Consider the following 72,089-nt stretch of genomic DNA (forward strand, 5'->3'; position numbering starts at 1 on the left):
ACACTCATACACCCTTTCTCTCTCTCACTCACACACACACTCATACACTTTCTTTTTCTCTCACACACACAAATGCTTTCTCTCTCACACACATTCATACATTCTCTTTTTCTCTCTCTTACTCTCATGCATTCTCCTGTTCTCTCTCTCTCTCACACACTCATACACTCTCTCTCTTGCACTCTCTCTTTCTCTCTCACACACACACAAACTCATACACTCACCTTTTCTCTCTCTCACACACACACTCATGCACTCTATCTTTCTCTCTCTCATACACACTCATACACTCTCTCTCTCAAACACACACACACTCCCATGCACTCTCTTTCTCTCTCTCTCTCTCACACACACACACACACACACACACACACACACACACACACACACACACACACAGACAAATGCCCTCTTTTGCTCTCCCTCCCCCCCCCACCCCATTGTTTTTCACGGATGCATTCTTTCTATCTCCCTCACACTTGCGTAATCCAAAATTAACCTGCATTTTTGATATCCAGCTCTGGTAATCAATTCCCTGAAAATATCCAGTTCTTCCTCAGGCAAGTTGCATAACATGCCTTTTTAAAGGAAGTGAGGTATGTTTGCTGGAATATACGCTTGGAAAATAATTGTAGCCAGAAGCAGTGATTGCTGAAGTAGTCTGTGGCCTCTGCTTACAAAGTGGTTCTGAAACTTCTGGGTCACTTGTTCTTCTCCTTGACAGCAGAGAATCTTGAGATTTGGACCTTTCAGAACAAAAACAAGTTCCCAATATGGACACCAGCCACATCAAACTTCACTGAGGAATGAGAGGGGAATAAAAGGGAAAACAGTCATTCAATCAACATTTCTCCTCCAAGACCACAACCTTGTAGTAGGGTTTGGAGGTTCGTGTGCCTTAGTGACCTGAAGAGCTATGCTGGCTGGAGTCAGGGCTTTATGCTTTGGCTTTTGGTAGGGTCACCCATGCCAAACAGGTCAAAGGGTAGAGGTCAGACTAAGAGTGGGCCACTCTTTCTCCTGGTTTGGGCGTTCGGCTCAAGGCTAACAGCCCTGACTGGTCAAGAAACAATTGTTATGGAAGAAACAATGAAGAATCTTTCTGTATCTATGTGTAACAGTATGGACAGACAGAGATCGAAGGCTTTCATTGACGCCCTAAATGCCCGCGGCATAATGGGCAGTAATAATAATAATCAACATTTCTGCTCAGAATACTGTACGGTTTACAGGGGGACCTAACACTTGATGGTAGGGCTTGAAGTTTGGTCAGCGTGCCCCAAGCATGTCAGTGCAGTACATGTTGTCAATATAGTGGTGGGAGAATTGAATAACTTGGGTGGTTGATTGTGTGCCAATGATTCAAGCTTCTTTATCCTGGATAGTGGTCGATTTCTGGAGTAATGTTCTCCCACTCATGTCAAGACCATACTGAGGCCCTCTGTTGGTCAGGATACATAAGATGTAGGAGCAGAATTAGGCCATTTGGCCCATCAAATCTGTTCTGTAATTTCATCATGGCTGATCCAATATTCTCTCTCAGCCCCAATCTCCTGCCTTCTCCCTATAATCCTTCATGCCCTGAGTAACCAAGAATCTATCACCTCTGCCTAAAGTATACCCAATGACTTGGCTGCCTGTGGCAACAAATTCCACAGATTCACCACTATCTGGCTAAATAAATTCCTCATCTCCATTCTAAAAGGATGCTACTCTATTCTGAGGCTGTGTCCACTGGTCTTAGACTGCCCCACCAGAGGAAACGTCCTCTCCCACCCACTCTGTCAAGGCCTTTTAACATTCGATAGGATTCAATGAGGTCACCCTTCATTCTTCTGAACTCTAGTGAGTAGAAGCTCAAAGCCATCAAACGTTTTTCACATGACAAAACCTTTCAATCCCCAGAATCATTTTCATGAAGGTCCTTTGAATCCTCCCCAATGTCAGCATATCTGTTCATAGATAAGGGCCCCAAAACCATGGATATTGAATCCTAGCTGTCTACATGATATGCAAGCCGGGGCAGTACAACACGGAGAGCAATCTGCTGCCCATACAGCAGGATCTCCCTCTTCACGCAGCTGATGAACACAAAGGAACGGCAGAGACTGATACAGTTCAGTACCAGCAGCATCACAGGTGTTGCCAGTCAGTGTTGAACTCAATTTAGGACCACCTTAGGGACTCCAGTTCCAGATTTTTTCCTCAGGGTTTAATCCCTAAGCCTTCCCCAGGAGTGCGTGGAGGTTTGGGATCAGAGCTTTCCTTCTCCAAGATGGGCTGCCAGCCACGACTGCTGAGTCCCATCTGCCTGAAGCGACTGGTTTTAAGGTGCCAGTAACCCGCCTTTGCCCCTTCCCCTGTCAGTAGAAACTGTTCCACCGAGCCTAGTAGCTAAGCCACACTTGAAGGCCAGGAGTTGGACTCAGTAGCCAGAGGCTATTTGAGGCCCATGCCACTGGGAGCATTTAATAGGTAGTGGGAGCTTATCCCCACTGTCTCCCCCGCTACAATAACCTTAGGGAACCATTAAAGATCTTAAGCTCGAGGATTTCATAACTAAGCATATGGTCAACCGGGTCTATTATCTGACCATAGCATTTTGTTTGATAGTGAAGGTCGTGACCTATCAGTGCCCTAATGTGCCTTAAATTTCTTAATTGTTATTTAGCTTGTATAGACTTGGAAAATAACAAATCTAATTCCATCACTCCATGACTTGGGCTTCAAAAGGGATGAAAAAATTTTGGGGTGTCAAAGTTTACAGCCAGGAATACTTCTGAAATATTGTTGCTATTGTAATCTTGGAAACAACTGCAAAAATCTCAAAACCCAGCAAACATCTGCTTGTTGAAGTTTAAGTTCAATTGTCATTCAATCATATGCATGTATGCAACTAAACAAATCAGAATCAGGATTAATATCACCAACATACGTCATGAAATTTGTCTTTGCACAATGCAATACATAATAGAAAAGCAAATGTGAATTACAGTAGGCAAAAATATATCAAGCAGTTAAATTAAGTAAGTAGTGCAAAGATAGAAATAGAAAAGTAGTGAGGTCGTGTCCATGGGTCCAACGTCCATTCAGAAATCGGATGGCAGAGGGGAAGAAGCTGTTCCTGAATCGTTGAGTGTGTATCTTCAGGCTCCTGTACCTCCTTCCTGATGGTAGCAATGAGAAGAGGGCATGTCCTGGGTGATGGGAATTCTTAACGTTGGATGTCGCTTGGGAGCCAAGGTACAAAACACGGTACATGCAGACCACACAGCACATACTTTATACTTTATTGTCACCAAACAATTGATACTAGAACGTACAATCATCATAGCGATATTTGATTCTGCGCTTCACACTCCCTGGATTACAAATATTAAATATTAAAAATAGTAAATATTAGTAAATATTACAAATTTAAATTATAAATCATAAATAGAAAATAGAAAAATGGAAAGTAAGGTAGTGCAAAAAAAATGAGAGGCAGGTCTGGATATTTGGAGGGTACGGCCCAGATTTGGGTCAGGATCCGTTCAGCAGTCTTATCACAGTTGGAAAGAAGCTGTTCCCAAATCTGGCCATACAAGTCTTCAAGCTCCTGAGCCTTCTCCCGGAGGGAAGAGGGACGAAAAGTGTGTTGGCTGGGTGGGTCATGTCCTTGATTATCCTGGCAGCACTGCATATTAGTTATATATAGTTATGATAGCACATATAGTCAGAAAATAAGATTAGCACAAATCCCTAAGTGTCATGGCCTGTAGGTTGATGGTGTATGGGACACTCTCCTGGAGCCATGTTTCTGCAAGAACAAGCCCACAGCAATTCTTCATCTCACACTGGGTCAGCTGCAGACAAAGTCAATCCAGCACACCTTTCAGGGAGGGAACACTGGAGAGCAGCCCCATTGAGAGAACCAGTCTGCGGGGGCCAGCCACCAACCCAGCGCAGAATCCAGCATGCCACCGTGCCTCTGGTCTCTCCTATACCATCTCTGGCACCTCCTCCCTTGTAACAGTTGACACGGTAGTCTGCACAACAACCACACCACAGAGCTCACCTCCACAGAACTCTTCACATCCACACAAAGCCCCCAAGTACCAGCAACCATTGAAGTATTTTGGAACTAATGAACTGGACAAGGGCAATCATATACACGGGGTCTCTGTTCTTCAACTTCTCCAACCTTCCTCCACAGCTCTGATAGTCAGAGGGCACTGTGGCAGAGAAACAGACCATATCTATAATCCTTATAATTTTGTATACCTCTATCAAATCTTCCCTCATGAGGAGGATGAGCCGGAGGGTGGTGAATCTGTGGAATTCATTGCCCCAGATGGATGTGAAAGGCAGGTCATTAGGCATATTTAAGCAGACATTGATAAATTCCTGATTAGTTAGGACGACATCAAAGGTTACAGGCAGGAAACTGGGTTTGAAAGGGACAATAGATCAACCACAATGGAATGGTAGAGCAGATTTGATGGGCCAAATGGCCTAATTCTGTTCCTATGTCTTATGGTCTCATTCTCCTATGCTCCAGAAAATGAAGTCCTAACCTATTCAACCTTTCCCCAGAATTCCAGTCCTCAAGTCCTGGCAACATCCTTGTAAAATTTCTCTGCACCCTTTCAAACTTATTGTTCTCTCACGTGACTGGAACTGCACACAATACTGTACTCTAAATATGGGTTCACCAACGCCTTGTACAACTTCAACATAGCATCCCAATTCCCAATTCCTGTACTCACGGCTCTGATTTAGGAAGACCAGTGTGTCAAAACCTCTAATAGCCTTTCCCATACAAAACAGAAACGGCTGCAGATACTTAGGGATGTGAAATGTTCAGTGGAGACGAGAATCTCTACAGCACCTGACTGTTGACCTTTATTGCAGCCTGATAAAGCACTGGTTAGACCACACTTGGAGTATTGTGTTCAGTTCTGGTCAGCAACGTCCTATACAACTTCAACATAACGTTCCAACTCCTGATTTAGGAAGGCCAATGTTCAAAAATCTCTCTTTATGACCCTATCTATCTGTGACACCACTTTTAAGGAATTATGGATCTGTATTCCTAGTCACCGGGACATAAGACACTGCCCAGAAGAAGGCAATGGCAAACCACTTCTGTAGAAAAAGTTGCCAAGAATAATCATGGTCATGGAAGGACCATGATTGCCTATGTCATATGACATGGCACATAACGAACAAACGATTCCTAGATGCCTCTGTTCTTCCACACTCCTTTAACTGTACCATTCACTCTATTCCTTGTTTCAGCTTCTCTTTGCACATTTATAGAGTCATAGAGCACTACAACACAGAAACAGACCCTTCAGCCTATCTAATCCATGCCAAACTGGTAGTCTGCCTGTTCCCATCGACCCACACCAGCAAAATAGCCCTCCATACACCTCTCATCCATGATTTATACTAACTTCTCTTAAAGATAGCAATCAAATATGCATCCCACCACTTCTCTCCACACTCGCACCACCCTCTGAGCGAGGGTTCCCCTTAAATATTTCATCTTTCACCCTTAACCTATGACCTCTAGTCTCACCCAACCTCAGTGGAAAAAAGCATGCTTGCATGAACCCTACCTATACCCCTCATAATTTTGTATACTTCTATTAAATCTCTCCTCATTCTCCTATACTCTGAGGAATAAACTCCTAACCTGTTCAACCTCTTGCTCTAACTCAGGCCCTCAAGTCCCGGCAACATCCTTGTAATGCAGGATATTGCATAGGTGGGGAATATACTGTACATTTCATTCTACCCAATGGAACCGCCTGCTCCCCTAGGCTACACTGAGCCAGTTAATTTACTAATGGGTGGAGGGAGTTTCCCTCTCTCCCTTTGGAAATTTCCACAGATATCATCTGAGGAGCATTTGATGGTTCTGGGCCTGTACTCACTGGAATTCAGAAGAATGAAGGAGACTTCGTTGAAGCCTATCAGATGTTGATAGGCCTTGTTAGAGTGGATGTGGAGAGAATATTTCCAATTGGGGGTGAAGAGGAGTCTAAGACCAGAGGACATGGCCTCAGATTTGAGGAACATCTATTTAGAATGGAGATGAGAGGAATTTCTTTATCAAGAGAGTGGGAAAACTGTGGAATTTATTGCTACAGGTGGCCAAATCATTGGTATACTCAAGACAGAAGTGATAGATTCTTGTTTAGTCAGGATGTGAAGGAATACGGGGAGAAGGCAGGAGACTGGGGCTGAGAGGGAAATGGATCCGCTATGATGAAATGGCGGAGCAGATTCAATGGGCTGAATGGCCTAATTCTGCTCCGATATCTTATGGTCTTATGGTTGTATAATTCTACTTCATCTTTGACAACTCCTTCCTGAGCACAGATCTGTATTTCACTTTAGTGGAGGCATCCTGGTTCTGTATTGGAAACTTGTGGGCACAGACACAGAATCTAGTTGGCACAATACTTTGGGGGCAGGTATTAAAAGTTGGGCCATCAGAAGAACAGCCTGCAGTGTCAACAAAAGAGCCTTGTCACTGACTTCAGGAAATAGGAAGGTACACATGACCCCGTGTGACACCACCTCTTTAATCAAGGAAGCATAGCAGTGTCTCCAGTTCCTGGGACATTGAGGCGAGCAAGACTCCCTCCCGCCCCCATTCCAACCAATTTTTACAGGAGTGCCATTGAGAATGTCCTGACCAGCAGCATTACCATCTGGTACAGGAGTTCAAAGTTCAAAGTAAATTTATTATCAAAGTACATATACGTCATTACATACAACCATGAGATTCATTTTGTTGTAGACATACTCAGTAAATCCAATAACCATAATAGAATCAGTGGAAGACCACATCCAACAAAGTGTACAATCAGTGTGCAAAACAAAAACAAACTGTGAAAATACAAAAGAAAAATAAAGTAATAATAATAAATAAACAATAAATATTGATGGCATGAGATGAAGAGTCATTGAAATTGAGTCCAAAGGTCGTGGGAACAGTTAGGTAAAGGAGCAAGTGAAGATGAGTGAAATCATACCCTCTGGTTCAAGAGCCTAATGTTTGAGGGGTAGTAACTCTTCCTGAACCTGATATTGTGAGTCCTAGGCTCCTGTACCTCCTTCCTGACTGCAAGACCCTACAAACGATCGTGAGGACTGCTGAGAGGATCATCAGGGTCTCTCTTCCACCCATCCGAGATATTTATCAACACTCACAAAATGCTGCAGGAACTCAGCAGGCCAGGCAGCATCTATGGAAAAGAGTACAGTCGATGTTTCGGGCCAAGACCCTTCAGCAGGACTGGAGAAAAAACGATGAGGAGTCGGAGTTAGAGGGTGGGAGGAGGGGAGAGAGAAACACAAGGTGATGGGTAAAATCAGGAGGGGGAGAGGTGAAGTAAAGAGCTGGGAAGTTGATTGGTGAAAGAGATACAGGGCTGGAGAAGGGGGAATCTAATAGGAGAGGACAGAAAGCCATGGAAGAAAGAAAAGCGGGGAGGAGCACAAGCAGGAGGTGATGGGCAGGGAAGGAGATAGAGTGAGAGAGAAGAAAAGGGAGGGAGGATGGTGAAGGAGGGGAACTGGTAGTTCAGGAATTCGATGTTCATGCCATCAGGTTACAGGCTACCCAGACGGAATATAAGATGTGGCCTCATCACAACAGTAGAGGAGGCCATGGATAGATATAGTGGAATGGGAATGGGAAGTGGAATTAAAATAGATGGCTACTAGGAGATTCCATTTTTTCTGGCGGACGGAACAATGGCAAAGCATCTCCAAATCTACATCGGGTCTCACCGATATACAGGAGGCCACACCATGAGCACCGGTTACAGTATATGACCCCAAAAGACTCACAGATGAAGTGTCACCTTACCTGGAAGGTCTATTTGGGGCCCTGAATGGTAGTGAGAGAGGAGATATAGGGGCAGGTATAGCACTTGTTCCGCTTACAAAGATAAGTGCCGGGAGGGAGATCAATGGAGAAGCATGAATGGACAAGGAAGTTACGTAAGGTGTGATCCCTGTGGAAAGCAGAAAATGGAAGGGAGGGAAAGTTGTTCTTGATGGTGGGATCCCGTTGGAGATGGCAGAAGTTGCTGAGAATTATGTTCTGGACACGAAGGCTGGTGGGGTGGTAGGTGACGACAAGAGGAACCCTATCTCTGGTAGGTGGCAGGAGGATGGGTTGAGAGCAAACGTACGTGAAATGAAAGAGATGCAGTTGAGGGCAGAGTTGATGGTGGAAGAAAGGAAGCCCCTTTCTTTGAAGAAAGAGGAGCTCTTTACTTCACCCCCTCCCCCAGTTTCACCTATGACCTTGCGTTTCTCCCTCCCTCCCCCACCCCCTCCTTTTAACTCTGCTCCTCATCTTTTCTCCTCCAGTCCTGCTGAAGGGTTTTCGCCCGAAATGTTGACTGTTCTCTTTTCCATAGATGCTGCCTGGCCTGCTGAGTTCCTCCAGCATTTTGTGTGCGTGTGGCTTGGATTTCCAGCATCTGCAGATTTTCTCTTGTTTGTGAGATTATTTATCAAGGCCATTAACGTTGTTAAGGAGCCCTCAAATGATCCCCACAATCTCTTTGATCACCTATCATCAGGCCAGAACTACCGTAGCATTACAACAAGGATTGTTAAGATGGCAAACAGCTTCTTCCACCAGGCCATGAGACTACTGAACTCCTTGCCACCACCCAGATCTCACCATGTATGAAGTGTCAGTAGTCACCTATGACTGTGTGGCTAAGTACAGCTCCGACACCATATAAAAGTTTGCCGATGACACCACTGTTGTGGGCTGTATCAAAGGTGGTGATGAATCAGCATACGGGAGGGACATTTTTTGGCTGAGTGGCGTCATAACAACAACCTCTCACTCAATGTCAATAAGACCAGGGAACGGATTGTAGACTTCAGGAAAGGGAAACCAGATGTCCATGAGCCAGTAAACATTGAAGGATTAGAGGTGGGGTGGGCCAGTAACTTTTTAAAGTTCTGGGTGTCACTATCTCAGAAGACCAGTCCTGGACCCATCATATAAATATAATTGGAAAGAAAACACAATAGCGGCTCTATTGCCTCAGCAGTCTGCGGAGATTCGACATGTCATCAAAAATTTTGGCAAGCTTCTGTAGATGTGCAGTGGGAGGTGTGCTGACTGGCTGTATTTCAGCCTGATACGGAAACATCAAAGCCTTTGAGTGGAAAATCCTACGAAAGGTGGTGGATTCGGCCCCGTACATCATTGGTAAAACCCTCCCAACCATTGAGTGCATCTACGTGAAACGATGCTGTAGAAAAGCAGCATCCATCATTAAAGATCGTCACCACCCAGGCCACGCTCTTTTCTCACTGCTGCCATCAGGTAGATAGTACAGGAGCCTCAGGACTCACACCACCAGGTTCAGGAACAGTTACTATACCCTTCACACATCAGGCTTTTGAACAAAATGGGATAACTTCACTCATTTAAGGAAACTTTTATCTTGTTATTTCATGCTTGTTATTTATTGCTGCTTATTTATATTTGCATTTGCAGTTCGTTATTCATTGATCCTGTTTACAGTTACTGTTCTATAGATTTGCTAAGTATGCTCGCAGATAAAGAATCTCAGGGTTGAGACATATATGTACTCTGATAATAAATTTAGTTTGAACTTTGAGTATTATACAATTTACATTTTGACTTGTGTTGTAAATGCACCTTATGCTAAATGCCAGTCTTCTGGAATATATTTTATTATTTGTTAATTTATTTATGCTAATATTACTTTATGTGTTGTGTATGAGTTGTATGTATTGTGCACCTTGGTCTGGAGGAACGTTGTTTCATTTGGTGGTATACATCTATACAGTTGAAATGACAACCCATTTGAACTTGAACTTGACCAATAGTGCTGAGGTGGGGATGGTTGAGAGGTTCCATTTCCCAGGTGTACACATCATTAAGAGCCTGTCCTGGTCTATATGCCATGGCCATAAAAGTAATTGGCGCCTGTGAACATTGTGACCAAGGGCAACATCCTCCATACAGGCCATAAAACTACTGTACTTCTTTCACTCCTACTGTAGGAGCCTGGGATCTACATTTTGGTGGTTTTTTTGGGCCAATTGAGCGATCTGGCACATGGCTGTCTCCAAGGGTGTCCTGGGAGAAGCGTGCTGCCTCAAGGCCAAGAAGCCTGGAGCCAGGTCACGAGCCCATGATTGACTCCAATTCTCACTGACCTCACTAACTAAAGCGTCGGAGAAAATTGAAAATCTTCAAACTCGAGAGCAGAAGGCAAGCGGATGTTCAGCACGGTCTACCAGCCTCTCACTTGCTGCTACTGGAGAAAGGAGTCTGCATGAGACAGTCTCTCTCTCTCTCTCTCCCTCCCTCCCTCACTCTCCCTCGATGCTGTCAGAGTTCTAGGTTTAATCGACATGGTTTGTGGACTGGACTTTATAGTTCACATTGTGATGTGTCTCTGGTCTCTGGTCCCTCCTCCTTTAGTTGCTATTTTGTGCGATTTTGAATCGGGGCAGCCAGCAGATAACAAACGCTGAGCTGAACTGAATATGCCTGGACTCTGTCCATTTTGTGTTTTATATTCTGTGCTTTCCTCTTGTTTTTTTTTTGTTGGCCTTTGTACGATTTGATTTTTTTTGCACATAGGGAGGGGGAGGGTTGGATATTCTTCTTTAAATAGGTTCCATGGTGTTCTCTATGGCTATCTGTGAGGAAGGCCAACCTCAGGGTTGTACTCTGCATATATACTTTCATAATAAATGTACTTTGAATCTTCATTGCCTCTACTTCCTCAGAAGTCTAAGGAAATTTCTTTTCTCCGTTGAGCTTTACCGATTTTTATAAGGGCAGCATAGAAACGATCCTAACTGGATTCTGGCTTCTGCTCACCTTCCTTGGCAGGCCCAAAATGTTGACTGTTTGTTCCCCTCCATACATGCTGCCTGACTTGCTGAGTTTTGTATGTGTTAGTACAGCATCTGCTCTGCCCAAGACTGCCATAAACTGCAGAGAGATGCGGATGCAATTCAGCAAATCATGGAATCTGAGGCAGTCTACGCTTCTCACTGCCTTGGTAAAGAGCCAGGATAATCAAAGACCCCACCCACCTCAGACATTTTCTCTTCTCCCCTCTCCATTGGGCCCAAAATCACATACCACCAGGCTCAAGGACAGCTTCTGTTCCACTGTTGTAAGACCATTAAACAATAGACTTGACCTCACAATCTACTGTCCCTTGCATCTTATCCTCTGTCTGCACTGCCCTCTCCCTATGATGGCAACACTATATTTTCCATTATATTATTGCTTTTCCCTTCTACTACCTCAAGGTACTTCTGTTTTGAGATGATCTGTATGGAGAGCTTGCAAAACAAAGTTTTTGCTGTAACTCAGTAAGTTTGTTCATTACGTGCAGTGGTGAAAGACGTACCTCCACCCTGCCACCCTTGTAATTCTGTACATGTAACAGCGACAAGCTAATAGCAATACCATTTTGCTAACACGGGCGGATGATGAACATTGAAAATTCGAGAGGTAAAGATTAGCTTTATTTGCCACATGTACATCGAAACATACAGTGAAATGCATCGTTTGCGTCAACCACCAACGCAATTCGAGGATGTGCTGGGGGGAATAGCAGCCCGCAAGTGTTGCCAGGCTTCTGGCACCAACATAGCATGCCCTCAACTCACTGACCCTAACCCATACGTACACCTTTGGAATGTGGGAGGAAACCAGAGCACCCGGAGGAAACCCACGTAGTCACAGGGAGAGGGTACAATTCCTTGCAGACAGCAGTGGGAATTGAACGCCGGGTGCCGGCACTGTAATAACGCTCTACTAACTGTGATGCTACCATGCCATCCCAAGACACTGCAAAGAGCATGGAGGTAACACAGCAGCACCACACACTCCCCAACCCCTCAGGCACTGCGCCAGAGCACAAGATATGTCTCTGCAGTGGGGATTGAAGTTCTGACTGGAGGTGTCGTGAATCTGTGGTTGATGGGGCAGAGCAGGTTGTGCTGTCTACAACTTTTATTTTACAGAAATACTTTTATTATCAATTCAAACCACGATTGTATAATCACATTACAAACAAGAACCAGAGAAATCGTGATTAACACAGGCTAAGCTAATGAATACCCATCCTCATCGAGGATGGTATTCATCCCCCGCAGTGCCCAACAGTCTCAAACATCGCTATGTTACCAATGGATGCAGTGTGATCTTTTTCCATGGCTACACAGGCATCGATATACCTGCTGAACATTTCCAAGCAGTAAGCCTGGATGGAACCCTCGCTGTCCGTCTCCATCACCCACTGATAGTTGTCATATCCAGCCCCATGAACCCTCAGCTACCCGTCTCCAGAACCCACTGATAGTTGTCTCAGCCAACCCCAGGAACCCTCTGCAACCCATTTCCAGGACTCATGCATAGGTGTGTACCCAGCCCCAGAACCTTCTGCTCCCTGTCTTCAGGACCCACAAATATCTATCTTAGCTAGTGCCAGGGACCTTCCGCTGCCAATCTCCAGTACTCACAGATAGCTATCTCAGTCAGCATCAGGAACTCTCCGCTGCCCACCTCCAACACCCACGGATTGCCATCTCAGGAGGAGATCCCCAGGAGCAGGATTGCTAGGACATCCTGCCTCCCTCCCTCCAAATGGATGACCAGAGATGAAGAGGGTGAAGCTAAAATGCAGCCAGAAGGCAAGGAGCAGCTTCTCCAGAGATGCACAGGCAGCTGGGAGATCCGTGTACCCACTGAACAACATATCACAGGGCACCGTTCTACCACATCGGAATCAGAATCACTTTATTGCCAGAATGTGGAACATACCAGCTTGTTTCTTCACTCTGACAATGAAAAGGCCAGGATAATCAAGGACACGACCCACCCAGCCAACACACTTTTCATCCCTCTTCCCTCCGGGAGAAGGCTCAGGAGCTTGAAGACTCGTACGGCCAGATTTGGGAACAGCTTCTTTCCAACTGTGATAAGACTGCTGAACGGATCCTGACCCGGATCTGGGCCGTACCCTCCAAATCTCCGGACCTGCATCTCGATTTTTTTGCACTACCTTACTTTCCATTTTTATATTTTCTATTTATGATTTATAATTTAAATTTTTAATATTTATTATCAATTTGTAATCCAGGGAGCAGGAAGCGCAGAATCAATTATCGCTGTGATGATTGTACGCTCTAGTATCAATTGTTTGGCGACAATAAAGTCTAATGCCAGAAGCTGACAGCCAACGATCCTCTCTGCTGAATGGACCATTTGCTGCAGCCTGGCAGCCAGGACTTGGAGAGGGAGGAGGTGGTGCTAAGTGTTACCCAGTGAATCGAGCAGCAACTGTATACAGTGCAGCTACGGAAGTAACGAGGTGGCTTCAATTGTTCCCTACAGTGCTTGCTATAAGCTTGGTTTACCCCACAAACCACAGCACAGTGTTTATTTTATATATGTGGGGAAAGTACATGCTTTTTATATCAGCCCGATCTGTGATCAGCCTGGCGTTTCTAAACCACTGACGTAACACCACAGCATAGTTTTATCTTTCCGCTGAGTCACCGGGGAGAAGACTGTATGATTGGTTGGTGCTGAGGTCGGCTGGGGGTTAGGAGATGTAAGTGAGGAGGGGAAAAGATCTTGGTCACCATGGAGGAGTTGGGCCAAATGGTCTGTTTCTATGCTCTATAACCTTGTGACTCTAAGACTAACCAAAGCACTTTACAGCCAATTTTCAATCAAACGTCATCTTCTTGGGCATTTCCTCGGGGTGAAGATGACTCAATTCCATTCTGGTTCTGCAGGTTCCAAGATGACGGATGAGGCTTGAGGTGGAAACCATAGAATAACCCGGTCCCTAGTACTGTGAAACAGCAGGTTCTGGAAAAAGGTCAGTAACATCACAAAGTATTCCACCCACCCTGCTCGTGAACTGTTCATCCCACTCCCATCAGGGAGGAGGTTACGTAGCATCCACATCAGGAGCACCAGACTCAAAAAGAGTTACTTTCCACAAGCAGTAAGACTGATCAGCATCTCCACCTACTAACCCTCCACACCAACACTGCTTTATCATTTCCTGTCAGAGTCACCCTAGCATCACTTTATGGACATACAATCGATCTATGTATATAAGCTATCTTATGTACTATATTTATAGTTATTGTGTTTATCAAATATATTCTGTTCTTTATCTTACTGTGTTTTTTTCATGCTGCATCAGATCCGGAGTAACAATTATTTTGTTCTCACTTACACTTGTGTACTGGAAATGACATTAAATAATCTTGTCATTAACCTTGAATGTTGAATCTGTATCTATACCATCCCGAATGTCCCGTATCTCATTGAGCAGTCATGGACCAGAGATTCCCAGCACCTGTGGGGAGATGGGAGATCCTGGAGTTTTTAAAAACCAGAAGAAACAGGCTGATATAGGGTCTTGATCCGAATCATCAACTGTCCATTTCCCTCCACAGATGCTGTTCAATTCACTGAGTTCCTCCGGATTCCAGCATCTGCCATCTCTTGTGTCTCCATCAGATGCAGCCTGTCTGCTATTCAGCTCAATGTAGTCACAAGACACTGCAGATTTTTATTTGTTCAGAGATGCGGCATGGAACAGACCCTTCAGGCTCAACAAAGCATGTTGCCCAGCAACCCACCGATTTAACCCTAATATAATCACAGGTCAACTTACAATGACCAATTAACCAGCAATTACCAATTAACTTACTAACCGCTACATCATTGGACTGTGGGAGGAAACTGGAGCCTCTGGAGGAAACCCAAGTGCAAGTGGGACGAACTTACACTCCTTCTTACAGAGGACACTAGAACTGAACTCTGAACTGAGGCCTGGACTATAATGGCTACCATGGCACCCAAACAGAGTCATAGAAAATTACAGCATAGATACAGGCCCTTTGCCACATCTAGTCCATGCTGAACCACTTAAATTGCCTACTTCCATTGGCTTGCACTGGGACCAAACCATACCATCCATATACCTATTCAAACTTCTCTTAAACGTTGAAATCAAGCTCACATCCATCACTTGTGCTAGCAGCTTGTTCCACACTTTCACAACTCTCTTAGTAAAGAAATTTCCCCTGATGTTCCCCTTAAACTTTTCACCTTTCACCCTTAATCATGACCTCTAGTTGTACCCAGAGCACCCAGAGGAAACCCACACGGTCATGGGAAGACCGTACAGACGCCTTACAGATAGTGGCTGGAATTAGACTGTAAGACCATAAGACATAGGAGCAGAATTAGGCCATCTGGCCTATCGAGTCTGCTCCGCCGTTCAATCATGGCTGATCCGTTGTCTCTCTCTCTTCCTCAACCCCAGTTCCCGGCCTTCTCCCCATAACCTTTGATGCCATGTCCAATCTAGAACCTATCAATCTCTGCCTTAAATGTATCCAATAAACTGGCCTCCACAGCTGCATGTGGCAACAAATTCCACAACTTCACCTTTAGCTAAAGAAATTTCTCCGCATCTCTGTTTTGAAAGGGCGCCCCTCTATCCTGAGGCAGTGCCCTCTTGTCCTAGACTCCCCCACCATGGGAAACATCCTTTCCACATCTACTCTGTCTAGGCCTTTCAACATTTGAAAGGTTTCAATGAGATCTCCCCTCATCCTTCTGAATTCCAGTGAGTAGACCCAGAGCCATCAAACGCTCCTCTTATGATAACCCTTTCATTCCGGGAAGCATCCTTGTGAACCTCCTCTGGACCCTCTCCAATGTCAGCACATCTTTTCTAAGATGAGAGGCCCAAAACTGTTCACAATACTCAAGGTGAGGCCTCACCAGTACTTTATAAAGCCTCAACATCACATCCTTGCTCTTGTATTCTAGACCTCTTGAAATGAATGCTAACATGGCATTTGCCTTCCACACCACTGACTCAATCTCAAGTTAACCTTTAGGGTGTTCTGCACAAGGACTCCGAGGTCCCTTTGCATCTCAGATTTTTGGATTTTCTCACCTTTTAGAAAATAGTCTGCAGATTTATTTCTAATACCGAAGTGCATGACTATGCATTTTCCAACGTTGTATTTCTTTTGCCACTTTCTTGCCTATTCTCCTAATCTGTCCTTCTGCATCCTACCCGTTTCCTCAACACTACCTGCCCCTCCACCAATCTTCGACTCATCTGCAAACTTGGCAACAAAGCCAACTATTCCATCATCTAAATCATTTATATACAGCATAAAAAGAAGTGGTCCCAACACTGACCCCTGAGGAACGCCACTAGTCACTGGCAGCCAACCAGAAAAGGATCCTTTTATTCCCACTCGCTGCCTCCTACCAATCAGCCAATGCTCTAACCATGTTAGTAACTTTCCTGTAATACCACGTGCTCTTAACTTGGTAAGCACAATCATGTGTGTACCTTGTCAAAGGCCTTCTGAAAGACCAAATATACAACATCCACTACATCCTCTTTATCTATCCTACTTGTAATCTCCTCAAAGAATTCCAATAGGTTCATCAGGCAGGATTTTCCCTGAAGAAAACCATGCTGACTTTGTCCTATCTTGTCTTGCGTCACCAAGTATTCCATCACCTCATCCTTAACAATTGACTCTAACATCTTCCCAACCACTGAGGTCAGGCTAACTGGTCTATAATTTCCTCTCTGCTGCCTTTCTCTGTTCTTAAAGAGTGGAGTGACATTTGCAATTTTCCAGTCCTCTGGCACCATGCCAGAGCCCAATGATTTCTGGAAGATCATTTCTAATGCCACCACAATCACTAATGCTACCTCCTTCAGAACCCTAGGGTGCAGTTCATCTGGTCTGGGTGACTTAGGTACCTTTAGGTCTTTCAGCTTTTTGAGTATTTTCTCCCCTGTAATAGTAACTTCACCCACTTCTCTTCCTTCACACACTACAACATCAGGCATACTGCTAGTGTCTTCCACAGTGAAGACTGATGCAAAATACTCATTTAGTTCATCTGCCATCTCCTTGTCCCCCATTATTATTTCTTCTGCCTAATTTTCTGGTGGTCTTATATCCACTCTCATTTCTCTTTTATTTTTAAAATACTTGAAAAAACTTTTATTATCCACTTTGATATTATTTTGAACCTGAATCACCTGTACTGTAAAGCGTTGTGCTAACCATTACGTTATTGTGCCTCTCGATTTAATTTTTATATATTTCTTATTGTGATTTACAGAATTTTAAATGTATGGCTCTGTTCTGCTGCCACAAAACAGCAAATTTCTCAACGTACATCAGTGACAGTAAACCTGATTGTGTTGCCATCCAAATGGACCATAAGCCCAGGAACACTTCCTCACCTTTTCCACTGATTTTAATATATTTCCCTTATTGATACACAGTAATTTTTTATGCCTTGTGCTGTATGGAAATGAAGAAGCTTAGTAGGCTGCTTGTTTGCAGGGCTATTCGCCAAGCCTGAGGTTAGGTTGCGAACATGAAATACTGCTGTAGGAAAGCCACATCCATCATCAAAAATCCTCACCACCCAGGCTGTGCTCCTTTTCTCACTGCTGCCATCAGGTAGAAGGTATAGGAGCCTCAGGACTCACACCACCAGGCTCAAGAACAGTTACTACCCCTCCACCATCGGGCTCTTGCGCACAAGGGATAACTACACCCACTTGCCCATCCATTGAGACGTTCCCAAACCAATGATCTCACTTTAAGGACTCTTTATCTTGTTATTTCATGCTCTTGATATTGATTGCCATTTATTTATATTTGCATAGTTTGCTGTCTTCTGGTTGATCTTTCATTGATCCTGTTATAATTACTATTTTATGGATTTGCTGAATATGCCCACAGGAAAATGAATCTCAGGGTTATATGTGGTGACATATATGTACTCTGATAATAAAAATTATTTTGAACTTTGAAACAGTGTCATAGAGAAGTACAGCACAGAAAAAAGCCCTTCAGCCCATCTAGTCCATGCTGACACATGACCTACACCAGGACCACAACCCTCCATATCCCTACTATTTATGTACCTATCCAAACTTCTCTGAAATGTTGAAAGCAAGCTCACGTGGACCACTTGTGCTGGCAGCTCATTCCACACTCTCACAACTCTCTGAGTGAAGAAGTTTCCCCCTTATATTCCCCTTAAACTTCTCACTTTGCACCCTTAATCCATAACCTCTGACTGTAGTTCCACCCAACCTTAGTGGAAGAAGCCTGCTTGCGTTTACTCTATCTATACCCCTCATAATTTTGATTAACTCTATCAAATCTCCTCTCAGTCTTCTACATTCTAAATAATACAGTCCTAACCTATTCAATCTTTCCTTATAACTCAGGTCCCCCAGACCCAGCAAAATCTTTATAAACTTTCTCTTCACTCTTTTGACCTTGTTTACATCTTTCCTGTAGGTAGGTGATCAAAACTGCAGATAATATTCCAAATTAGGTCTCAGCAATATCTTATACAACTTTAACATAACATCCCAACTTCTGTACTCAACACATTGATTTATGAAGGCCAATTTGCCAAATTTCTTTACGACCCTCTCTACCCGTGACATTACTTTCAACAAATTGTGTACCTGTATTCCCAAATCCATTTGTCCTACCACTCTCACCAGCACTCTATCATTCACTGTGTAAGACCTGCCCCGGTTGGTCCTACCAAAGTGCAAAACTGACACTTGGCTGCATTAAATTCCATAAGCTATTTTTCCAGCTGATCCAGATCCCTCTGCAAGCCATGATAACCTTCCTCACTGTCGACTACACCCCCAATCTTGGTGTCATCTGCAAAAAGTCCATGAGCGAGTAGACTTGGTTGGTCCTATCTGAGGGGAATAATGCTCATAGTGATTTTTGGCAAGGTATACACCTCTAGAGTTAGAAAATATGTGATGGCATTGCACCAGTGGTAGCTTTATTACTTCAAATAAGTAATCACTTTTTGTATATATTCCATATTAACATCAGTACAGCAGAAAATGTTACCCCACCCTCCAAAAGGTAAAAAACCTCATTTGGAGAGATTTCTGGAGTTTTATCAATGTCATGATATTTTCCATATTATTGTATCAAATCAAAACAATCTTAAGCTTTTGGCATAGCATATAGAATTACAGTACAATAATTCAAACGTGGGATTCCACACGGCCATAACCTCGGCCACATTTGGTTGTAAAATGAATATATTTAATCAAACACTGCTTTCCATACTTAGTTTTCCATACTTTCATAACCTATTAATAATCATAATAATTTTCCAAGTCTTCCACATCTTCACTTGAACTTTCCACACTCTCTGAGGTGGATGCCTGGTTCTCAGTCTGCCAGTCTAAACATGTCAGCACACCTGAGGTCATTTGCAACATCTTGAGAGTGAACATTTTTTTGGACAGTTACAGGCCAGTAGATCCAGGATGGCATCGGGTGCTGGCTGGCCTTTCATCCAGTGCACCACCAACTGTTCAGCTTCCTCTTCTCTCTCCATCTTACATCCTCTGCCAACAGGGCTTGGCACTTGTGGGTCCTTCTCCAAACACTTTCTCCATATACCAGCCTGGTAGTTGGCTCGCTGTGCATGTTTTGTTAAGCAGTCCTTGCACGGTGAGAGGTGATGACTTTCGATTTCACCTTTTTTGGCACAGAAAAGGTGATACCTGAGCTTATTGACCTTGGTGGTCGATGCTTTTGGGGCATACAGGAGACATGTAAATGCCTCCAGTTTGTCCATCAGTTCTGGGGAGAGGTCCCATTCCTGACCCAACTCTAAGAATGTGTCCCGAGTTTCCCTGTTGCTGGTCAGAAGTTTTAGGGGACTTGTCCTCCCTTTGCCTGCAAAAGCACTTAGTGTCACATCCTGTATATGCGTGCAACCCAATGAGAGTCCTGCACACCTTTACGCCAACAGTGGCAGCAACCTTCCTGATGTCTACAAGCCTGGAACAGGTTCTAGTGCCACACTTCTGGAACAATGGAGCCTCAATCTTGTCACAAAATGCTAAAGACATGATAAAGACATCTGTGTCTTCTGAGCAGATCACTACGGATTGGTATACCTCTCTTGTGGCATGGGCAACATGGAGAAGTAGGCGGCCATCTGCTTCCTCTTGTTGACACTGAAGAGCTGACACCTCCTCACTGTCTTGAGATGTGATTCTGTAACATTTGTCATTCACAGTTGCATACAGAATCTTCTCCTGTAGCTTTGCTCTGTACTCCGCCTTCCTCCATTCATGGACTATGAAGCTAATGAGACTATTTTTGTTACTGACTTTGGTCAGGAAGCTCCTCCACTGCCTCACCATCTGTGTGCCTGTGATACCTTGCAACTCATGACCTGTCTCTTCACCCCGTAGAGATCCTTCACTATTCTTGACAGAGTTCTCCTTGTATGTGTCGAACACAACATCTATTCTGCTACTCTGACTGCCTTCCCTCAGAGCCATACCCAGAACTGTTGTGGCAACATCTCTGAAAGTAACTTGATCACCTTTCACTCTTTGGACAAAGTTCATTCCATTAACCACTGTAGCAGAGTTTCCTGGGAGTTGCTCTTCTACTGCTACATTTTTCTGCAAGGTTGTGGCTAAAGTAGCTTAATTTGTCTTTCTCAGCAATCCTTCTGGTGTGGACAGAGCCCTGGGCAATAGTCCAAGGGGATGAGAAAAGATATCCTCCATACGTAGACTAAGGTGCAACTCCCAGTCCCCCACACAGAAAGCTACCACCGCTGCAATGTTATCACATATTTTCTAGCACTAGGGGTGTATACCTTGCCAAAAATCACTATAAGAATTATTCCCCCCCCCCCCCCCAGATGGTACCAGATGGCCCAAATTTGGGGTCTTGGCTCACAGACTAAAATTTGCTGATCCAGTTAACCACATTGTCACCCAGATCTTTAGTGTTGCACTGGCTGCTAGTCTCTGCTGGATTCCAGCCAACTAGATAGCTGAGTGATCTCTGCTGTTCCAGATATCTGGTTTTTGTTCTGTGCTGCTGCAACAAAACAACAAATTTCACGACATCTGTCCTGATATTAAACCCAATTTTAATTTGGATTCTGATTCTAATGTCACTACTATCCTGGTAACTTATTCCAGTCTGTACGATCATAGACCATAAGTCATTGGAGCAGAATGAGGCCATTCAGCCCACTGTCTGCTCTACTATTCCATCATGGCTGATCCATTTCCCTCTCAACCCCAATCTCCTGCCTTCTCCCCATAACCTTTCACACCCTAACTAATCAAGAACCTATCAACCTCCGCTTTAAATGCACCCAGTGACCTGGCCTCCGAGGGTGCCCATGGCAATGAATTCCACAGATTTACCACCCTCTAACTAAAGAAACTCCTCATCCTCCCCATTCTAAATGGCCGGCTCTCTACTCTGAGGCTGTATCGTCTGGTTCTAGAATCCACCACTATAGGAAACATACTCACCGCATCTATTCTATCCCAAAACCACTCTCCGCAGAACACCACTAGTCACTGGCAGCCAAACAGAAAAGGCTCCCCTTATTCCCACTCTTTGCATCCTGCCAAGTACCCTGAAAGCACATCCTTAATGATCAACAACATCTTCCCAACCACTGAGGTCAGGCTAACTGGCCTATAATTTCCTTTCTTCTGCCTCCCTCACTTCACCTACCACACTGGGTAAAAAAAAAATGCCCCGCTTTTTGCCTTTAAAGTTTAAACACGGTCAGCAGGTGCTGCAAATCCAGAGCAGGTCCTGATGAAGGGTCTCAGTCTGAAACGTCGACAGCTTATTCCTCTCCCTGGATGCTGCCTGACTTGCTGAGTTCCTCTAACATTTTGTGTGTGCCGTTATACTTTACTTTTTTAAAATGACATTTTCTCCCTTCTTTTCCAGTCCTGCTGAAGGGTCTCAGCCCGAAACGTCGACTGTTATCTCTGTTCCACAGAAGCTGCCTGACCTACAGTTCCCCAGCACTGTACGTCTGTTTCGACTCTCCCCGGCCTCTGACGTTCAGAGGTGCGGGCAGAGGGAATTCCAGGGCACCAATAAGATGCGAAAGCACATGAGATCATCGGAATTTTTTTTAAACATTTGTTTTCTAATCGTCAGTCCAGGAAGTGCCCCATTCCAACTTCTCAGATAAAAATGTTTGTGCTTGAAACAATTAGATCCCCATTCTCCCTTTTTTTTTGCTTCTCAAAAGCTGGTGTGTAGTTAGTTAATCCCGAGGAAGACCACCCCCGCCCCCAAAAAAAACAATTTCACACCCGGTGTTTTTCCCCGCCAGTTGATCCGTTCACGTGACAAGGCTTACGTCTTGCGGCTTGTCGACGATGGAGTGTAAAATGAAAAGTTGAAAATAATTGGTCCTTGTGGGAATCATTTGTTAGAGGCGGAGCTAGTGCTACAATATAAAAAGAGCCGCGGCATTGGCGAGCGCTGTTACTGGGACTCTGCTTACAGTGAATCGCTTACTGAAAGTTTATAGCTGAAATCTACACGGGCACTCTCTTTAATTCAAAGATCAGAACTCGAAGAGAGATCGGAGGGAACTTAGCACCGAGAAGGAAGACAGTCTCTAGTTAAGCGAAGAGGAAGCTTCTGATCGTTAAACTTCGGGAAATTTAACCAGAAAGTTCAAGCATGTTGAAAATCTGGGCAGTGGTTACCGTGTTGGTGATCTTCACCTGGGACGTCTCATCAGCCAAGACGGTAAGTATTACTGCTTTTGTCATACACTTTAGTATCTATTTGATGATAAGTTTACTTTCGAAGTCACAACAAGTAAATACGCTCTCTACACAGGTCTATATTATTGGGGTCACGAGTCCGGCAATCAAGTTTTTTTTTAAAATAGAATTTATTCTTGTCTCTAAAGTGCCTAGTCTTTCTCCGTCGTCACTTTAACTACAATCTACTGATTCCTTTGGACGGTTTAGATAAGCAAGTATCGTGTGTTGGTCTTGCGTCGCTCATTGGGATTAAGAAACTTTTCTGTAGTCGCCTGAATCCCAAGGAGTTTGGTGGTTGAAATTCCTCCGGCAAAAAAATCACAGACTTCTACTGAGAGGTTGCGAGACCCCAACATTCGTGAAGTGACGCCGGTGACACGTCCCTGCGCGATTGCAACTTCGATAAAACTTAGCGACATTCTCCCTCTCCGTAAGATCACTTCCAAGACGGTTTTGGTCACAAATACGGCATTGGAACTCAGAACGCACGCAAGTGTGTAACTTCGTTTTTCAGTATTACTGGGTGCGAGGAATAGGACGCCAGGTTCTCTGAGATCAGTGATTTCCAAACACTGCCGTAGGCACTTTGATTGGGAGAGCTCGCTCCCTTCTATACAATCTCCCCGTCGGTAAGATCTCAACTACCCCTCGGTACGCATGTGGAAGGCAAAGGTTTAAACTTACCTGTTTGCTAAATATCTCCAATAGATTCACTTGTAAGAATGGTTAAATCTGTTTATAAGTGGCTACAACTTCTCCCGCTAAAGGGGTTAACACGCTGTACCAGTGCGGGCTGTTACCTTGTTCCCAAGGCACTTCTGAGGGTTTGCAATGTCACCAGTGATGTTGACATTTACTACCAGTACTGAGCAATGCAACTTTGTATTTTACACGTACTTGTTACAGCGCATGAGGCCCCTTGGCTCATAAGGTGGACACCGGCTCCCGGAGCGGTCCCATTGCTTGTATCCCCAGAGCATCTCTGCATATTCTCTCCCTCAAAGCGTAGCCCATACAATTCTTTCTGTTGCTTGTTGCGCCCACACCGCGGCAAATTCGTAATACACGTGAGAGTATATGGTGACTTGACTTGATTTACAGTCGCTGGTTAACTTGCCAGTGTGACGAATCTGGAATAAGTGGGGTAAATGCATGAGGCCACACGGAGCCTCGGTGAGCAACACGGGGTTGGGATTGGATTCCTTGCCCAGTTATGGCAAGTTGGTTGCGGCTGAGAGCTTTCAAGCACAAACAGCCACTTGTATCTCTGTAGGTATGAGCATTGTTATTGCTCTACAAATTTTCCCTCTTTCAAGTTTCTAGCCAAACGTCTGTAAAAGTTACAGGCCAGGTCTTGCTTGCTGTAGTTTGAGACATCGACACCAAGTATTTCACACTTCCCAAGTTATTTCAGCTTGCACTGTATCGTTCGTTCACTGCACCTGGGGACACTCCCTCCAACAATGGCGTGGCACTGAATAGACCATTTGTTATGTTTTTATTGACGTAAATATAATATCACTGTTTACCAAAGATAAGTGATAACAAATACTAGTATTGGAAAACTTGTCAGATTGGAAGTTCCATAATCATTCTAATATGAAATATCGGAGGGGATAATGAGTGTGCTCTTCACTCCAATTGCAGGGTGAGCCTTCCCATTCCCTTTTGCTACTAATTCTGTGTGGTTAATGTCAGTGTCTCCTCAGTTGGTTGCAGGCTGGGTTCGTGTGTGTGGGGGTAGAGTGGTGTCACAGCTTTTCTTGCTACCCAGCAATGTGGAGGTGAAAGAACTAATATGGATACTTCACTCTCCTCAACTGTGAACTCATTCTACAACCTACAGACTCTACAATATGTTCTCAGTATTTAATTATTTTTTGTATTTGTGGTTCCTTTTGCACATTGATCGCCAGTCTTTGTATAGATTTCCATTGATTATATTGTATTTCTTTGTTCTACTGTGAATCTACACAAGAAAACGAATCTCAGGGTAGTATCTGGTGATGTGTATGTACAGTACTTTGATCATAAATATCCTGTGAACTAATGCTCTGATTATCACTGTTCAAAAGCTGTCCAGGCAAGTTCATGGGCAGGAGAGGTTTCGAGGGCTGTGGGCTGAAAGCAGGTAGATGGGTTAAAGAACGGATGAGGAAGGGAAGAATGTCTTTAGCTAGAGCAGAGGTTCCCAGCCTGGGGTCTAAGAACCCCTCTGTTAATAGTCGGGGTCCATGGCACCCCTGAGGTAGAAGGTGATGAATTTGTGGAATTGTGGCTCTGGAGTCCAAGTCATTGGGTATATTTAAAGTGGAAGTAGATAGGTTTTTATTAGTAGGGATCAAAGTTGCATAGAGAAGGCAAGAGAATGGGGTTTAGAGATAATAATCTGCCACTATGGAATGGCGGAGCAGACTTGATGGGCTGAATTGCCTAATTCTGCTCCAGTCTTGTCGGACTAGCTCACTGGACTGCATGGCTGGCAGAGAATGTTGGGCTGAAGGGCCTGTTCCATCTTTGTATTGCTCTGACCTTGCATCCACCATCTTCATTTTCTTCAACCACTAAGCCACTGTGATGCACCCCTGTTAGTGACTTACCTTGAAATATTTCGTCCTCTCACTCTTGGGGTGTTATCCAGCAAGTATTTGTGCAATTTCTGTTCTTTTTGCAAAAGCTTCCTTCATCACCAACTCTCTCAGACAGTGATGGGTCTAGTAATGTTAAACTCTAGTGTAGTGCCTGAGGCACTGGGCTGCCTCGTCATGCATTTAATCTGCTGGTACTTGAAGCCTTCTGTTTGTTTTTTTAACCTAATGATTTATAAAGATTGCTTTAAGCATCTACATATTAGCATTCTGGGAATTCCTACTGTGTTTAGGGGGGAAAAACACAAAATGGGTCACAGTTTCCTGAGACTGCACTGGAGTGTGTTGGCCTTGGCATTGACAAGTGGTGAAATCTGTGCGCTAAATTTGATAGAGGAATATACAGAAATGAGGTGTACAGATAGGGTAAATGCGAGCATGCTTTTCCACTGAGGTTAGGGGAGAGTAGGGCCAGAGGTCACAGGTTAAGAGTGAAATATTTAAGATCTTCCCTCAGAGGGTGGGAAGAGTATGGAATGAGCTGCTAGTGGAAGTGGTGGGTGCCAGTTAGATCGTAGAAGTACATGGATGGAGCGATAGGACTGGGCAGAGTAACAATTTGGCACTGACTGGGTGTGCCAAAGGTCCCGTTTCTGTTCTGTAGTGTTCAATGACTCCATAAATAGCTCCAAGCACTTGAGAGTTGCAATTAAAATTGTTTTTAATTTTCAAGTTCCCTGCATAGGAAAGCAGATCAGAATGCATTTTCTGATGGTACAAAGTCACTTTCACAGTAATATTGGCCTCTGAGGTAATGTTTCCATGTGCTGGAATGTTATCACAGCCAAGCAGTGGTATTTGGCAGACACATAGGAAAGGTTTTATCAGAACCTGCTTAAGCTCCCATTGGCTTTGAGGCAACATTATCACTGAAAGATTCCCATCTGCAGCTTTGATTGGGAATCTTGAATGTGGATGATGTGTGTTCATACCTTATGATTAGCTTGGATCCACTTGATATTCTTGTTCTCTAGCCTTGACCCCACCGCTTACTAATGGACCATGGCACCCTGGTGTTGCAAGACCTGTTTTGCCTACTTCAGGAGTGCCTTTGGCAGAGTTTCAAACTGAGATCTGGGCTGATAAGAGAATCAGATTTATTGTTGCTGATGTATGAAATGAAATTTTGTTTTATGCAGCCAAGAATTCTAAAAATTAGTGCAAAAGGTATTTTCTGCTGAAGGTATTTTCGGTAATGGCAAAATAAACTATTGCCTCAGAGGTCAATATTACAGTGAAAGTGATTGTACCTCCAATAGAAAAATACCACACTAATTTATAATGAGGTATTATTTGCAGACATTTCAGAACTCTGGTGGAGGAGAGGCTGTTCCTGTATCATTCAGTGTGGGTCTAAAGGCTCCATTCCAGTACTTACAACCTGGCAGCAGTAACAGGAAGACGGCACATCCGAGATGAGGGTCCTCAGTGAAGAATGCTACTACCCTGAGGCACAGCCAAGGAGGGTTATAACCAGGAGTAGTACTCACCATCATTGGAGATGTTTAGATTTAATTGTTCAATTCACTCTGCCTAGAATTGTAAAGCCACTTTTTTTATATGCTAAACTGGCTACAATGCAAGACATTCCTACCCATGCAGTGTTGAAAGAAAGTCATTGTATTTGTACACTATCTACTTATACAGGAAGGAATTGTATTAAAACCTTTGTCCTTGCACAGACAAGCAGTGAATTTCAGGAGAATATTGTTTCCATATGAAAGGGAAGTTGTATTTCAAACCAAATTGTTGTGCCCATTTTTATTGAGGAAAATGTGTGAAATAGGCCCTCCTGACCACCCCAATTTATCCTAGCCTGATTACAGTACAATTTACAATGACTAATTAACCTACCAATTGTTACATCTTTACTTATTGAATACAGTGCAGAATAAGGCCATTCCGGCCCTTTGAGCCGTGTTTCCCAACAATCTCGAATCATGGGACAATTATCAATGACCAGTTAATTAACCTACCAGATGGTTCGTCTTTGCACTGTGGGAGGAAGCCAGACTGCCCGAAGGAAAGCCACAGTCAACGGGAGAGTGTGCGAGCTGCTTACAGATTGGTGGGAATTGAACATGGGTTGCTGGTGCTGTGAAGCATTGTGCTCACTTCTACACTACTGTGCTGCCCTGGAGTTTGAATATTGTCTGGTGATATGTGCCTGAGACTTCTGGATCTACAGACAGGTTAGGGCTCGACAAGTAACGGGGAGAAGGCTAGAGCTGAGAGGGAAATGGATCAGCCTTGATGGAAAAAATAGCAGAGAAGACCCGATGAGTCAAATAGCCTAATTCTGCTCTTGTATCTTGTGGTCTTTTTGTCTAGAAGCAAATTTTGGAGCCTCCTTGGAGCTAGCTTGTTCATTGGTGGTTCTGGGAAACATTTCTTTGTAGTCCTTTGATGTTACTGTTAGACCATGTGCTCACAGTAAAACTTTAACTGTTAACCCAAATTCATTGGGACTCGTGTAATTTAGTTCTTGGATTTGTAGCACATTTCATAAACTGGAGTCTACTGCCACTCCTGTGATCCCAGAGTGATGAGCATAATCTCTGGCAAATTTCCTCTGGGTGGGTTGCCATTGTCAAACTGAGCCTGTGCAGTACCTCATGGTACAGGTGAATAAATCCACTAAGTTGCTTCAATGTGATCATGTAGCAGAGAGGGTCAATGCAGAGAGCAGGAACAGGCCATTCATCCCACAGGTCTGTAACAGTCACCAACCCTGCTTGTTCCACAGTATGGAAATCTGGTTTGTCCTGGAACCCTTTAGGGGAGGTGGTCTTAACCTATGGTCCACAGGGGTTTGTGAAATTTAATTTTAACTTGCTAGTATTATTCTGAGGAGGGGTCCCATAGCTATCACTGGACTACCTAAGAAGTCCATGACATTAAAAAAAAGTTAAGAACCTGTGAGCTAGGACAGGTTGGTTGTTGACGAGCAGTATGCAAAAGTGGTGCTTTTGCATGTAGGCGTAAATGTCAAGGAAGAGCTAGTTATTTTTAAACTATGGAGATGGTCCCATCACTGAATTATCTTCTTTATCTTAAGCAATGCATTATTATCTGTCTGCATATTTTGTGGCTTTGTAGTCTATTTCTACTGTTTATACAGAATCAGTTAATACCAGTGTGGGCAGAGAAATAAATGTGTGTAAACAAGATGCAGAGATTGAACTGGATTATCTGGTTTTTGTGAATATTGCCTAGACCATCTGCTTCATAGTAGTGCCAGGTAACTACCTGGCTGCACCTGAGGGGGAAAATCTGGTTTAATTTTAAGGTTGTCCTTTGGACTCCATTGCACTCCCTTGAAAATGCACTGGGATATTGATATTTGTGTTTTTGCTTATGAGTCTAGGGTCTGACCTGTTTTCACTTCCTTTGAAGGGAGAGGGCAACTTTGTTAGTGCGTTCAGTAATTGATGCCTACAAAGGGAGCACTACTGGGCATTCCCCTGGTTGTGGGCCACTTCCTAGTTAAAATGGAACCTGTTTCCTTGTGTGTGAACAACTGTTGTTGGTGCTTGTCTCATCTGGCCTTGGTTTTCACTTCCTTCATAAACTTAGACTGTTCTTGATGTATGAGTGCTCTGGTATCAGCAATGATGGTTCAATTCCCTAAACACATGAGATTCTGCAGATGCTGGAAATCCAGAGTGTAACAATGCTGGAGGAACTCAGCTGGTCAGACAACAATTATGGAGACAAATGCAGTTAATGTTTTGGGCTGAAAGCCTCATCAGGGTTGGCAAGGAAGGGGAAAGAAGGCAGAATAAGGTGGGGGCGGGGGAAGGAGAGGGAAAGAGGAATGAGGACAAGCTAGATGGTGAAAGGCAAAGCCAGATGGCTGGGGGAGAGGATTGAAGTAAGAAGCTGGGAGGTGACAGATGTAAAAGGGCTGGAGAAAGAACCTGATAGTGGACCATGGAAGAAAAAGGAGGGACCCTGGGGGAGATGCTATCTAAAGAATTGAATTTTCTATCTAACTAGATGAGTCTGTTTCCCTTCCATTTTTTTTCTTTCGTACATTTGTCCAAGTCTCTTACACAGACTGCTATTCACAGATTAGATTAAGCAGTTGTCTGCATAGCAAGCAATCTCTTTCAATTGAGGAGAAAGTTCAGTATCCAATTGCTTCAATCGCAGTTCCAGATGCATTGTTTCAACTTTTTAGTTGAAATTTCTTCCTGTTTGAACAAGTTAACACTGGCCAAAGGATCTGTGTTCTAATTGTATTCTTTAACTATTCAGCACCATATTTTTGTTTATCCAGCACAATTTTCCAAGTTAACTTGTGTCAGATCCTACTGTGTGAAGGGCCAATGTTTTTCCGATACACTCTGCCAAATAAAATCTACTTCCTTTGCTGAAAAGGGATTTCTAGAATTTTTAAATATAATCAAAATAAGCTTTATTCATAAAACCATTTGCATGAATAAACTATGCAATTTCTTTCATTCTTGCATTTGTAGTCTGTTTTAAGCAGGTTCTGTTACATTTCTACACACCAATGGGACTACTGCCACTCGTGAGGTCCCGGGGGGGGGGGTGCATTACTACAAAAATTGAGGGGTTTCCTCACCCAACCTGGCCCCTCACTGTTCAGTAGCAGAAGAACCCTACATTGGCCCTTCCCCACCTAGCTCTTGCAGCAGCTGCCCCAAGTTCAGTGTGTCCCTTGGCATGTACTCTACAGCCAACTGGATGATCTAAAGATTTGGTTTCGAGTTCCATCATGGTGCTCTGGAAGGATTATAAGGTCCTGCTTTGCTTCTAGATGACTCTACCTTCTGCCCCCTCCTTTCCAGTTCTGATGAAGGGTCTCAACGTGGAACATCGACTGTTTACTCACTTCCACAGATGCTACCTGACCTTCTGAATTCCAGCGTTGCTCCTGCTCTGCTTGTCTTTTAGTTGATGGTGGCTAAAATTCCTATTAGTCACCCCATCTGGATCTTGGTACTCCTGTAGAGGATGATAATAAATGCCCTCTTTAGTACTGAGCCTTCGGAGTCCTCCTGGGCAAGGTGGTGGTCTAGTTATCAAGCTTTTCCTCAGCGGACCACATCTTCCTCCGACCAGTGTAAGAGTGTCCTGGGCAAAGTATCATGAGATCAGTGTAACCTTTAAAGACAGGAGTGAGGGTTGAGTTACAATGCACTGCTTGCAAACCTCCCACAGAATGTTACCACTTCTTGTAATCGCATGATGCAGGCCACCTCTTATTTTCCCACCAAGTTGCACAATACTGACTTGTCACAACTCCATGTCATGTCATTGTCTCTAGATCTTGGAACTCTTTCCTAACACAACAGGTAGTATGTCCATCAGAGGACCCATAAGAGGTAGCGAGATCAATAGAGACAAGTGCTGATAATGCTTGCTTAAGCCATCATACTCTGGGGCATTGGCTGTTGGCAGCAGATCAGCAGAGTCCTGTGTCCTTGGCCAGTTCCCTCAAGTTGTTCAGATGTAGCCTGTCTTCTTGGTGTATCCTTCTACCCTCAGGGATGTCATCTTGGAGATTCTGTAGTTCTGGGTTTTTGCAGGATGGAGTTGCTAGCCCTATGCCCAACCCTCTTCATTTCATAACCGGGCTTAGACATGATGAGCAGAATTGGGCCATTTGGCCTGGGATCATCTGTGGCAGAGTCGCTGGTAATGCTAGTGTCACACAAATCTCTTCAAAGAAACTTTATTCTAAGTTTCCTTGCATTATTGCTTAATTTTTGAACAGTAGGAGCAGTAGATTGGGGGGGGGGGTGGAATTGCCACCATGTACCTACAATAGGCCCGAGTGGCTTGCTTAGTGTATGATGAGATATAAAAGTACCTCTACAGAGCGGGGAGTGGCTCCAATCTTATTCTTTCACCAAAAGGCAAAGTGCCAAAATTCATTAAATGTGGCTGCAATCTATCCAGCAGTTACTTCAGCTATTCCACATACTTGTAAAAACTTTGTACTCTTGCTGTCAGCTGCATGCTCCTACAGTGAAACAGTTTTTGCTCTACAGAATGCAGCCATAATCAGTTCATTACATCAACCTCTGACTTTATTTTTATAATTTTGTATTCTTTATTATTGAAAGTTTTTGTTGAATGTCACATCCTGACCAACACACCTCAGCAAAATTCCTGATGTATGTAGGTGCATAAAGTTGCCCCTCGGATAGTGTCCCAATTCAGTCCCTTCAGTTTATCAGTAAATGGAAGCTGTATTTAATGAGGTATTTTCCCAGGTTCAACCGAGTCCTGATGAAGGGTCTGTACCCAAACATCTGTTTATTCCTCTCCACAGATGCTGCCTGACTTGCTGAGTTCCTCCAGCTTTTCGTGTTTCGTAATTAGTGAAGGTGTCAAGGGTTATGGGGAGAAGGCAGGAGAATGAGGTTAAGAAGGATAAATCTGCCATGTTGGAATGGTGGGGTGGACTCGATGGGCTGAATGGCCTAATCTCGTCCTATGTCTTGTTTCCGTATCCATGTCTTGAGTAGTCTCAAGCTGTTCTGTTGCCTTTGTGCCTCCATCTTCCTACCCTATTACCCCAGTGTTCTGCCTTAGCATCATTTCCCCTCCTCTCTTAAATGTTTTTGATTTATTTGAGGTAGTGCAAAATGGGTCCTTCCGGCCCTTCAGGCTGTGTCACCCAGCAACCCACCTATTTAACACTAGTCTAATGACAGGACAATTTACAATGACAAACTAACCAGTACAGCTTTGTGTAGTAGGAGGAAATCGGGACACTTGGAGAAAACCCCCACGTCCCACGGTGAGAAAATACAAACTCTTTAGAGGATGTCAAAATTGAACTCTGAAGCCCCATGTTGTAAGTGTCGTGCCTACGTTGGCACCCTAAAGATCGATACGATTTCTAGATTATTGTCCTGAATGAAGATGATTCTGCCTGGGGGGTGAGGGTTGAAAATGTAATTGGTGTGAAGAAGCTTCTCCTCTTGGTCTTGAGGACCATTCTCTGGTTCTCTCTCCCCTGCTAATATCCAGCCTGCCAAGCCCAAACAGACTTTTGAGTTTCACACCGAAAGCCTTTAAGTGGCTGTTAATCACCCAATGAAACTTGCTTGCTCTGGAGAGCTGAGCATTTATTTTGATACATGGGTCACTTGGTCCTCGTAACTGTACCAACCAATAGAGTGCTTCTAGACTGATCATCCGTCAGTTCATGAACTGGAATAATAAGAAGCTAGAGGAACTCAAGGGGGTCTGGCAGCAGATGTGGAGGGAATTAATTGTACTGTCAGCTTTTTTGGTCAAGACATCTGCAGTTCAGAAGAAAGGGCCTGACCTGAAATTAGCTGTCCATTGTCCATTTTCCACTTTCCCCCACAGATGTTCAAAGTTCAAACTAAATTTGTTATATATAATCCCGAATTTTGTTTACTTGCAGCCTTGCTCAATAAACCATAAGTAGAGTCAATGAAAGACCGCAGCAACAGGGCGGACAACCAGTGTACAAAAGATGATAAACTGTGCAAATACAGAAGATTTTTAAAAAAAAACAAGTAGTAATAATAAATAAATATTGAACATGAAGTGAGTCCTTGATAGTGTTCCCATAAATTTTGGGAACAACTCGGTGTTTAGGCAAGTAAGGTTATCATACCTGATTCAAGGGGTAATAACTGGCTCTTGTACCACCTCCCTGATGGCAGCACTGACAAGAGAGCTGTCCTGCATGGTGTGGGGGCGGGGGGCACTGGATGAATTCCTCCAGCATCTCTCATTTTGCTTCAGATTCCAATATTTGAAGTACTAAAATGCTGACAATTACTCCGATAGCCTGTCCCACTGCTCAGTTCTACATTATCTTGGGTGGTATAGGGTTGGGTATGTTTTCAATCTTTTCCAGAAAGAAACAGTCAGGGTGGCATGAGGCAGATGTATAGAATTTAAGTCGATTGAAGTACACCATTACCTGGTGGATGTTTGATCTCTGCCTGGGAGCTATTCTTCCCCCTACCCTCCCACCACTGTACTGTGTCAAGTGTAAGTAAAGTGATGTTTTAGAGGGAATAGTCACTGAAAGAGGAATTTGGGATATTTTTGCCCAAAGCTCTGAATGGTGTCTGATTGATCTTGGGCTACTAAAGCCCCTTTGTCACCTTCTTTATGCCTCTATATGGGGCAAAGAGGCCCTACTGTTAAACTGCAGATGATTATGGATTGTTTTGTGGGGATTGGTCAAGGTGGAGACCAGGGACGATGGTGCAATTTCAGTGAGGTTTCTTCTTCAGTTGGAGAAGTGATGGTGCCATTGAGTCATAGATGGGCATTTGAATGTTTTGTTGGCAGTGCCATCCAATGGATATACCAACAAGTTGCCATCAGTGTAGTGAGGGTGTGCAATCTGACTTTAGATATTGAAGGAGATGTTGCTGTTCACAGGCTCCCACCAAACCTGGAGCTTGCTGTGAACGCCTGGATGCAAATCGACTGGATTCAATTCAGTGCATGATATGCTTGATATGTTTGTGTGGACACAGAAGCCATTTAATTCCTGTGTAAATGGCCAACACAAGGGAGCATCACTGAGGAAAGTATAAGGGGGTGCCTGAATTAGTGTTTTAACAGTTTGCAGTTTGCCCTGCTAAGAGTGGTTGAGGCAGATATATTTGGGGCATTTAAGAGATGGCGAAACACATGGGTGAAAGAAAACTGAGGGCATCGTCGAAGGGAAGGGTTAGATTGATCTTTGAGTAGGTTCAAAGATCAGCACAGCATTTTGGGTTGGAGGAGCTGTATTGTGCTGTAGTGTTCTCTCCCTGTGGTTTGGAGAGTCTTGGATGTGATGGTTTGCTATGGGAATTGCTGCTATCTGTGGAAAATGTGAAAATCAGGGAGAGGGTAATTGGGCTGAAGGTTGGTGATGGTGAGGTAATGCAAAACTGAAGCTACAACTATGTTACAATGCTGGAGCTTTCATTCAATACCGTAAATCAAACAACACTCATCATTAAACGTAAGTGAACAGGACTGAAATTTTGGGCCATTTCCAGGTGTTTGCAAGTCCTGACCTGAGAGATCATGCAATGGTGGTGTGATCTGGATCAAAACAAATAGTAGTCACTCCCTGCACCTGGCTTGTGTCCAGAAGTCCCAGTGTCCCCACCCAACCTGTACTGTGGCAATGAAAGCAAGACTGGGAGAGGTTTTGGGAGTTGAATTGCAGCTACTCACTTGGCCAGGAACAACAGAGCAACCTGAAATCTTTTCTCTTTGGGTGTGGAATCTATTTCATTGTGACTAACTCTAGATACACCCAAGCAACAAACTAGGTCACAACTTTGCACGATGGAAGCAACCAGCCATTGGACAGAAAAGGAAGCCAGTCCTTTCAGATCTTCCACCGAAAGACAATGACCAACAGTCAGGGGATGTGCTGGGGGCAGCCCACAAATGTCACAGTGCTTTTGGCACCAACATAGCCCTACCTGCAACTTGCTAATCCTAACCATAGGCCTTTGGAATGTGGGAAGAAACTGGAGAAAATCACGTGGTCATGGGGAGACCGTACAGGCAGTGGTGGGAATTGAAGGGGGGTTGCTGGTGCTGTAATAGCATTACATGAACAGCTATTCTACTCTGCAGTACTCTCTCTAATATGGATAGTGTCACTTTCAGTAGTTAATGGGTCCATTGCCCTCAATTTTTCCAAGTCTTTGAATTGTCTTAATCCAAAATGCCACAATTTTATAAATTAATGACCTTTGATCAGAATTAGCATATTCTGGTTAATTTAAGATGCCAATAAATATTTTTATTGCTGACATCAGTTTGTGCTAAACTGAAGCTCTGGGATGGTTTTCCCTGGGGTTGATCAGTGTAAGTAATTTCTTTCATTAGAAGCAAGTCAGGGGTTGGGGGGGGCCGCGGTGGCAGTAAAGGCAACAGATGTTTTTTTTGCATGCAGAGAGTGGGAAATTAGAGCTTTCCCAGAAATGGAATCTGATTCTCAGACAATAATTTTAAATAAGCTTAAGTGAAGTCTGTTGAGGACTGAAGTTTGGTCAAGGACTCAATCTTATTGAAATTTAAATGATTTGGAGATGAGTCCAGGTGCTCCCCTATTCCTTGTGACAAACTAACAAACTTCCCTCTGGGTGGGGTGGGGGTGGGACCTAGACTTCCCATGGAGGCTGAGACATTTTCTTTGGAAACTAAGCCCTCCACTTTACAGTCGACCATTCCCTCTAGTCTGGGGCTCTGAAGTGTTGACTGGTTTCTCTATCCAGAGACTGCGTAGCTAGCTGAGTTCCAGTCCTTTGGTTGTTTATTCAGATTCCAGCATCTCTTTATTCCTTTAAGAGGTGTGATGTTTCCAGTTCATTGGGAATCTAGATCAGTTTCTGCACCCCAGACCTCGATCAAGTCTCAGTTCAAATTTATTATTGAAGTCCATATATGTCACCATTTACTACACTGATTTGCTTTCTTGCAGGCATTCACAGTACAACAAGAAATACAGTAGAATCACTGAATAACTACAGACTAACAGTCCATGCACAAATGAAGACACACTGTGCAAATACAAAGTTGTAAATAATACTGAGAACATGAATTGTAGAGTGAAGTTATCCACACTGGTTCAGGAGCTTGATGGCTGCAGTGTAATAGTTGTTCTTGAACCAGGTGTGGGATCTAGGTCTCCTGTACCTCCTGCCCAATGGTATGGGCAAGAAGAGGACAAGGCTTGGATGATGGGGTTCCTGGATGATTGATGCTGCTTTCTTGACAGCAGTCATTGTAGATCATCATTGTAGAAGTGTTCAATGGTTGAGAGACCTTTCCAGTGCTTTATGTAGGCTTTTCTGTTAATGTCTATTTTCTAAAACTACAAAGGGAGGGATCTAATAGAACAGTAACTGCCCTGGACCAGGGAAAAATCACCTAGCTGGAATTGAGAATTGTATGCCATTACCTTTTTCCTAATTTGAATTGGCCTTGTGATATTGGAATTTTTGCTCAGTAGATCTGTCCTTTGAGTGTTTTCCTTGGTGACCGAAGGCTGGGTGTCTCCAAAGAAACTGACTGTGTTGCTCCTGTCAGATTGCAGTCTGCAGATAGATATCCTACAGCAGAGAAGGCATGTGCAGACGTCAGCTGTTTGATATCAAGTATGCAAGTTGTATAGAGTCATGTTACATCTGCATTTCTGTCTGGGGACAGCCATTCAGCAGTGCAACACAGAATTCAATCCAGTGAGAGCTAGCCAAGCTATTAATAAAACTACTTTAAAGAACGTGTCTTAACTTCTGCCTATTTCGAGTAAACAAAGAATAATTGACATTCAGGGCATGTGTCATCTGGACTAGATGGGTTCCCAACTAACTCATGATGCCTTTTTTCTGGGCTGAAGGGTGAGGAGCCAGTTACTCTGGGATGATACAGGTTGGTCTTTACACTTTGATTTTGAGTTCTTGCAGTGGTGGATTCTCGCCCAGTCAATAAACAGTCCAGGGAAAATGAAGACCCTGGTGTCTATCACCAGGTGCACCTTGCACAGTGGTGAGCGAAGAGCTAGTACATGTCATTTCTAGATCAGGTTGTTGGTTAATCTGTCCTGAACACAGGCCTTTGGGGTGACCCTTGTTCAGCACCAGTGTGAAATTACTATCCTGAGACCTTCACTGCTGACTCTATTGTCCATTTCAGATGTTTCCCTCGCCTCTACCGTGCTTGATTTAGCATGTGGAACTTGGAGGCAAGCTGAAGAAGGCACACTTGGATGCCAGTTGTTCCACAGTGCAAAGTGGGTTGGCACTTCCAACAGAGGTGTGGGCAGGCCTGCTGCTGGGAGCGGGCATTGCAGCTGGGCTGGTGGAAGTGGGGTCAGTGAGGAGGAGAGGAAGTGACTTGTCAGACTATGGGGCGAGACTGGAATCTGAGTTCCTCTACAAAGGACAAGTATATGGGCCAAATGGTCTCCTATTCGGTGATGCTATGGTTAGATAATGGCTCTGAGACCCAATTGAGATCCAACCCCCCCCCCCCACTATGGAAGTATCTCAAACTATTGAAATAGGATGGTGAGGCTGACTCATTCTTTGGCGTGGGCTTTGTTGCTTTGCGAAGGATAATTGTTTTACATTCACTGCCTCTGACTAGCTTGTCCTCTCCAAGGAACGGAGGGCTAAGTTATTAGCCTATGGTTCTCTAACATGCAGCACACTCCCTCAGTCAAAAGGCACCTTTTCAGTTCCACTCATCATCGTTCAACCATACACAGCCAAACAAAACAGCGTTCCTACGGGCCAAGGTTGAAAACTCTGCCAACATTCACACAGAGACAAGGCACATAATTGTGATAGCAGAAACAGTCATAAAATGTATTGCAAGTCCAAGTGTCATGGTCTGTAGATTGATGGTGCATGGGATGTTGTCCTGGAAACACATCCCTGCAAGAACAGGGACTCGTGCCTCATACAGCCGCAGATGACTGCAATCCAGCTTGGCTCCTTCACTTGGTTAAAGATGCTTGCAAGTTTCCCCTCCCCATTACTTGAAGTCATGCAAGCTAGTGACTGGGCTCCAACTTGTCCTGATCAGCCAGCCATGACTGGATGAAGGTTCTTTGTTTTTAATTCCTCTCTTTTATCACTGCTCTGCCAGGCATGTGCTGGAGCTCTGATTACACTCTGTAGTGTGAAGATGTTTCTGACTTGATTATGCAGTGCATTTAGCAGAGCCTTTTCAGTCATAAGTCCGTGTCTGATGTATACTGTGTGCCTCTGCCTCTGACCTGCGCAAGAATAATGTCAAAGGTTCAGGTGGCATAGAGCATGGGATGGGAAGGACAGTCACCTCCAAGGAGGCTTGACGTAGAAGTGGTCACTCAAATTCAAAAATCATTATCAAAGATGGTCTATCTCTCATTCAAGATGGCTTAATGTTATTTGCAGTACACAAGTATAAGGGAGAATGAAATAATTGTTACTCTGGATCTGAAGTAGCACAAAAATAAGATGAAGAACACAATTTAAAAAAAAACACTAAACGTAAATACATGAGATTTTTTCCAGAAGTGGTTTGTCATTGCTGTAACTTTACAAGATGGGTGACCCCAACCATTACTAATACTCTTCAGAAATTGTCTACCTGGCATCACCAGGACTTGTGATATGCACCAGCTGCTCCCATGGCTTCACGTGACCGTTTCTAAACTTGCACTCTAGTCCATGCTGCATGCTGTCCTTTGCACTAGCTCTGAGATAGATGGCCGTAATATAAATCGGTCTCAATTTCAGGGCCAGGGACTTCCTTCCAAGTTTTTCACCGTATCTACTCATTGTTTAGACATTGGCTCTGAATTGTTTGTGAAGGATGTTTTAAGATTTGGCACAAACTGACTGAGGACTTGGAAAGAGACAAATTTCTACGTCTTGTTAAGGTAAAAATTTCCATGACTAAGAGGATGTTACAACTGAATGAATCAGTAACTTCTCAGAACAAATTCTTCATGACTAAGCTAACCTTGTCACAGATTTGTGTTTGAAACAAATCTATCCATTTGGAGGAACTGGGGAGTGGGAACAACTTTATTGCTGACAGGCTAAAGCTGACAATCAATGATTGACTCAGTGTACTGAATAGCCTGCTATTCAATTAGAAACTTAGTAGATATTAAAAATTAGAGACACAAGAGGCAGCAAATGCTAGAAATCCAGAACCACGCCACGCTGGAAGAGTTCAGCATGCCGGGCAGCATCTGTGAGGGAAATGGGCAGTTGAAGTCTTGGGTTGAGACCTTTCACTTGTCTGGAAAATATGGATAGTTTTCCTTCCGAGTCTGTTCATTTCAAGATTCAAAGTGAATTTATATCAAAGTACATGCCTATTTCACTACGCTGAGATTCTGTACTTCCTTGCTGATGGCAGCAGCAAAAGTGTGGCCTGGATGGTGGATGTCCTTGATGGTTACTGCCGCCTTGTGGCAGTACTCCTTGTAAGTGTGCTCAATAATGGGGAAGGCTTGATTGTAGGTCCTGTGCATCGGTATCATATTCCTCCCCCTCTCCCCATCTTGGTTTTATAAACCAATCGCCATCCTTTAAATATCCTCAGTACCAGGGTTCCCAACCTTTTAATTCCATGGACCAATACCATTAAGTAAAGGGTCTGTGGACCCCAGTTTGGGAACCCCTGTCAGTGTTGTATTTGCTCACTGCTTTGAGATGCTAGCCAGCTGGTTCACTGCTGCATTCATCTCAAATGTTCTTTATTTTCCATATGTACATCAAATGTTGAGTATAGTTTGTATCAATGACCAACACAGTCTAAGTCATGCTGGGTCAGCCTGTAAATGGCACCAGGCTTCTGGTGACAACGTGGCATGCCCACAACTTACTAACCCTCACCTGTGTCTTTGGAATGTGGGTGGAAGCCAAGCAAGTTCACATGGTCATGGAGAAAGTACAAACTCTTTACAGACAGCAGTAGGAATTGAACCTGGATCACTGGCTCTGTAAAGTGATACACAAATATCTCTGCTATTGTGCCAAATCTCAAAGTAGACCCTCAAATCTAAAATTGCCTTCATTTTAAAGGTCTTGTGTAGGCTGTTAAAGATCTGTGCAGAGCACTTGAAGGAAGAGGTCTTTGGTGCTTCCATGAGTTACTAGGACACGAGGGCCTGGGGTATAGGGAGAGGTTGGGTAAGCTAAAATTTCCTCCTTGGAATGGAGGGGTATACCTTGGAGTATATAATTGTCAAGGGCACAGGTAGGGTGAATGCAGCACTTTCCCTAAGGGAAACCATAAGACATGGGAGCAGAATTAGGCCATTCAGCCCATCATGGTCTGCTGCACTATTCAATCATAGTTTTATTTTCCCTCTCAACCATTTGTCCTGCCTTCTCTGTAACCTTTGACCTGACTAACCCATCAACCTCTGCTTTAAAGATCCCAATGACTTGACCTGCACAGCCATCTGTAGTGATGAATTCCCCAAACTGAACCAGAAACTAGAGAATATAGATTTAAGATGAGAAAGGAAAGATTTGAGGTGCAACTTCACACTGCGGTCTGTATATTGAACAAGCTACCACTGAAAATAGTTGAGACGGATCCAGTGGTGACTTTTCTGTATAGGAAAGGTTTGTGGGGCCATAGGCAGCAACATTCAGACTTGTTTATTTATCCCTTGTACACTGAAATGTACAGTAAAATGTTTGCGTTAATAACCTGAGGATGTGCTGGAGGCAGCCCGTGAGTGTTGCCACACATTCTGGTGACAGCAGAACAACACCAGCAACAGCAAAAACAAAAACAAATCCTCCCTTCCTCATCACATGGGCTGGCCACCTCCAGGCCTCCAGTGGGTTCTGACATCTACTCGGGTCAGTATGGATGAGTTGGGCTGAAGGGCCTGTTTCTAGGTTGTATCACTCTGACTGTTTAATGAAGACGGGGCCAAACTGTCAGGACTCACTTGGCAGGAATAGCTTCAGTCTGGTGACGAGGTGGTGCCTCCATAATCCACTTTCATGTTGGAGATGGGTTAGTAAAATGAATCTGATGTACAGTGGTAACCACTATCCCTGCCTTAACCAGCCAAGGAACCTGAGCCTGCTTCCCAAGTACTAATTAGTGCTGTCACTGAGGAACCAGTTGCAATGGAAGTTATTTTTGGCTATTTGATGCCGTCACTCCGTGGCTTCTCTATCACCCCCCCCCCCCCCCACCACCACCACCCGACCTGAAGCTCCAGTATAAAAAGGATGGCGAGGGATCAGATGGGTTTTGAAAGAAGGGCTGTGGATTAATTTTGATTTTGAAATTCCACTCTACCCAGGACAGACCAAAGTGGAGCTGCAGCAAGGTCACCAGCTTGTGTGTGAGTGGGGACTAGAAATGGGAAGATTGCCAGCGTAGTTTCGTTGATTTGCTGTTGCTAGCTGCTGGAATGTCAGATATGTGGCTGTTGGGCTGTAACTGTACACGGAGCCTATTTTAACTCTTTCCCCTTGCTCTGGGGACTCGGCTGCCTCCTACAGCCACTGCTTGTGCCAGCCCATGGATGATGTGGCTACAAAGTTTGGGCTTGCTTGCTTTGTCAAGAACTTTTTTTAATGATTAGTTTTAGTTGTCACATGTGCATCAAAACATAGTGAATTGTGTCTTTTGTGCTGGGCTGGGGGTCAGCCAGCAAGTGTTGCCGTGCTTCTGGCACCAACAGAGCACGTCCACGGCTTGCTCGCCTTTTTATCTGTATGTCTTTGGGATATTGGAAGGAAGTCAGAGGAAACTCACATGGTCACGGGGAGAACATGCAAACTCCTTACAGGCCGGGGTAAGAGATTAATCCTGATCTTGCGGCTGGCAATGTGAAGCATTGCTACCCTAAGCTAAAGCTCCCGATCCTCGAAGGGAAGAGGATCTAAAGATCGAGCTCTTCTGAGTTTTCTCTATACTGAGTGAGAGGTGTCATTGTAAGGTGGATCTGGGGCCCTTCAGCCCATCTGCTCTGTGTCAACCCAAGTGCTCATTTACACTAATCCCCCCCCCCCCACAACACCCAATTCTACCACTGGCCTACAATTGTGCTTCAGTGGGTGTGAGGGAAGAAAGGGGCTTGTTAGTCCTGTGATTTGCTGAACATGGTTATGTTGGTGTAAGGAACACGTGATGACACTTGTGGACTGGCCCCAGCGCATCATTGGGCTCTGCTGGTCACCTGCAGTGCATTTCATTATTTCCATGTACCTGTGATAAACCTGGATCTAATGCAGTTCTGTAGGTCACTGAAACTGCATACACTTGAGTTGCATGAGATAAAAAGCACAGTGCATTATGCTGAATATTCCAATCAATCAAATTAAAATTAATTTTTCTGGTCTGGTCACACTGACTTTAATGAAAGAGTTGGGGGGGGCGGGGAAGGAGTTGAAATGAGACTTTGTTGTCACACTAGGTTGGAAGGTCTGTCTACCATTCAGCTGCAAGAACAAGTAGGGTGTATGTGTGTGTGTGTATATATGTGTGTGTATATGTATATGTGTGTGTGTATATATATATATATATATATCTTCCTTCCTGTTTGTCCTCTGTGGAATGCTTCAACTATAACAGTAAGAATGTAGTGCTTGTTTCTTCTCTAACATGTGATCTGAAGCCTGCATTAGCCTGACCTTGTTGGAAAGGAGAGAACAGGGTGGGGACACTGAAACAAATATCCCCAGTTAACTATAAACTGGTTTTGTTGAACTCTTGTTTGGGGGGGGTGCGGGGGAAGAAGACAGTTGATAGCTGTATTAATTACCTCTAGTGGTGTACACTCTTCACTAACCAACCTATCCTTTTTCTCAAACAGCAAAAAGGTTCTAACAGAAGCTACCTAAATGAACTGGAGGGTTCTGGTTCCCCAAATCCAAGCCTGCACCCCGACTACATGGGCGAACGTGGTTCTGGCTGGAGTTCAGGAGATGATGTGGACAGTGGTAACTATCTTATTACTTGAAGTACTTCCAGTCTTTATAGAAAACCGATTTTTGTTTTTACAACAGGGATTTTTGTAGTGGAATAGCAAAATCTTTTGGCTTTAAGAATCTGAGGGATGGGTCCATTTAGAATCCAAAGTTCAAAGTAAATTTTATTATCAGTGTACACAATGTCAGCACATACAGCCCTGATATGTCTTTCATACTCAGCAAATCTATTGAATAGTAACTGTACCAGGATCAATGAAAGATCAACCAGAAGATGACAAACTGTACAAATGCAAATGAAAAGCAATAAATAACAAACATGAATTAACAAGATAGACTCCTTTAAAAGATCATTGGATGGGCAGGTTGGTGTAGTTCTTTTGTTCAAGAACCTGATGGTAGTAACTGTTCCTGATCCTTGTGAAGAATTCTGAGGTTCTGTACTTTCTACCTGGTGGCAGCAGTGGGGGTGGGGGGGAGAGTGGCCTGGGTGGTGAGGATCTCCAGATGCTGCTTTCCTATGACAGTGTTTCATGTAGATGTGCTCAGTAGTTGGGAGGGCAGCCAGGAATACTTTTCCAGTGCTCTTAATGCTGCAAGGGACCCTATCTATAACAAATGTTCAACTTGCCAGTACTTTAACTCTCCTTCCTAACATAATTCCCATTTCCTGTGCAATCCTCACCTTCCGAACATTATTGCCATTTCCTCTGTACTAAGCCCCATTTTTTTGGTATGACATCACACCTGCAATTGCTTCCAAGAAGCCCATCTCCCAATCCAACTCTGCCTTTTTATTTCTCTCTCTCTCTATGTGCTGTACACTCAACTAATCTTTCTATCATTATTCTGCTAAACCACAAAGACTGTTTTGGGCTTTCTTTGGTTTAAGGTTGACTGTGAAAACCCAGATGGTGTTAATTCATTCTGAGTGGTGTTTGTATATTCTTCTGTATTCTTAATCGACTGACTGCATTAGATTTGCAATTAAAATTCGGGCAATAGAACTTGATCCCCCAGAGCCTCAGGAAGGGAAGGCATGTTCCAAAGCCAACTTCCTAATGGTCCACCACTCGCTTTGAGTGGAATCTGGAATCTGCTTCAGTGGTTCCAATCAAAATGTATACAACCCAAAACTCGTTCACTTCACAGTCATCCACAAAACAGAAGGGAAAACCCCAGAGAATGAATGACAAGTAGATGCTGGAAACCCTAAGGTCCTCCTCCCCAACAAGCAGCTGCTACAGCATCAACCCTCCCCCCACTTATTCCAATATAAAGCATTCTGTCCCCCCACCACCACACATAAGCAATTGCAACACCCCCAAAAGAACATGATCTAGGGTCCTGCAAATGTCACTGTTCATCCCAACAGTTCTACATCCTACAGTCTCTACTTATTAATGAGAGAGGTATCACTCCTTCCACAGCAAGGAGGAAGAGCAATAGCTCGCTGTTTTGATGTTGCAGTCTGCAGTGTTAATTAGTTCCCCCAACTCAAGAATCGGCAACAAACTCTAAGAGATTTGGGACCTTCCTGTCGCCCAGCCTGGACTTCTCTGCTCTGGATTCGACTCTCTGACTGGTTGTCTTTTAAAGAGCAGAGAAGGGGATATGACTGAACCATTGAGAGAAGGAAATGGGATGCAAAGGTCAATTGAAAGCAGTTTATTTTAACCTGGTCATCAACAGGCCACTAGGTTTCCCCCTCTTGATTTAAGTAACAATAGGGGAAATGAGTTGCAATTTTGGTACTTTTCGTGGAGCATGGGGGCAAGCAAAGGGTGAAAACTTTAGGGTTTCCAATTTGTAGTAAATTCTGAAAATATCCCAGGGTGGAAATGGCTAATATGAGAGGGCTACACTTGAAGTGTTGCTTTCAGTTCTGGTCACCTCATTATAGGAAGGATGTGAAAGTTTTAAAGGGTGCAGAGGAGATTTGCCAGTATATTGCCTGAATAGAGAGCATGTATTGTAAGGAAAGGTTGAGATAGTTGGGGCTTTTTATTCTTTCTTATGGAAGAGAATGAGAGATGACTTGACAGCTGTACAAGATTATAAAGGGAATAGATAGTTGGACAGCCAGTGACTTTATTTTTCTCAGGGCAGAAATGGCTGGTACAAAAAGGCATAATTTTAAAGTAGGGGTTCCCAACTTTTTCCTGCCATGGAGCCTTGCCATTAACTGGGAAGTGTGGAGCCCAAGTTGGGAGCCCTGTTATAGGTGATTGGAGGAATGTACAGGGGGACGTCAGAGGCAAGTTGTTTTTTTTTAAAAAGTGCTGGGTCTCCAGCAGAGGCTGGGTGGGATTTGGAAAAGGAATCCCCTGTGCCTGTAGTACTGAAATTCTGAAAGTTTGCCAGCACCTTTGCCATCATTTCCCTGTGCCCTCACAGTACTGTGTCGAGTTTCTGCGGAAGGAGGAAGTGGTTTTGATGAATTCAGTGTTCATAGCTGCAGCTACCCTGTTTTACAGTAAATCTGTAACTGCAGGACTTTCTCTGCTCTGCACTTCTCATTACACTGCTTAGACAGCATGCTGGAAATTCCAGCCTGCTTGCCGGTGGAAATGTGGCTGATGTGATCAAATGATTTTTAACAGCTGTACTTCAGCAAGAAAGTTTGAACTTTTTGTGTATGGGTGTAGCTGACGCCATTTTAACGCAGGATCGAGTTTAGTATGCCACAGTGAGTGACAGCAGTACACTGTCATACAAATTACTGTGGGTGAGTGTGCAGAGGAGCTTTGTCTGGATTAGAGTTGTCTATCAAAACAGAGGACAAACTTGAGTAGTTTTTTTCCTGGACACTGAGAGTTTATAAATTGAGATGTGTTAAGTCCCATTACAGGTAAAGTCCTCCCAACCATTGATCACACTATAGGAAAACAGCTTCCATCAGAGGTGCTCAGCATCCAGGCCATGCTTTTCTCTGCTGCCGTTGGGTAGAAGGTACAGAGCCTCAGAACTCAGCACCAGGTTAAAAGACAGTTACTACCACTCAACCATCAGGATTGTGAACAAAAGGAGATGACTACACTCACTTGCCCATCCATTGAGATGTTCTCACAACCAAGGACTCTATCTTGCCTCATTTTCTTGTTATTACTATTTGTTATATAGATGCTGCACTTGCACAGTTTGCTGTCTCCTGCAATATGGTTGATCTTTCATCGATCCTCTTGTACAGTTACTTTGATCCTGTTATACAGTCACTATTCTATAGATTTGCTGAGTATGCCCACAGAAAAATGAATCTCAGTTGTATATGGTGACATATGTACTCTGATAAAACTTTATTTTGATCTTTTGAGATTTCTGCATGGTGGAAATGTCTGGTGCTGGAGAGCATGACTTTAAGCTGAGGGGGTAGTATGAAGGTCCAGTCTGTCTTTGCATAGATGGGTAGATGTCTGCAATATGCCAGGAGATATGGTGGAAACAGATACAATTGTAATGTTTAAGAGGTGTTTAGCCAGACACGAACAGATGGGGATTGGGAGGATATGAATCATGTGCAGGCAGATGGGATTATTTCAGATGGGCACTGGTGGGCACAGACATTGGACTAAAGGGGCTGTTCTGTTCTCTGAAATCAGGATTCATACTTGTGGGATGGGGAGATAATCTTGCTGTAAATATTGCAAGTAGCATTTTCTAACCTGAAGATCACAATCTCTTTTTTTCTCACTTCCAGATGAATATGATCCAAGTGATGAGGTGAGTTCTATTTTCTCAGCCATCTGTAAGGTTCTGTGGAGACCCAATTATGAGAAACACTGGGTAGTTTACTGGGAAGAGATTATACCTAGTGACTAGCTTTTTAATTTGTCACATACATTAAAATATTTAATGAAATGTGTCAATGTCTAACACAGCCTGTGGGTCTATTGGGGGCAGCCTGTAAATGTCACCATACTTTTGGCTCCAACATAGCACGCCCACAATTTATTGATACAAAACTATAGTCTTTGTATTGTAGGAGGAAACCCATGTGGTCATGGCAAGAATGTACTATATACTGCAGATATTTGGACAGGAAAGGAATGGAGGGTTATGGGCTGAGTGCAGGTCGGTGGGACTAGGTGAGAGTAAGAGTTCGGCACAGACTAGAAGGGCCGAGATGGCCTGTTTCCGTGCTATAATTGGTATATATGATGTATATATCCTTGCAGTCCTGACATTTAGTCCAGAGGCTGTGTTTCGGGCTCACTGACAGGAAAAATGGATCACTTCAGGGGAGTAGTCAGATCTAATAGCTCTCCCTCCTTCCACAGGATGAAGATGAAATCACCAATCACATCAATGAGGGCTACGATGATAAAATCGTTGAGGTCAGAAACAACGATCTGGGCAACAAAGTGCTCCCGGAGAAAAGTAAACCTTCAGACGACGACATTAGCAACAGGATTGCTATGGCCAGCACCAACAACGGCAATGGCATGTTTGCAAGCACAGAGATGCTAGCAGGTATGGGATGCAGATTAAATTTGGGGTCCAGCATAAGCTGTTTAGTTACCAGGTAGTGAATAGACCCATCTGCTCATTCCGGTCCCCATGGAAACCATATGTAAAATATCCAGCAGGTCATTTGACTTGACACAACATGGAGGGAAATGGGTCATGTGCAGGGAGGCAGAAAAGATTTGGTTTAATTCAATGTGATACTCAGCACAGACATCACAGGCCAAAGGGCCTCTTCCTGTGCTGCATTGCTTGATTTTCTACGGACACTGGTTCCATAAAGCAACCTAGAGAAATGGTGATTCTGTTGTGGTTAATGTTAACTCTTGGTCTTTTTGTTGGCCTGTTGCTGGCTGTCATGTCAAGTGACAGTACTTCAGACAGCAAGATGTTCAGGACCAATTAAAGGTCATGAAATGATGCATTTGTTGAAGATGTGATAGTAAGATCTTATCAACTGACTATGTGTGTGTGTGTCTCTCTTTCTCTCTCCCCCCCACCACCCCTTCAGCAATGATCGCTGGTGGTACCATTGGCCTCCTGTTTGCCATCCTCCTCATCCTGCTACTTGTCTACCGCATGAGAAAGAAGGATGAGGGCAGTTACGACTTGAGCAAGAAGCCCATCTACAAGAAGGCCCCCACCACAGAATTCTACGCATAAACCTTAGCCGGAACTTCAGAATGACAGACTTTATATTCTCTCCAGAGCTTCCACCTTACCGAGAAAGAAGTGGAGCAATATTTGCAGCTAGTTTAAAGCCTCTGCTAGTCTTTAATATTACACATGGAAAAAATAAAGAAACCCACTTAACTGGGAAAATATGTCCATCCCAGATTTTAAAAACATTTTATAAAGGGGAAGGCTGGAAAACAAACTCTGGCCTCACTATTTTTGTCCATAATATGTATTTCTGCCAAAGTTTGTTGAGGAGGAGGCAAAGAAAGATTTCACTGTCCTTACATTTCCATTTTTAAGTTTTTTTCCTTGCCGTCTTCCTCAGGCAGGTAGTTCTGTGGGTGAGCCTTGGTTTCCCATGGACCAGCTGTCTCAAACACTAATCAGCCAAAATGCAGCGTCTCTTTACAAGAACCACAGTTGTTTCCTACTAGAACTTTCAAACATCGGACTGCTTCGAGAGTTTATCTTTCCCTACATGGGAAATTGTTTTCTGTTCCCTTCTGCACTGTGTGCTTTCTCCTCCTCCCCAAAACTGCAAAATATAAAAATTGAGTTTTATTAAATTGTTGTTTTCACCTGCTTAATCGTAGTACAATTTTGTTGCATTTTACTAGAATACTACTCTTATTGGTAAAGTCTTTGTAGAATTGGTTATAACAAATTTCAGCTTAAAAAAATGAATTCAATATTTTATTTCCCTCTTTCAGTGTGGCTTTGTTTATAAAAACTGTTTCATACAGATGACTTTAAATTCTAGGACAATGTATCTAATTGCCATTTCATTTTCTATGCAATGTGACTATTGATAGATGCTCATTACTGGGGCCATTTCCTTAAATTGGTGCATCACAAGATAGCATGGGTCAGAGATGGAGGTGAGAAATAACTTTCCTTTTCATAGGTGGAATTGAAACCTTCTCTCCAGAGAAAAGTTCGGATGAAAGACCTTACTTTTTGCCGGTGAGGGAGGAAGCTGTCAGTACATTATAGAGTCAATTTTCAATTACTGAATCTGACCAAGATTTTTGTTGCTAGGAGACCAAACTGTTTTTTAAAATAATGCAAAAGTGAACCACGTCAATTTTGTGCTCCTATTCCCCATGTACTAGAGGTCATTATAATGGAAATCCTTTTGAGGATATTTTGTACACTAAGCTCACTCAAGTAGTCAGAATCACTAAATCTCACTCTGAACTCATGTACTGTAAAGACCTTGGACTTTAATGTTTATTTTTAAATTAAATTGACAGACATGAAATCTAGCTGGGTTTATCCCTCAATCTTGAGGCTAACATTCTATGACAATCAGAATGAATCAGTAAAGAGAGCCTTGCAGAAACAAAGCTTTTAACTATGTCCCTGGTGGTTTGGCAGATGAGAAAACCTTGGCCCTAGACTAAATTAAGTCTCCCTACGCCTCAGTGTACAAGTAAATATATAGACTGCAAAGATGGGAAAGCAATTTGTGAATTAAATTATTTTGTGAATCATTTCTGTTTGGTCCCATGTGTTAAATGTTTTCTCTTGTTGAATAATAACATTCATGCTGACAAATGTCTTGTTCTTTTTATTTTGCTCTGAAAGAATTTTGGTCCTTAAGTTCCAATTCACATTAGGGTTAGGGTGCTAATGCGACTTGGTTTGCTCAAAGCCAAGTGCTTTGTGTAGTTGGGACCAGTCCACTTGAGACTGGATATTTTTGAGGGAGATCATTGTCTTTAAATAACTTTTTTATGCCTTCTAAATTCCTTGTAGGAGTATTGTAGCTATATCCGCAATGAGCTATCAAACATTTATTCAAGAGAATTGGAAGCCTGGGGACCAACCAGATAGTTAGGGGTTATGATAAACGGAAACAGAAGAAGCAAGGATGCCTATTTCTGGTAAAATAGTACCTTTTTGAGGGGATTTAGGCCTTCACCAAATTGTGTCGGGGAGGGGGGGTTGGAAGGAAGGGGAAATAATCCTGTTTTGAAATGTTTGTAGTGCCCTTTGAGTTGAGAATGATAATTCAGTCAGGCTCCTGGGTGGTGGCAAAATGGTGAAGGACTATAAATGCTGGATTCTTGTGTGGATGTCTCAAGCTAGTGTGGTGAAATGATTCTGATTGAAAGGAGACCTGCTAGTTAGGTACTGGTCATAGTATTTCTTACCTTCAACTTGCTCTGCAGAGCAAGCTTTCTCAAACAGGAAGTGGGGAGGGTAGATAATTGTAGGTTCCACATCTTCATGTATCTGCTCACTAGAACAAATCTTTTTGTCTAAAGAGATTGGGATGGGATTTATTCTCTGCAGGAAGTGAATTAGCAATGAGGTGCACTCTATCTCCATCCACTTTAATGGAACTAATTTTACAATGTGTAGCCATGATATAATTAATGCATCGCAAGGACTATCTGACATCCCATTCAGTGCCACCATTTTATCTGAGGCTTTATTTGAAGAGTTCAGCTAAGCCAACACTATTTCTTTGTATTGTCTGACCTAGAGAAAATGGCCCAGCCTCTAAATGTAAACCCATTGTTTTGCACCTTTTTATGTCGCCCAGTAAGTAGAATTGAACTGCTTTTAAAATAAAAAAAACATTTATCTCTGATCTCTGCTTTGTGAAACTCTTTTGCAAAGTGCTCATGTACTGACTTTAGTATTCAAAGTATGCCCAGGTACAAGTCACTATATTAAAAAATATAAAGTATAATTTTTGGTTTTTCAATAAAACTATATTTTGGTACATAAAAATTTGTGATTCTTTGGATCTATGTTGGTGTAAATATTAATGGCGGCATTCTTAATGGCGCTTGGTGTGGGAGAGGGAAGGGGTACCATAGATGAAATCTGTGGGTCCAACCCCCACTGAAATTCAACCCAAACTAAACTATAACAGGAGTGAGATGGTGGGGCATTTCTTATCTTTGACTTTGAAGTCCAGCTTCATTCTGTGTGCTAGCTTTTGTGTTTAACCTCAGGGTCTGAAAAGCTCTGGTGTCTGAGGGAGGGTTAGGAGCGAGTGTTTCTAACCTGGTGTCCAGGGACCCATTGCTTAATGGTTGGGAACTAGGACCTTTTTTAAAAAGGTTGGGGAACCCCCTGGTTTAGAAGCTTCCTGTATTTCAGTACATGGCAGCCTGGTTTCTGGAGTTGTTCAAGAGTTGGGAAAGGTTTTAGAATTAAGTCTGGTCAGGAGACTTCCTTGCATGCTCCTTGGTGGACTAGGAGCATGTGTGCTACATGAGTGAAATGGGTGGAGAGGGAAAGGGGTTTCCGTCAACTGCTGCCATTCCATAGAGAATCATCACCTTTTCCCTTTGGTCTAGGGTGCGGTGTGCAGGTGGTAGAGAATGTGCCACCGTTTTGTCTGTTGGGATGAATACATTACTTGACTGCTGGCGAAATATGGTACCAATGAGTGTAATGTGTTCCAAGTTAAGATCATTGCTACTCTGAATACTGGTATTCTTGTGTGCAGTGCCTGTATTGGTCTGGGTCTTCTGAAAATCCATGCAGTTAGACCCAGTGCCAGCAGTAAACTTTGAGGAAGTTTTTACCTGGTGAGAGACTGGGTTAGCTGAAGCACTACTTTCACACCTGGTCTGGTACTACTGTTGGATTCCATGCAGTGCTACCAAACCAGTTTTCCAAATTGGGTTAAAATTGCTCCCTCAAAGTTGCATACTGTGTCTCAACACCAGTGGAAAAGCTGTAACTTGTCTTCTGTTAACTAATTTTATCTATGGATTAAAATGATTTTTGCTATTTTCAGATCTGTATATATTCATGTGTTTTAATTCTATTTCCAGATGTATTATGTATGTATAAATAAACCTATCTTTACACAGGCTGGGATGTTATGTCTATGCAATGATTGATTGGGGATTTGGTTACATACTTGGGTTGTCCTGCAAAGCATTTCCATGGGGTGGGTTGTGAAGTGGGGGGGGGGGGAGGGAAGCATTTAAATTTTGCATAAAGATCCTACAAACTCCAATGGGTTAATGCTGTCAAGTCTGACAAGTCTTATTTTGGGTGGAATTAGTAAATTTAGTGACACGGGGGAGAAATCCCTTTCTTTTGGAAAAACTGCTTTTGACATCGGTAACATTATGAAGAATCACACCCAGCCTCATGGACTTCCCACTCCCATCAGGGAGGAGGTTATATAGCATCCACGCCAGGACCAACAGACTTAAACAATTACTTTCCCCAAGCAGTAAGACTGATCAACACCACCAACATACCCCTACACACTCTCATCCATCATAACTTCATCATTCCCTGTTGGTCACCTTCTGTAGACCCTCCTGTGCCTAATGTCACCTTATGGGCATACAATCAATGATGAAAGCTATCTTGTGGCTTTTATATTTATTGTGTTCTTTGATTTTTTTATAATGCTATATCAGATCTGGAGTAATATTTATTTCAATTTTCTTAGACTTGTGTATTGGAAACAACATTAAGCAATCTTGAATTATTTTACAATTGAGCAGTGGTAGTCAGGATTCTGGTTAAATAGCTTGGAGTCAGATTCATGTGTACATCAAAACAGTGACTGAAAGGTATTGTTTGCAACCTAGGATGTGCTGGGGACAGTCTGCAAGTGTCACCACACGTGCTGGTGCCCAAATAGGATGCAGCACATCGATCATTGCAACACACCACATAGACAGCAACAACATTTTTTTAAAAGGAGAAAAACAATCCCCTTCCTTGCGCCCCCCCCCCCCCCGGTACATTCCTTCATTCCCAGGGTAAGCTGCCTCTGGGCCTCCATACTTTGTCCTGGTCAAGATCTTGGCCATCCTGTCCCAAAGAAAAGCACTTCCTCTAACTATTGGTGGGCTTTTGAGTAAGGAAATGAGTGTCTGAAGATGTTTCTTTTGCCATTGAGAGCTGACCTTGGAGTTACCAAACAATGTTCTGGAACAACCTTGGATCTTGAGGAAAAGTCTCTCAGAAGTTTGGGAATGTTTGCTAGTAATATCAAAGGTAATATATATTTTCAAAATGGGATGTTGTGTGGCTTGAAAGTGATGAGGTGTATTGTCTACCGCGTTTAAAGGTGAGATATTCCAATGTAAGATCATAAGGCATAGGAGAATAGAACAGGCCATTCAACCCATTAAGTCTCTGCCATTTCAGCATAGCTAATTTATTATCCCTCTCAACCCCATTTACCCTTTAACATTTAACACCCTGACAAATCAAGAACTTATCAAAGTATACAACTTGGAATTCTTCTCTGAGTATCCATGAAACCGAGAAAGAAAAGAAAGGCTGCACAATCATCAAACTCCAAAAATTTCCCCCACTCCACACAAAAAACTGAACAGACACATCAACCCCCAAATCCCTCCTCCTGCACAAAAGGACAAGAGATCGGGCAAAAAAAACTATAAGACTGAAAAAAAATCCACCACTATAAATATGCCCAGTGCGTTGGCCTCCACAGTCATCTGTGGCAATGAATTCCACGGATTTGCCACTCTCTGGCTAAAGATGTTCCTCCTCATCTTCATTCTAAAGGGATATCCTATTCTGAAGCTGTGCCCGAGGCTGGAGTCTCCCTCTCCCTTGGGCTCCTTGCAAGAGGTAAAGCACTTTAGTGTTATTACAAGTTAACACAGAGCTGATAGTTAGGTATGAGTGAGTGTAAGGTCAGTAATTATAAATTCAGAATCAAGTTCATTATCACTTTTGCATTACAATGGATTTCATTTTTATGGCAGCAGTACAGTGTAACACAAAGATTACTATGAATTACAAGAATATGTAGAGCAAAACCAAGGAATAACAAGTTAGTGTTCAGAAATCTGATGGTGGAGGGAATGAAACGGTTTCTAAAATAGTGAGTGTGTCTTCAGGCCTCTTCTCTGACATGTTCTGGGTGGCAAGGGTCCTTAATAATGGACGCTGCAATCTTGAGAAAGGATCTTTTGAAGACGTCCTCAGTGGTGAGGAGACCAATGTCCATGATGGAGCCGGCTGAGTTTACAACCCTCCAAAGTTTTTTCTGTTCCATTGGTGCCCCCATTCCAGACAGTGATGCAACCAGTCAGAATGCTCTCGATGGTACATCTGTGGAGATGTGCTAGAGTCTCTGGTGACATCTCCTCAAACTCCAAATAAACAGTGTGGAAAAAGAGCAAAATAGTAAGGTAGTGTTCATGGACCATTTAGAAATCGGTCGGCGGAGGAGCTCTTCCTAAGACATTGAGTGGGTGTCCTCAAGTTCCTGTACCACCTTCTTGATGGTAATAATGAGAGAAGGCTATGCCCTGGATGGTGAGGGTCTTTAATGATGGATGCTGCCCTCTTGAGCCACAGTTCTTTGAAGATATCTGTGATGGTGGAGAGACTAATACCTATTTAGCTTCATTGACCTTTACCCCAAAACCTTTCCTGTCCCTGGTCCTGTCCAAATGTATTTGAAATGTAATTGTATTCACCTGTACCTCTGCCTTTGGTAGCTCGTTCCATATACTTACCACACTCTGTGTGGAGAAGATGCCAGTCAGATGCCCTTTAAATCTTTCCCCTCTCATTTTTAACCTATGCCCTTCAATTTTGGACACCCCCACCCTGGGAAAATGACAGTGACCCTTCACCTTATCTAGGCCTCTCGTAATTTTATAAACCTCCACAAGGTTACCCCTCAACTCCCTCGGCTCCAGGGAAAACAGCCCAGTCTACCATGCCTCTCCTTAAAGCTCTAGAGGTCCCAGCAGGGTGGAGCAGTAGTAGTGCAGTTAGCACAATTGCTTTAATGCGCCAGCGATCACTGGTCTGTGTTCAATTCCCAGAACTGTCTAAAGTTCAAAGCAAGTGTTATTATCAAAGCACATATATGCCACCACCATATATAATCTTCAGATTCATTTTCCTGTGCAAATCTATAGAATAGTAACTATAACAGGATCAATGAAAGATCAGCCACAGTGCAGAAGACAACAAACTGTGAATTGAATTGAATTGACTTTATTTCTTACATCCTTCACATACATGAGGGCTAAAAATCTTTACATTACGTCTCCATCTAAATGTGCAAGTGCAAAGATAAACAAATAGTGATAAGTAATGAAAACATGAGATAATGTGTCTTTAAAGAGAGATCATTGGTTGTGGGAACATTTCAATGATGGGGCAAGTGAGTGTAATTATCCCCTTCTATTCAAGAGCCTGATGATTGAGGGGTAATAACTGCTCTTGAACCTGGTGGTACAAGTCCTGGGGCTTTTGTACCTTCAACCTGATGGCGGTATCCAGAACTAGAGGACGCAGCCTCAGAATTGAGGAGCGACCCTTTAGAACAGATGTAAGGAGGAATTATTTTAGCCAGAGTGTTATGAATCTGTGGAATGTTCTGCCACAGACTATGGTGGAGGCCAACACAACGTGTATATTTAAGGCAGAATTTGATTATTTCCTGATCAGTCGGGGCATCAAAGGACATGGAGAGAAGGCAGGTGTACGGGGTTGAGTGGGATCCGAGATCAACCATAATGGAATGGTGGAGCAGACTTGATGGGCTGAATGGCTGAATTCTGCTCCTATGTCTTATGGTCTTATGGCAGCAGAAGGATGGGCATGACCTGGGTGTTGGGGATCTCTGATGATGGATACTACTTTCCTATGACAGCCTATCAGGAGTCCGTGTTTTTTCTCCATGACCACATGGGTTTCCTGTAGGTACTTTTGTTTCCTTACACACTGTAAAGATGAATGGCTTGGGGTTAGTAAACTGCAGGCATGCTATGTTGGTGCCAGAGTCATTAAGACACTTGCCCCTTGTACAATCGTCAAGATTTGATTTGACTGAAAGGACACATTTCACTATATGTTTTGATGTACATGTGACAAATAAAATTAATCTTTAATAATCTAATTCTTATACTTTATACTTTATTGTCGCCAAACAATTGATACTAGAACGTACAATCATCACAGAGATATTTGATTCTGCACTTTTCGCTCCTCAGATTACAAATACTAAATATTAAAAATAGTAAAAAATAGTAAATATTAAACATTTAAATTATAAATCATAAATAGAAAATAGAAAAATGGGAAGTAAGGTAGTGCAAAAAAACCGAGAGGCAGGTCCAGATACTTGGAGGGTACGGCCCAGATCCGGGTCAGGATCCGTTCAGCAGTCTTATCACAGTTGGAAAGAAGCTGTACCCAAATCTGGCCGTATGAGCCTTCAAGCTCCTGAGCCTCCTCCCAGAGGGAAGAGGAACGAAAAGTGTGTTGGCTGAGTGGGTCGTGTCCTTGATTATCCTGGCAGCACTGCTCCGACAGCGTGTGGTGTAAAGTAAGTCCAAGGATGGAAGATTGATTTGTGTGATGTGCTGTGCCGTGATCACGATCTTCTACAGCTTCTTTCGGTCTTGGACAGGACAACTTCCATACCAGGTTGTGGTGCACTCTGGAAGAATGCTTTTTACGGTGTATCTATAAAAATTAGTGAGGGTTTTAGGAGACAGGCCAAATTTCTTTAGTTTTCTCAGGAAGTAAAGGCGCTGGTGGGCCTTCTTGGCAGTGAACTCTGCTTGGTTGGACCAAGTCAGGTCATTTGTGATATTGACCCCAAGGAACTTAAAGCTTTTGACCTGTTCCACTTGTGCACCACCGATGTAAATTGGGCCATGCGGTCCGCTACTCCTTCCGAAGTCAATAACCAATTCCTTCATCTTGCTGACATTGAGGGATAGGTTATTGTCTTCGCACCATGCCACCAGGTTATTAATTTCCTCTCTGTACTCAAACTCATCATTACCTGAGATACGGCCTACAATTGTTGTGTCATCAGCAAACTTATATATTGAGTTCGATGGAAACTTGGCTACACAATCATGGGTGTACAGTGAGTACAGCAGGGGGCTGAGTACACAGCCTTGTGGGGCACCAGTGCTCAGAGTGATTGTAGAGGAGAGCTTGTCCCCTATTTTTACAGCCTGGGTCCTGTCTGTGAGGAAGTTGAAGATCCAGCTGCAGATCTGAGTGCTAAGGCCCAGGTTCCGGAGCTTAGGAATCAGTTTATTTGGAATGATGGTATTAAAGGCAGAGCTGTAGTCAATGAAAAGGAGCCTTTCGTATGCGTCTTTATTCTCCAGGCGTTCTAAGGAGGAATGTAGGGCCAGAGAGGTGGCATCTGCCGTTGACCTGTTGCTCCGGTAGGCGAATTGCAAAGCGTCGAGGTGACAAATAAAATTAATCTTTAATAATCTAATGTTTAACAAGCTTGTTAATCTTTTCTACACACTTTTGAGCTTAATGATATTTCAATAGGTTTCAATAGGTCCATTTAATGTCAGAGAAATGTATACAATATGCATCCTGAAATTCTTTTTCTTTGCAAACATCCGCGAAAACAGAGGAGTGCCCCAAAGAAGGCATTTGATTTAAATAACCATAAATACTGGAAGACCTATAACGAAAGACTGAATAGGTTAGGACTTTATTCTTTGGAACATAGGAGATCGAAAGGAGATTTGATAGTGGTATACAAAATTATGAAGGGTATAGATAGGGTAAATGCAAGCAGTCTTCTTCCACTGAGGTTGGGTGGGACTACAACCAGAGGTCATGGGTGACATGTGAAGTGTTTAAGGGGAACATGAGGAGAAACATCTTCACTCAGAGGGTGGTGAGAGTGTGGAATGAGCTGCCAGTGCAAGTGGAGCATGCAAGCTCGACTTCAACCTTTAAGAGAGGTTTGGATTGGTATTCAGGTGGTAGGGGTATGGAGTGATATGGACCCAGTGCCAGTCGATCGGTATAGTCTAGATGAGCTGCAGGGCCTGTTTCTATGTTGTAGTTTTCTGAGTCCATGAGTTAGAATCACAGAGTTCTTCAACATAGAACTTTCTGATTAACATGAGTGGAAATAACTTCAAGGTGACTGGAGGAACATATGGGGGGGGTGGTGTCAGAGGTAAATTTTTTCACAGAGAATGGTGGGTGTGTGGAAATCCCTGCCAGGGGTGGTGAGTGAGACAGATGCATTAGGGAGGTTTAAGAGATTCTTATATTCAGGTGTAAGAGGTTTCTTCTTTTATGTTACTGCATAGGCTAATTAAAATGTTATACTATGTTATACTTGATATGTTATGTTATATTATACTTTGTTATGTTATACTTGAGATGGCTTCTTTGTTATGTTAAATGCTGAGAAAGTTCTTGCACTAGGAGTTTGTTTGGGTCAGATTATTGATAAGAGAGAAACAAACCAATTGGGATAGATGTTATTCTTTCTAGTGTGTCTGTAAGTTATTGTGATGCATGGATTTGGGGGCAGAAGGCGCGAGAGAGAGAGAGAGAGAGAGAGAGAGAGAGAGAGAGGATGAACAAGGTGCTCTGAGTCGGCTAACGGGGTCGGACCCTGAGCAGGCGTCCAAGGTCCAGGGTGTTTGGCAAGGAGAGGAGACAGAGACGGACTCATGTGGAGCGTCTGGTCGACCACCGTTGTTGGTCCCAGGTCGCCGGTCAAGGTGGTCCGAGGGGTCGCAGGGTGAAGAAGGAAGGTCCTGAGCTCCAACTGTTAGTGCACGAACAGATTGGACTTTGATAAGTGTGGTGCCTTTTATCTTCCTTTTATATTTTATTAATTATATAGTTCCAGTAACATCTATAAACTGTAATTCATTTAATCATATCGGGTGTATTGTCTGTTATTTGGCGGGGTGGGGTACATCGCACAGCATCCACACAAACTAATTACCCAGTTTGGCGGGGTCGAGGGCTGTCTCCCTAGATGACAGCTGAGCAACCCTGAGGCTTTCCGGGGGGGCTACACAGGTGTAAGAGACCCCTCCGCCGTCAGATTTCTGCACACACCATCCATGAAGGTTCTCAGTCATCCAGGTCATCAAATAACAGTAAAGGCAATTGGATTTGTGTTGTCTAGAAGATGTTTCGCCACTCATCCAAGAGGCCGCTTCAGTTTTGATCCATGGTGGGTAGTCTTCCGGCTTATAAACTCTGTGAGTTGTTTAAATGTATAGCAATCATGTGAGGATCGGTAAGAGTCATAGAGTTAATGAGAGGATCATTAGACTTATCTTTGCATGAATGGAGGTGTGAACTGTTGTGGAGACATTGGGCTAGAGATGTTAGGACTGCATTGGAAGTAGATGACAGGTGATGTCAAACCCCACCCCTCTGTTCAGGGATGGGTTTTCCAGTTCGACAAAGATGGCTTCTCTAACCCCTCTTTCAACCACCTGTCCTCCCCGTCCAAAATGTGCACAATGTTATCGTCAACAGAGTGTCCTTAGCCCTTCAGGTGTAGATAACACCTGAGGTATTAGCCCTCCTATGCACAGACCTGTACAGGTGTGAGACAAAACAACTACTTCATAAGCGCATGGCCCAACATAGGAGGGCTAACACCTCAGATCAAACTATATCGACAACTAAAGGACAAAGGACACTCTGTTGACGATAGCAATGTGCATATTTTGGACAGGGAGGACAGGTGGTTTGAAAGAGGAATTAGAGAAGCCATCTTTGTCGAACTGGAAAACCCATCCCTGAACAGAGGGGGTGGGGTTTGACACCATCTATCAGCTACTTCTGATGCAGTCCTAACATCTTTACCCCAGCGTCTCCACAACAGCTTACACCTCCATTCATGCAAAGATAAGACTAATGACCCTTTCAACACCCCTACAACTCTTAATGATCCTCATGTGATTGCTGTACTTTTAAACAATTCGCAGAGTTTATAAGCTGGGAAACTACCCACCAAGTATCAGACCGAAGGAACTTCTTGGGTGAGTGCTGAAATGGCCTCCAGACAACACAACAAGTCCAGTTGCCTTGTTGATACATCGTTTTGCACTACTTATTCATTTATATACAGTATATTATTTCATATTTATAATTCATGGATAATTTACATATTACTATTTAACTATTTATGGTTCTATCTGTAACGAAAACCAGTTTCCCCCGGGATCAATAAAGTATGACTATGACTATGACTATATATTTCTTATTGTCACTTGCGGTAATTTTTTATGTATTGCCCTGTGTTGCTGCCACAAGACAACAAATTTCACAATGCAATGGATACAGAATGCTGGAGGAGCTCGGCAGGTCAGGCAGCATCTGTGGGAGAGAGTAAACCGTCGAAGTTTCAGGCCAAGATCCTTCATCGGGACAGATTTCACGATGCATGTCAGAGAAAATAACTGTTCTGATTCGATTAGATGACAGAGAAATGGAGAGCTAGAGTACGTAGGAGGGAAGGGTTGAAGTGATTTTGGAGCAGGGTAAAAGTCTGGCACAACACTGGGCTGTACTGTCTGTACAGTGCTGATTGTTCGTAGAAACAGGCTCCTTCGGTTTACGCTGACCATAATGACTATCTACGTTATTTCCATTCCCTGCATAATCTCCACTTTCCAGTAAGGGTGAAACAATAGGCCTGATGCAAAAATCCATTTAACAAACTGCAGCGTTTTCAAATACACCCAGGGTGTCAGACCTCGGGGGCGGTGGGGGAAGCACTAGGTGTGAAAGAAATCAAAGAGCTAAAGCCTTGACTTTTATTGGTTACTGGAAAGAATTGAAAAAAAGTCCCTGGAGATCTATTTTCTAAAAAAAGGAAATGTAGCATTGTTGCTGCATAGGGAAATGATACATACCACACAGAGGAAATGAGTCAGATGTGAAATCCGAACATTACTGGGTTCTTGATTATTTGCATGTGATGTTTGCAGACAATAAAAATCTGTAGCCCCTATGGTAACTTGAGATTTAAACTGCAACAGCCATTTGATCAACTGGATGAGGACTTTTGGCCCATTGTGCTCATACTCGCATGCTGAGAGAAGGAGCCAGAAGGTTCCCTCCCCACAGCCCTGCTTCATGAGAAATTAAAGGAATAATTCTTCCAAAAGCTGATGGGATGAATGTCCTGTTTGAGTCATAGCCTTCTAGATTCTGGAGAATGAAGCCTTAGTTTGTTGAAAGTCTACCCATAATTCAACTCTAAGAACCCTTGGATTATAATGGTTCCTTTATGCATGACTTATTTAATTTTATACTGTATATATTGAGGTGCCACGGAGGAGCAGTAAGTGTGACGCTATTACAGCTCGCATCGTCAGAGGTTGGGGTTCAGTTCCAGCACCCTTTGTAAAAGGGTTTGCACGTTTTCACCGTGACCATGTGGGTTTCCTCCGGGTGCTACAGTGTCCTCCCACAGTCCCAAGATGTAACAGGTAGTAGGGTAATTGGTGATTGTAAATTGTCCTGTGATTAGGCTAGGGTTAGATTGGTGAGTTGCTGAGGGGTGCAGCTTGAAGGGAAGATGTCTCATCATCTCCCACCAGCTCCACCATTGAGGTCTTGGTTGGATCGATCTTTGCCTGGAACCTCCTCTTTGACCTTACCCCCATGGGTGACCCCACCAGGAGCTAAGCTACAGACAGCATCACTCTTGGGGTCCCAGGAACTCACAAGCCTTTTTACCACGACAAGGTGACAATCCTCGGAGAAGATATATATATTATCTGTTTGTGCATGTTGTATATGTACGTATGTATCAGGACTGGACACTGATGAAGGGGCTCAGGCCAAAACATAGCTTATTCTCCTACATAGGTGCTGCCTGGCCTGCTGAGGTCCTATAGCATTTTGTGTCTGTTACTCAAAAACTACAGCATATGCAGATTCTCTTATGCAACTGTCTACTCGATCTACGCTCCTCATAATCTTATAAACGTTTGTAAGTTCTCCACTCCGTCTCCACTGCTACAGAAGAAGCAAACTAAGTTCAGTTTTTGTTCAACTAGTGGACAAAACCGTAGACTGGGTATCAGACCATAGACCATAAATCACTGAGCAAGTTATTCAGAACAGAGCTCCTGAACACCCTAACAACTTTCTGTTGATCAGAGAGGGAGTGGCAAACGTTTGTAAAAGCGATTTGTGCTTGTGATAAGAGTCTATTTTAAGCAAGGATAATGAAGAGTACAGGGATTGCCTATAAGGTTTAATTTTATTTTATTTAGAGATACACCACAGTAACTTCTGGCCCAACAAGCCCACGCCGGCCAATTACACCCATGTGACTAATTAACCTACTGACCTGGACATCTTTGGAGTGAGGGAGGAAAGCGGAACAGGTGGGAGAAACCCAAGTGTTCATGGGGAGAATGTACAAACTCCTTACAGGCTGTAACTGGAATTGAACCCAAGCCACCGGTGCTGTAATAGAGTTACACGAACTGCTACACAGCTAACTGTAGAAAGGCATTTGATAAAATTCCTCACAAGATTTGTTACCAAACCTTGAAGCTGACAGGACTGAAATCAATGTATTAGCATGACTTTGATTAATCATGCAGAGGATCTAGAGAGTATAATGGACAGACAGCCAGACTGGTAGGGTGTGACTAATGGCCTTCTGCAACCATCTGTGTTGGAATTACGATTAGTCCTAGTGATTATAAAGGACTTGCACAATGAAAACAGTACTCAGGTCCAAATGTACTGATGATTCAAAAGCGAGGTGTGTTGTTAGTTATGTGGTGGGAACAATAAGTTACCAAGAAATGTTTTCTGACTGGGTGACTGGTTGCATTTCAGTCTGGTATGGAAACGCAGATATCTAAACATGAAAAGGTTTACAAAATATCGTGGTTACGGCCCAGTTCATCACAGGAAAATCCCCCTCCACCACTGAGCAGATTGACGAGGAGCACTGCCACAAGAAGATACCATCCATCGTCAAGGACCCCCACCACCCAAGGTCTTCTAACTACTACCCTTGTGCAGGCAGTCCAGGAACTTCAAGTCCCACACCACCAGGTTCAGGAACAGCTATTACCTGACAACCATCAGGCCCCTGAACCAGTGTGGATAAACTCACTTCCACAATGAGCCTTAGATCCCACACCACCACGTTCAGGAACAGTCATTACCTACAACCATCAGGTGTGGATAACTTCACTCACCTCTGCTCTGAACTGATTCCTCAACCTACAGACTCACTTTCAAGGACTCTACAATTCATGTTCTCAATAATCTTTATTTATTTATTTATTTATTTATTTATCTATTTATTTATTTATTTGTTTGTTTGTTTGTTTGTTTATTTATTTATTTATTGGATGATATTTTTATTTACATGGTTTTTCTTCTTTTGCACACTAGTTGTTTGTCAGTCTTTGTGTGTAGTTCTTCATTGATTCTATTGTGTTTCTTTGTTCCAGTCAAGATGGCGCCTGTGTACAATGCTACTTCAGTTGACAGCTTCGGGATAAATCATGAAACCATATATTTCACCTTTTTATGTGTTTTACATTTATTTTTTGTCTTGACTGTGATTCGGGAACTGTTGGAGCCTGTGAGTTGCAGTCTGGAGATAGTTTGGGTGTCTTAGCCCTCTGCAGTCTCCGAGAGGATTCCAGGAAATAGAGGTGTGTGGTAACCTCCTAGCGAGAAGGTTGTGGGGGGTGTGAGCTGACATTTGACTCCATTTCACTGATTAAATCTTCCATTGTTCACCAATTAAAATGACAAGGGAGATTGAAACATTGAGGCCAATGTGGAAGGCGGGTGTCGGATGCCTGACATTTTATCGCTGGGGATTGCTCTGTTACCGGAGAGGGGAGGCTGCCTTTTTATAGCTGGTGGGATCACTCGCTGCAAGCGAGGCAAGTGCCTGCCACTGTGCTCAGAAAACATTACCCAGGTTTTCTGCATTTTGGATATGGACTTGGACTACAGACATTTTTTTTCAGTCTTAGTTTTTTGTATTCTGTGTTTTTTGCCTAATCTTTATAGTTTTGGCGTGTGGGGAAGGGGATCTGGGGGTCAATATGCTTGTTCCTTTTTTTAACTTTTTTTGTGCGGGGAGGTTGATGATTGTGTTGCAGTTCGTCTCTTTCTTGGTTTCATGGCTATCTGAAGATAAGAATTTTAGAGCTGTATACTTTGATAACAAATGAACCTTTGAACCTTTTTTTTACTGTGAATACCTGCAAGGAAATGAATCAGAGGGTAATATATGGTGACGTATACGTACTTTGATAATACATCTACTTTGAACTGGTGAAACTGCGGTGGGGGTACCTCATTGGGAGGAAACGTGTGGATCAAACGTTGAGAGTGCAGAATATTTTCAGCATGTTGAAAAGTTAGAAGGTGTGGAGCTCAAATAAGTTTTGGTCTTGTGTGTGCAGATCACAGAAACACACAGAAAATAGGTGGGGACACAAGAGACGGCAGATGCTGGAATTTGGAACAACATAAGCCCATTAGGGGTTGCCAACCTGGGGTCCTCAGACCCCTCGGTTAATGGTAGGTGTCCTTCTTCTTCCTTGGCATCCGTTAGTCTCATGAGACCATGGATTTGCACCTTGGAAGGTTTCCAGGGTGCAGGCCTGGGCAAGGTTGTATGGAAGATCGGAGTTGCCCATGCTGCAAGTCTCCCCTCTCCACGCCACCAATGTTGTCCAAGGGAAGGGCACTAGGACCCATACAGCTTGGCACCGGTGTCGTCGCAGAGCAATGTGTGGTTAAGTGCCTTGCTCAAGGACACAACACGTTGCCTCAGCCAAGGCTCGAACTGGCGACCGTCAGATCACTAGATGGATGCCTTAACCATTTGGCCACACGCCAACATAGCATAATAAAGGTTGGGGACCCCTGCAATAAATGAATGCAGAAGATTCTGGAGGAACTAGATAGGTTAGGCAGCATCTATGAAGGGAAATGAACAGTCAGAAGACCCTTCTTCCAGATATACCACCTGGCTGATGCTCCAATGTCCCCCAGCAGTGTTTCTTTCTTTATTTAATTACTTATTGAGATACAGCACAGAGTAGGCCCTTCTGACTCTTCAGGAGGACCACTCAGCGACTCCCTCAATTTAACCATAGCCTGATGGAACAATTTACAATGACCAATTATCCTACCAACTGCTACATCTTTAGACTGTGGGAGAGAACCGGAACACCCAGAGGAAACCCGTGCAGTCACGGGGAGAATGTACACACTCCTTAAAGGCACGAGCAGGAACTGAACCCGGGTCTCTGGTACTGTAAAGGGTTGTGCTAACCACTATGCTAGTGCGCCGCCCCAGCACCTTATGCACTCCTCTAGCCTCTCGTGCATTGCTCCAGATTCTAGCATCTTGTGTTTGAAGACAGAGGAGTTCAGTGAGTCAGGTATTGTCTGTGGAGGGATTTGTTCAAGTCTTTGGAATGTGGACTTTTATACGTAGCTATGATTAATCCCTGTTGGAAAACTGTAAGCAGTTCTGCGCAGCTCCTTGTGAGGGATATATTAGCTCTGGAAGCCATTTATCATAATGAACCCATGACTGGGTTAATTTACAGTGAGAATTCTCATTCCTTCATTCATTGGAATTTAAAAGGCTAAGCTTTGATCAGGACACAAAAGGAAGCAATTCATCCCACTGTCAGCAGCTTAAGAAGATTTATCTCATTAATGGGTTGTTATGTTGAAGTTTAGATGTGAGGCCACATATGGCGTATTGCGTGCATTTTTGGGCACCCACCGATAGGAAAGATATCAATAATTGAAAGAATGCAGAGAAAATTTACAAGGATGTTGTCAGTACTTGAGAACTTGAGTTATAAGGAAAGGTTAGATAGGTTAAGGCTTTATTCTCCCGAGCGTAGGAGATTGAGGGAATATTTGATAAAGGTATATTAAAATGTCTTTGAACTTCATGGTACATGTTCTAAGTCTTTTGTATCTTCTGCCTGATGGGAGAGCAGAAAAGAGTAGAAGACCAGTGTGGGAGGGGACATCGATTATGTTGACTGCTTTGCTGAGACAGTAGGAAGTGTAGACAGAGTAAATGGGGGGAGGCTGGTTTGGGTGATGGGTTAATAGAGCACAATAGGATGGGCAGAGAGAGAGATTTCTGCAGTGAACAAGGAATTTGGGACAAGGAGGTAGAGCTTCAGTAGTTACTCTACTTGCAGAGGAGAGTGGCAGTGAACATCTCTCTTCATAAATGGCTAATGATGTCACACTATTTGCCAGTATTCAATCTATATTTGTTAACCAAAGCATTTCTAAGGGGTGAGGAGTGGGTTTTGAAGCTAGGTAGCAGATCTTATTGCCTGTGCGAAAATCTCATTAGTCTCTTCCTGTTGTTCTATGACAGATCCTTGGTCTCAGCTGGAGTACTGGCTCCAGTTCAAGGCACCACACTTTGAGAAGATGTTTACAGATTGCCAGAGAAAATAATACAAGCAGAACTAAACAGAATCAGATTTAGTATCATGGGCATATGTCGTGAAATTTGTTTTTATGTGGTAGCAATACACAGTAAAAAAAAAGTAGTGTTCATGGGTTCAATGCCCATTGAGAAATCGGATGGCAAAGGGGAAGAAGCTGTTCCTGAATCGCTGAGTGTGTGCCTTTGGGCTTCTGTACCTCCTTCCTGATGAGTAATGAAAAGAGGGCATGTCCTCGGTGCTGGGGATCCTTAAGGATGGACACTGCCTTTTCGAGGCCTCAGTCCTTGAAGATGTCCTCGGTGCTGGGGAGGCTGGTGCCCATGATGGAGCTGACTGAGTTTACAACTCTCTGCAGGTTACCCTGATCCTGGACTGGTAATCAGTTTATTCTTGTCATTCACGACATTTAAGGGACTCTTAGGTAGGCACACAGGTTTGAGAAAAATGGAGAGCTACGTGGCAGGGAAGGGTTAGATTAATCATAGAGTACATTAAAAAGATCGGCACCACGTTGTGGGCTGAAGGTACTGTACTGTGCTCTATATGTACCAAGGTAACGTGAAAACATAGAACATAGAATAGTACAGCACATTACAGGCCCTTCGGCCCACAATGCTGTGCCAACCCTCAAACCCTGCCTCCCATATAACCCCCACCTTAAATTCCTCCATATATTTGTCTAGTAGTCTCTTAAATTTCACTAGTGTATCTGCCTCTATCACTGACTCAGGCAGTGCATTCCACGCACCAACCACTCTCTGAGTAAAAAATCCTTCCTCTAATATCCCCCTTGAACTTCCCACCCCTTACCTTAAAGCCATGTCCTCTTGTATTGAGAAGTGGTGCCCTGGGGAAGAGGTACTGGCTATCCACTCTATCTATTCCTCTTATTATCTTGTACACCTCTATCATGTCTCCTCTCATCCTCCTTCTCTCCAAAGAGTAAAGCCCTAGCTCCCTTAATCTCTGATCATAATCCATACTCTCTAAACCAGGCAGCATCCTGGTAAATCTCCTCTGTACCCTTTCCAATGCTTCCACATCCTTCCTATAGTGAGGTGACCAGAAATGGGCACAGTACTCCAAGTGTGGCTTAACAAGAGTTTTATAGAGCTGCATCATTACATTGTGACTCAAACTCTATCCCTTGACTTAAGAAAGCTTATGGGGTGTTAGCTTTCATAACTACCCTATCTACCTGTGAGGCAACTTTCAGGGATCTGTGGACATGTACCCCCAGATCCCTCTGTTCCTCCACACTACCAAGTATCCTGACTAGAGTACTTTGTACTCTGCCTTGGAGTTTGTCCTTCCAAAGTGTACCACCTCACACTTCTCCGGGTTGAACTCCATCTGCCACTTCTCAGCCCACTTCTGCATCCTATCAATGTCTCTCTGCAATTTTCGACAATCCTCTACACTATCTACAACACCACCAACCTTTGTGTCGTCTGCAAACTTGCCAACCCACCCTTCTACCCCCACATCCAGGTCATTAATAAAAATCATGAAAAGTAGAGGTCCCAGAACAGATCCTTGTGGGACACTACTAGTCACAGTCCTCCAACCTGAAAGTACTCCCTCCACCACGACCCTCTGCCTTCTGCAGGCAAGCCAATTCTGAATCCACCTGGCCAAACTTCCCTGGATCCCATGCCTTCTAACTTTCTGAATAAGCCTACCATGTGGAACCTTGTCAAATGCCTTACTAAAATCCACGTAGATCACATCCACTGCACTACCCTCATCTATATGCCTGGTCACCTCCACAAAGAACTCTATCAGGCTTGTTAGACACAATCTGCCCTTCACAAAGCCATGCTGACTGTCCCTGATCAGTCCATGATTCTCTAAGTGCCCAGAGATCCTATCTCTAAGAATCTTTTCTAACAGCTTTCCCACCATAGACGTAAGGCTCACTGGTCTATAATTACCCGGACTACTCCTACCACCTTTTTTGAACAAGGGGACAACATTTGCCTCCCTCCAATCCTCTGGTACCATTCCCGTGCACAACAAGGACATAAAGATCCTAGCCAGAGGCTCAACAATCTCTTCACTCGCCTCGTGGAGCAGCCGGGGAATATTCTGTCAGGCCCCGGCGACTAATCGGTCCTAATGTATTTTAACAACTCCAACAGCTCCTCTCCCTTAATATCAACATGCTCCAGAACATCAATCTCACTCAAATTGTCCTCACCATCATCAAGTTCCTTCTTATTGGTGAATACCGAAGAAAAGTATTCATTGAGGACCTCGCTCACTTCCACAGCCTCCAGGCTCATCTTCCCACCTTTAATCAGTCCTACCTTCATTCCTGTCATCTTTTTGTTCTTCCACATAATTGAAGAATGCCTTAGGGTTTTCCTTTACCCTACTCGCCAAGGCCTTCTCATGCCCCCTTCTTGCTCTTCTCAGCCCCTTCTTAAGCTCCTTTCTTGCTACCCTATATTCCTCAATAGACCCATCTGATCCTTGCTTCCTAAACCTCATGTATGCTGCCTTCTTCCACCTGACTAGATTTTCCACCTCACTTGTCACCCATGGTTCCTTCACCCTACCATTCTTTATCCCTAACATCCTGCAAGAGATCCCCAAACATCAGCCACATGTCCATAGTACATTTCCCTGCAAAAACATCATCCCAATTCACACCCACAAGTTCTAGCTTTATAGCCTCATAATTCGCCCTTCCCCAATTAAAAATTTTCCTGTCCTCTCTGATTCTATCCTTTTCCATGATAATGCTGAAGGCCAGGGAGCGGTGGTCACTGTCCCCCAGATGCTCTCCCACTGAGAGATCTGTAGCCTGACCCGGTTCGTTACCTAGTACTAGATCTAGTATGGTATTTCCCCTAGTCGGCCGGTCTACATACTGTGACAGGAATCCGTCCTGGATACACTTAACAAACTCTGCCCCATCTAAACCCTTGGAACTAATCAGGTGCCAATCAATATTAGGGAAGTTATAAAAGTCACCCGTGTTAACAACCCTGTTATTTTTGCACCTTTCCAAAATCTGCATCCCAATCTGCTCCTCTGTATCTCTGCTGCTACCAGGGGGCCTATAGAGTACCCCCAATAGAGTAACTGCTCCCTTCCTGTTCCTGACTTCCACCCATACCGACTCAAAAGATGATCCTGCTACATTACCCACCCTTTCTGTAGCTGTAATAGTATCCCTGACCAGTAATGCCACCCCTCCTCCCCTTTCCCTCCCCTCTCTATCCCTTTTAAAGCACTGAAATCCAGGAATATTGAGAATCCATTTCTGCCCTGGTGCCAGCCAAGTCTCTGTAACGGCCACTACATCATAATTCCATGTATGTATCCAAGCTCTCAGTTCATTTCCTTTGTTCCTGATGCTTCTTGCATTGAGGTACACACACTTCAGCCCTTCTGCCTTACTACCTTTACACCGTTTATTCTGCTTCTCTTTCCTCAAAGCCTCTCTATATGTTAGATCTGGCTTTACTCCATGCACCTCTTTCACTGCTCTATTGCTCCAGGTCCCATCCCCCTTGCAAATTAGTTTAAACCCTCCCGAACCATGCTAGCAAACCTACCTGCAAGGATATTGCTCCCCCTCGAGTTCAGGTGCAACCCATCCAATCTGTACAGGTCCCACCTTCCCCAGAAGAGATCCCAATGATCGAAAAATCTAAAACCCTGCTCCCTGCACCAACTCCTCAGCCATGCATTCAACTGCCATCTCCTCCAATTCTTACCATCACTATCACGTAGCACTGGCAGCAATCCTGAGAATGCCAAGTTTTATTTTGCCTGCTATCTACACGGATCATTCTAAAGATAAGATGCAGTGCAGGTGGACAGCTGAGGTGCCCCGGCCAGAACAAAACAACACAAAACAGTTAACAGGTTGCATCAAAGTCTAGGATGGAGGCACCAATGCTCATGATGGAAGAAATCTGCAGAGGGTTGCTTTGCTCAGCCTGCTCGATCGCTGACACTAGCCTCCCCAGAAGGCGGCATCCATCATGAACAACCCCCGGCACCCAGGACATGACTTGTTCTCATTACTACCATCAGGGAGCAGGCACAGGAGCCTGAAGCCAATAAATTTCATGGCGTATGTCAGTGATTTAAAAACCTAATTCTGATTTTGGAAATGGTTGAACTGTTAAGGGTTTAGATACTGGGAGGAGTGTGAAAGAAGATGATGTTCCCTTTAGGGTAGGGAAGGCTCAGGGGAGATCAGATAGAGATGCTTAAATTCCAGACTAACTTTATATTAAGTAAATCAAAGTTCTAATGTCTGAACGGATGATATCCAGATATAAATACTCTTGGGTAAAGAAGAAATCTGAACTATTTCAGTGGAACAACCTGTCTGTCAGGGTGGAATCAGATTCAATAACAATCCCCCAGCAGAAACTGGAGAAATATCCGAAGATGAAACTGAACATCAGGAATGATATGAAATGGGAATGGGAACTCACTGGATTCAGGGCTGCATTCAGCATTTTTGTTTCCTGTTTTTCATTGTCCGTTAATAAAGGGAAAGGGTTGGAAACTGCTCACGTGTGATTGCCTATGTAGTTCTCAGTCACCTGTGCTTCCCTTGATAATATACCTGTACTGTGTGTGATATATATATATATATATATATATATCAGAACAGGTTTACTATCACTGGCGCATGCTGTGAAATGAAGTACATAGTACAAAAAGGGGAACAAATTGAAATAGTGTATACAGCCCTGCGCAAAAGGCACCCTAGATTTTTTATCTGGTTTCAGATGGTTTTGCCTCCACAGAGCCCTGATGTCAACATCATTGAGGCTGTCTGGGATTACCTGGAGAGGCAGGAGCAAGCCAAAGTCTACAGAAGGATTGTGGCAAGTTCTCCAAGGTGCTGGGAACAACCTACCAGCCTATTTTCATATAAAACTGGAAAAGGGTGGTCACACCAAATATAGATTTGTTTAGTTTTTTCTATTTACTGCTCTTTATAGTAATATTTTTGATACCAAGAAACTTTTAATTTCATTACTTTGAAAGCTTTGTTGCTGTACAGAATACAGTACTGTGTATACAGCATGCATGTGGATACATATGAAAGGTGAAGCCAGGTGAAAAGATGATGTTCATTCCCCTCCATAGATGCTGCCTGACTGGCTGAGTTCCTCCAGCATTTTGTGTGTGTTGCTCTGGGTAAGAGTATATTCCCTCCCTCTGTTCTGGTGCTTCTACCTATTACTTTACACCCCTGCTCCCAATATCTGACCCCTCTTCCTACTTACTCTCTCTCGGCCTCTCACGGTGCCAATACCCAGAAATTACACCTCCCCTCAGCCCTTCCATTTCAAAGGAAACAATCCCATCTTTCTATATAACTATATTCTTCCAGTCATAACAGTATCAGAACAGAGATGAGGAGGAATTCCTTTAGCCAGAGGGTACTGAATCTGTCAAATTCATTGTCACAGACAGCTGTGGAGGCCAAGTCATTGTGTATATTTAAAGGGAGGTTGATAGGTTCTTGATTAATTAGGGTATCAAAGGTTAGGGGAGAAGGAAGGAGAATGAGGTTGAGAGGGATAATAAATCGGCCATGATTGAATGGTGGAGCAGACTCGATGGGCCGAATGGTCTAATTCTGCTCCTATGTCTTATGAATCTGATTCTGATACATATTAATAACTCTATCATTCTGTAACCTAGGTTGGAATTGGACAATGTTCTAGTCCTAGTAACATCTTCTGTTCCAGTCCGTCTCTAGTGCAATGGTATCTTTCCTGTAATGCGGTGACCAGAACTGTCTGTAATTGCCAAGCTGTGATATAAGCAAAACTCTAAACAGTTCTGGCATAACCGCCTCCCATCTTCCCACCACCTTAACAGGGAAAGAGTTCCCCTTGCCCT

The 72,089-nt window shown here is 43.5% G+C and overlaps 1 protein-coding gene across 1 annotated transcript; it reads left to right on the forward strand.

The window, feature by feature from the left end:
- The first annotated feature begins 22,429 nt into the window (after nt 1–22,429).
- On the forward strand, nt 22,430–50,569 carry LOC134342660 (syndecan-4-like). Its single transcript, XM_063041047.1, has 5 exons — nt 22,430–22,710; nt 42,714–42,840; nt 46,526–46,548; nt 47,106–47,298; nt 47,804–50,569. The coding sequence occupies exons 1-5, from the start codon at nt 22,642–22,644 to the stop codon at nt 47,953–47,955; spliced, it is 564 nt and encodes a 187-aa protein (XP_062897117.1). The 5' UTR covers nt 22,430–22,641; the 3' UTR covers nt 47,956–50,569.
- Nucleotides 50,570–72,089: the final 21,520 nt, after the last annotated feature.

This window comes from Mobula hypostoma, chromosome 2, assembly GCF_963921235.1.
Source record: "Mobula hypostoma chromosome 2, sMobHyp1.1, whole genome shotgun sequence".
Classification (NCBI taxonomy): Eukaryota; Metazoa; Chordata; class Chondrichthyes; order Myliobatiformes; family Myliobatidae; genus Mobula; species Mobula hypostoma.

Excerpts from the sequence above, each read along its gene's own strand:
- LOC134342660 (XM_063041047.1), top strand. The coding sequence starts at position 22,642 with ATGTTGAAAATCTGGGCAGTGGTTACCGTGTTGGTGATCTTCACCTGG. Across the intron at positions 42,841-46,525 it reads AGGAGATGATGTGGACAGTG|ATGAATATGATCCAAGTGAT; the intron begins GTAACTATCTTA and ends TCTCACTTCCAG. Across the intron at positions 46,549-47,105 it reads AATATGATCCAAGTGATGAG|GATGAAGATGAAATCACCAA; the intron begins GTGAGTTCTATT and ends CTCCTTCCACAG.